The sequence below is a fragment of the Lolium perenne genome, chromosome 6, assembly GCF_019359855.2.
Source record: "Lolium perenne isolate Kyuss_39 chromosome 6, Kyuss_2.0, whole genome shotgun sequence".
Lineage (NCBI taxonomy): Eukaryota > Viridiplantae > Streptophyta > Magnoliopsida > Poales > Poaceae > Lolium > Lolium perenne.
This window is the reverse complement of record NC_067249.2, coordinates 51,939,607-52,011,695: the sequence shown is the minus strand read 5'-3', so window position 1 is coordinate 52,011,695 and position 72,089 is coordinate 51,939,607. Positions and strand designations below refer to the sequence as shown.

The 72,089-nt window shown below is 41.8% G+C and overlaps 1 protein-coding gene across 1 annotated transcript; it reads right to left on the bottom strand.

Moving 5' to 3' along the window:
- Positions 1–18,242: 18,242 nt before the first annotated feature.
- On the bottom strand, positions 18,243–58,912 carry LOC139832391 (uncharacterized). The gene is made up of 8 exons (XM_071822140.1): positions 58,637–58,912; positions 28,952–29,014; positions 26,546–27,461; positions 24,590–26,086; positions 23,210–24,364; positions 22,779–22,864; positions 22,034–22,680; positions 18,243–18,258 (listed from the first exon to the last, which is right to left on the bottom strand). The coding sequence occupies exons 1-8, from the start codon at positions 58,910–58,912 to the stop codon at positions 18,243–18,245; spliced, it is 4,656 nt and encodes a 1,551-aa protein (XP_071678241.1).
- Between the last annotated feature and the right edge of the window lie 13,177 nt (positions 58,913–72,089).

Below are 72,089 nucleotides of genomic sequence, written 5' to 3'. Positions count from 1 at the left end.
AGAGTAATAACGTCGGCTAGAGGATTAGTGCACAATACCACTTTTACATTTGATGGCACTAGTTATGATGCTTGGAAATTCTACATGCTTGATTATTTTAGGGGCATGCACCCACATGTGGAGAAAATTCTTAATATGGGTTTTTCTCCTCCTAAGGATCCACAAAATCCATCTTTTGAGGAGAAGAAAAACTCTTATCTAGATGCTCAAGCTACTAAAGTGATTTTCCATGTTGTGAGCCATGTAGTGATCTCCTCCATCGCGCCTTTCCGGAGTGCTCATGAGTTTTGGACAAAGCTTCGAGATACATATGGTGGATCCAAGACCATTGAGGATGATCGCACTCCTTCCACTTCATCAATGTGTGGTAAGACACAAGGTAATGGTATGGTGAGTGGTGATGAACATTGCATTGTTGATAGTGAGCCTTCTCTTGATTATTCTTCATCCATATCTCATTGCAATGTTTCATCTTTGGACTTGAACACTTATAGCACTACAAATGCTTTACATGCTAGTGTTGGTAGTCATTGCATATCTTCATTCCATGATGATATGCTTGCCTTGTCTTGTTGCCATAATGAGAATACTTTGCTTTCCTCTAGTATTTGTGTGACTAACAATGTAGAGAAAACCAAGGATACTATGGGCCAAGACAAGATCTTGGATGGAGCTTCAAGTAGTTCATCCTCTTCATCATCTCACGGTTCCTACACATGCCTTATGGCTATGGCTTCAAAGGTATCTCCTTCTTTGGAACCCTCTCTTTCTAGTGATGATGAGGATGATGATATGGAAGAACTTAATGATGCTTCCTTAAACATGATGGGTGAATTGGTATTCCATTCTCTCCATGATAAGAAATTTTCTTGCTCTAACTTTATGAAAATCTTGGCTTTTGCCATTGAGAGCACAAAAATTATTGAGAAAATGGAAAAGCATGAGCGCGAGTATGCAAACGAGATTGCAACTCTTAGTGAAGCTCTTGAAGAACAACAATCCACCAATGGATCTCTTGAGGAGACCTTTACTCTAGAGCTATCTAAAGTAAAGGAATCTCGTGATAGAACTTTAGAGGTGGCACATGATTTTCGAATTAAAAATGTTGAGCTAGTAATTTCTCATGCTAAACTCCTTGAGGATTTTGAGCCTCTCAAAAATGGATCTAGGGCTATTGAGAGTGAGCTAATCAAACTCATCGAGTCACATGAGAAATTTAAGGCTCTCAACCTAATAGAGCTTGCTAAGTTGTCTTCTCCTTGTGCTATAATTGATAATGCTTGTGCTACTAACTCTACCTCTTGTGAAACATCCATCTTGAAGGAGAATGTTGAGCTAAGGGCTCAACTTGCTTTGCTAACAAGCAATTATGAGAAATTGGAAGAAAGTCATGGAAAGCTTTCTAGCTCCCATGACGATCTTCTAGTCTCTCATGATTTGCTAAAGTTAGCTCATGAGGCTATCATGTCTAAGGTAACATCTTGTGAGCCTCATGTGAGTACTAGCACTACCTCTCAAAATGCTTTTTTGCCATGTGCTAGTGATTATAGTTCACCCACTCATGATATTGATATATCTTGTGGTGAACTACCTTATACGCCTTGTTGCTCTACAAATCCATGTGCTAGTGCTAGTAATTCACCCACCCATGCTATTGCTATATCTTGTGGTGAATTACCTACCTTGCCTTGTTGCTCTAACAATGAAGCTTCCACTTCCTCTAGTACTTGTGTTGTTACTAACCATGTAGACGAAATCGAAGAGCTCGAGGCCCAAGTCACTTCTTTGAAGAAGGACTTGGTAAAGGGTCATGAAGGGAAGCAATCCCCCAATGACAAGAGTGGACTTGGATTCAACTCCAACGACAAGAAGAAGTCCACCATGCACAAGCGGAAAAAGGACCAAGGGCATGTGAAGGATCCCGCCAAGATTGTGTGCTTCAAGTGCAAGATTGAAGGGCATCATGTTAGATCTTGCCCCTTGAAGAAGAAGCCACTTGGCGAGAAGAAACGAGGGAAGCGGCCTCAAGATGGAGCTCATGGTCTACCTCAAGGTCAAGCTCATGGTCTACCTCAAGATGGAGCTCATGGTCTATCTCAAGGTCAAGCTCATGGTCTAACTCAAGATGGAGCTCATGGTCTACCTTGACTTGAAGAAAGGCCGCTACCCGAGAAGGATCAAGCCAAGACTCCCGTTGTGGACAAGTGAGAAGAAGGAGAAGAGAAGAACATGCTACATATGCCGTGAGAAGGGCCGCATCTCCTCCTTGTGCAATATTGGTAACTCATCCAACCCTATCTTGATCGATGGTGCTTATTCTCTTTGTAAGGATAAGATTGGCAATGTGTTTGCCAAATATGTTGGCACACAAAGTGGTTTCATAAAAAGAACCATTTGGGGGTTTCCAAGCCTATTGTGACTAACTTCTTAGGACCCAACTTGGTTGGGGACCAACAAGCCAAAATTTGATCAATAGGCATGATTGGAGGGCATGGAGACTTGACTAGTTCATGAAGACTTAGGGGATCTTCATCATTCTTATTTCCTCAAGTCAAGTATTATTCCGCTCATCCTTTACCCATGCTCCTCCTTGCGGTAACGAGTCCTCAAATCCTTTACTTTGAAAGTTACTCGCCCCATTTTACATGTGTTGGTTTTATACCTTGCATGTGGTTGTGTATGTTGTGCCTCCTACTTGCTTATCTTGCTTGCATGCTTATATATGTTGGGTGGCACATCATGTACAATTGTTATTATGTTGAGCCTATTGCATCTTGTTGATATCTTAGTTGTTGGCTCGTGTGATAAATTGATGGACTATCCCATTTTGGGGGAGTGATATGCTTTGTGCATTTCACAATCTTAAAATGTGCGACATGATGAATTAAAATTCTATAATATCCATTAATTATCTCACGTGGTTCTTATTTGCCTCTTGCATGAAAAATGTCTTTACCACATTATGGGGGAGTATTATGCTTCGTGCATCCTACAAACCTAGAAAATGTGAACACTTGAGGTTGTGTCACATAGAATTGATATTTTAGATTATCTTGCTTCTATGTGACATGTTGCTCAAAGAAATCCCTTTTTTGCCTAAAATGTTCTTATTGCTATTTTCTTGGATTTTGTTTGTGTGAGCTATTCTCACTACAAGAAAAGTTCTGGTAGACAACGTCTCAAAATCGTCCGCTAAGGGGTATTTTTCGTCGCCTATGGGCCTAACCCGACGATATGGGTTCTGTTGTGGAAACTGCGTCAGGCAAAGTCCTACGACGATTTTTTCGGTCCGTCGCGCTTGGGCGCCCTTCCGCCACGGAAAATCGGACCGTTGCCCAAGTGTTTCCGGGAGCCCGTTGACTGCTGACGTCATGCAACCGACACGTGGCGTACGCCGTTAAGCGCGATTAACGGTGTTAACCGGCTGAAACCCCGTGGTAGATGGTAGGCCCACACGAGGCCTGCCACGTCTTAAGCGGGCCGGCCCATTAAGTTTGCGGGCCGGGCCAGCTGACTTAGTTTGACCGGTCAACTATATAGCTGGGCTGGTCCATTAGTTACGTGGGCCGGGCCTAACCTCTAAGGTTGACTGGTCAAAACTTTAATGGGCCGGCCCACTAAGCATGTGGGCCGGGCCGAATGCACTCGATTGACCGGTCAACAGGCAAAAGGGCCGGCCCATAAAACATGTGGGACCCACTTTCCTGGTATCGGGCCGGCCCATTTACAAAGTGGGGTCCACATTAAAGCAACTGGGCCGGCCCAAGAAGTTATTGGACCGGCCCAATTAGCATGTGGGTCCCACTTTCCTGCTATTGGGCCGGCCCATTTAGTACGTGGGGTCCACATTTGATCAAATGGGCTGGCCCAACAAGCCAGTGGGCCGGGCCAAAAGCACAGGTGGGTCCCACTTTCCTGTTAAAGGGCCAGCCCATTTAGTATGTGGGGTCCAAAGTGGGCCGGCCCAACAAGATAGTGGTCCGGGCCAAAACACATGTGGGTCTCAGGATGTAAGCGGCTCATCCGCTGGACGTAAAGGGATGTACCGCTTCGGCCACATATGCGATTAGCAAATTTTGTGGCAGCCACTTCCGATTTTTGGCGGTTTTGGGCGTATCAGCGGCGCCGCAACAGCCGCTCCACGATTCTGAGTCTCCTAGTGCAACGATCGATCTTACTGGTAAAACATCACGCGCTTCGCTCGATCTGGCTCCAGCGTATAGCCGGAGCATGCCCATGCTTGTACGTACACCAGCTGGTCATTAATCAAATCAAACGCAATTTTTCTTTCTCTCTTGGAACAAAATAAACGTGTTTGGTTTCTTGCACGAATGGCATCTATACTCCCTAATTTCCTAGCAAACGTGATCTTCAGATAGTGAAGCTTCAGAATTCATTTCTTCAGATCATCATCTTTTCAGAAATGAGGAATCACTGTAAGATACATTCAGCGGGCCAATATTAATCTGAATCTCGTCAACGACACACCAACATACAGGTTTCAGTAAAACACATCATGCAATCCACCAAAAGATAACAAGATCAATGGTTATGACTTACAAGATCATTGGCAGATCCATATATAACTTACAACTGTCCAACCTATGTAGTTTGTCGATGCTGACTAGCGACTATTGTTGTGCTGAGTAGGTCTTTGTTTGACATATGAAAACAAGTGTTGCTAAACACTCCAAACAACTCAAAGGTAAACAGCTCCAAAATTACAGGGACCAAAACTAGGCTCAGTGACATGTACCCTGCAGCAATAATCAAGAAACCTGAATAGAAATAAATAGTATCATCCTATGTTCCAAACTGGCAACCATCAAGATATCAGGTACTTGCAGCTTTCAAAAATGAGGAACTACTAGAAGATACTTCAGCAGGAAACATTAATCTGAATCTCGTTAACGACACACCAACATACAGGTTTCAGTAAAGAGGCAGGCATATCGATACATGGCATTGCTGCAGCCAAAAACAAACGAGAGCATCCAGTAGAGGTAACCTCTAGAAACAGCATAAACTGTGAGCATTTCAGAGTTCTTCTTCAAGCTGAAAAAGGAAACACAGATAAATTGTGAGATCAAACAATCAGCTAACATAACACGGGCGAAATATATTGCCTGGACTGAACCAATCGATCAAATGTTCAACATCAGGATGTAAAATTAATTTGGATATTACACACCAGTACACCACAATAAGAAAATGATATACTTGAAGCATCACAAATAACCAGTGTTCCGAACCGAAAGTAAGTTTTTGCAGAACCTACTTTACTTGAGCTACAAAGCTCTACAAGGCCTGACCATAAGTAAAAATGACACACAAGACCCAAGGTCTGAAGCTAAACAATTTTTTTGTATCCGACTAAGCAAGTGTATTCATGAACAACCTAATTCCCACTTTCAAAGGTTGGCACCAACTATCAGCTAAATTCAGATAGTGTCAGGACGTGGCTGTGCTGATGCGAGTGATCGAAGCGAAGGTTCTGAAGACTAATTAGGGAAATCAAGAAAGTTACCTACGTATTTAGTACTATTATGTCCCTTTAAATCTGCAGGTCCTGCTAAGCTAGCATTATTTGGGTAATCTTAATGACAGAAGAACACTAGCTGTTCCGCACAGAAGATTAACAATATGGTGTACAGAAAGACATCACTGAACAACATTTTCCAAGAAGTATGAACCGGATTCCATCCACGCAGAGAGCACTGGTTCGAGTTACTGTCACGGTGTCACTCAAGACTTCAATGCAGAGTTGCTTAGATGTAAAAACAAGGCATAATGCCTTTTCTCTAAAACACTTAAATGCAGAACACCAAAAGTTCCTTTCTACCAGATGATTCTGAAATGGTTACACAACTAGAGTAGTCTAAAACACCATGCTCCAGAAGCTTATCAGTCCATATAAAGAAACGTCATGTTGGACATTCATCATACCCATTTTGCAAAGTATCGTTGTTAACATGGTGTATATTAAAAGAGATGGGACGAGTTGGGTACTGAGCTAGCACTCTTCCAACAATCAGTGACCAATTATGGAGAAAATCTATCAATATCTACAGCACTGATTCTGGTTCATTAGATGCATCATAGAATATATTTGGTCAGTGTAAAATCGTTGTATACGCATACACTGACTACTACAACATAGAAATTCGAGCAGCTCGTGAATCTGCATCCAATCAGCGACATGGAACATGGAAAAAACGCAATTCCCAATCAAACCTCGAAGATCCTTCTTACTAGGCTAGAGCTTTCCAAGAGGAGGGGAGGGGAACCAGAGAGTGAAGAGGAGAGATTCCTCACCGTCGAGTACGGACTTGCTCCCGCCATTGTGCGGCCCTGCTGGTGCCGGAGCGGCCACGGTCGCAGTGGAGGACACGGGGAAGGTAGTCTCCGCCAGATCCATCTGCTGTAGAGGAGGAGGACCTAGGACATGTCGACGCGGAGGAGGTGTTCGGGGGCGGCCCGGAGGAGACGCGGAGGAGGTGGTCGGGGGGCGGCGCGGAGGATACGCGGAGGAGGAGGCGGCGAGTGGCGGCGCAGAGGAGGAGGGCGACGGGATAGCGAAGGGGATGGGGATTTTTCTCTTTTCCTTCGAGGAAACAAAAACGCGGTCAGCCGCTGGGAATCGTGGACTTCACGGATCTGTCCACGTATGCCACTTAAAATTCGTGAAAATCCACTTATGCCATTTAGACTAAAATTCGCGGGCGGCGTATGTGGGCACGCGGAGTGCCGCTGCCATTTACATCCTGATGTGGGTCCCACTTTCCAGTTAAAGGGCTGGCCCATTTAGTATGTGGGGTCCACCATATAGCAATTGGGCCGGTCCAACAAGATAGTGGGCCGGGCCAAAACACAGGTGGGTCCCACTTTCCTGCTAAAGGGCCGGCCCATTTAGTATGTGGGGTCCACCATATAGCAAGTGGGCCGGCCCACCACGCTAGTGGGCCGGGCCAAAAACACAGGTGGGTCCCACTTTCCTCTTAAAGGGCCGGCCCGTTTAGTATGTGGGGTCCATCATATAGCAAGTGGGCCGGCCCAACAAGATAGTGGGCCGGGCCAAAAACACTGGTGGGTCCCACTTTCGTCTTAAAGGGCCGGCCCATTTAGTATGTGGGGTCCACCACAAAAGCAATTGGGCTGGCCCAACTAGTTAGTGGGCCGGCCCAGTAGTGGGTGGGGTCCACCTTCAAGCAAGTGGGCCGGCCCAATTAGAGTGTGGGGTCCACCGTAAATCAAGTGGGCTGGCCCAATAAGTAAGTGGGCCAGCGCGTTTAGTTGCTGTTTATATGCCGGCGTAATAGGCGCTTTAGGATTTTGCGGGCCGGCACATATGTGATTTCGCTTAATTGGGCCGTTTAAGGGATGGGAATTCGTGATTTAGATACTGAGAATATTTACGCAGCATTGATTTCTGTCGGATAGCCTCACTTACCACAAGCACCAAAGAAAAAATGCGCGAAAGAACTATAAAAACTAACTAAATATTACATCAGCTGCAAGGCTTTGAAAAAATATTACAGAACCCAGAGAAATTGAATGGTAATTAAACCTAGCAATACAATGAAGCGATCCGGCAATCTTTTAAGTTGTCCATGCAGCACCTATATCTGAAACAAAGACATTACAAGTTAAGACAGCAACTATGGAAACGCAAAGACACTGCAATATTGTTTGCCAAAGAATTTGGAACTCATCATTTCGTCGTTATAACAAGATCATTGTAATGCGCACAATAAGCAAACAAAGAGTGCATGCCGCATACCAACAGCCAATATAACACAGCATGTTAGAATGAAACAGCAGACTTACTACTGTCGAGTCCCATGCAAACCAACATGTTCAGGGAGTACAAAATTGGCATGAACAACATAGTAGCAAGGCTATAAATTTTGTAACAACGACCGAGCAAGATGAAGTTATGATGGCTACATCTACAGCGAGGAATGTAAACCAAAAATAGAAGTTACGATGGCAAAAGCTAAAGAGGAGGGAATGTGAACCAACATGTGCCAAGTGCAATTACTTCATTTTGGCCGTGAACTAAATAATACTCCTGAACTTATAGTGAAGGGGATGCAAATCAAGATGTTTCGGGATATAAACTTGTAATGAGCAACACATAGAGGATAGTTAATGCTGGAGCTTATGTAATGTCCCAGGTTTAGAGACAATCGAGGGGTAGATTTTAGAAAGGGATGTGCATTGCATAGTAAATTCTGGGGAAATTTCGCGCTTTTAATCAAAAACTGCATCGAAGGGGGACAAGTTTCTCTCTCGATACCTTACAGGGTTAGGGTTTCGAGAGTGCGACAAACTTGCATCTCACTCAACTAGTTTAGGGTTTGGAGAAGAGAGGGGAGAGTTTGCATGATTGAATTATTTATAAAGTGACATGGTTTAATTCAAACCAATGTTGAATTTGAATTTCAAATTCAAACATTAAATACTTAACCTAAATAATTCAATTGTGAGGAAATTCATTAAGTATATAATCAATAATAAACAATATGAACAATTATAATAAAGTAAAGCTCATTAGGGAAAACTTTGAGCTTTATTGATTAACACACAAGATACATTGTCTTTACAATATTCATAATGGAAATAAATGAATATTACAACACATTACAAGAATTGGTGAAATTGAAAAAAAAAGAAAAAAAAAGAAAAGTACAAGGATGTATCCTAGTCTAAATACTACAAGATCATCTTCACTTGATCTTGGATTTGATGACCTCCATGTCCATTTTGATCAATTGTTGATCCCTGCACAAAATCACACACAAAGAAGAAGAACAAATTATGCCAAGTGGCAAAGCCACTTGGCAGATTAGAAAAGAAGTGAATATGGTGGATAATATCACAGCTCTGCCGAGCTGATCCTCTCCAAGCCAAGTTCAAAGGATCTGGTACACACATACACACAAGCAGCACACACAGCATGTGTGCATGCTCAACACCAAGCCACTGAGTGTGCATGTAGCACAACACACACACACATCATCAGTGAGTCACCAAGTGTGCAGACCCAAGCTGTCGACCAGGGAGAGCAAGGGAGCACCACATATAAGCTTTTCAGAAGCAAACCCTAAGCCATATCCATCGACAGGCTTCACTGGTAAGAACACAAGAACACAAGAACAGCCACTGCTGTTCAATCTGCTAACTCACCACGACCTTTGAATCAAGCCCCACAAGATCACCGGGAGGAGCAGGGCAAGTAAACCAACCACAAGATCATCACTGAAGCAAACCCTCTATACCAACAAATCATCTAGGAGCTGGAGTGAGGTATAAACAAGATCAACCTGAGCAAAACTCTGTTTTGCTCATAAATAAGCATGTGCATAACATATACACAAGCCAGAGGGTGTGGTTACCCTGTGTGCATCATCATTTGGTGATCAAACCATTTGATACTGGCAAAAAGGGAATTAAACCAGAAGAAATCATCCCAGGGAAGAAATGGTCAAAACCACTGTATTAACACTGAGGTAAACCAAAGCATCCAGCAAGAAAAAGATTCACAGCTAGCCTACCCAACTCACCTAGCACTACATGGTTTGCTAACCATCAGACAGATAGGCCACTTGTGCCTATTTTAGTTTGTCAACAGCAAAGAGCACTGGAAATTCAACAAGGACTGCCCAGAGATGTATCCACCAAGCCACAACAAGCCACAGAGAGGGGGAGCTACCCATGACAGCATCAAAGAGCTGCCAGGGCCACCTCAACCCATAACCAAAACCTTAAGCCACCACATCATCACCCAGTAGGGTTCAGTAGAGGGCTAGGGTACCAACCAGTGGTTGTCATCCAACTAGCCCTAGCTAATTCAATTAATATGATCATCACTGCAAGGCAGTTCACATCATTTATCCATCTGGTAAAGCAAGCTAATACAGATAAATGAACTACACAAGTAATCAAAGCACCAGGACCTTGCAGATGATCCAATGGATCATTGCAAGCATCAACTGATGCTTGAGCTAGCACCATCACACACCAGGCCAAGCCTGTGTGATGCACACACATCACACAGAGAGCAACAGTGAAGCACAGACATGAAACAACATCTTTCATAAGCAACTCATGATCATATGATCATCTGAGCTTGCTAGCACTGGTTACAGATGGCTATAGCCAAGCATATTATCAGAAATTAGCCAGCTACTGAAGAAATCCAACCAAGTCATAACTGAATAAATAGATAACTGAATTAATGACTTTATGATTGTATCCAGAAGCACATCAAAGGCTTGATGAACCACTGGATCATGATACACAAGCAAGGCACATATCAAATCATCACTGAATCACACTGATAAGCCAACAGTAATGCTCAAGTGAGCATAATCATGAATTTGAACACAATGAACTAGCCCCAGGGGCACTGGCACTTGCAAATATGCAAGGATAACTACAACAATCAAGCCATGGACAGGATTAAGCACACACAATATGACCCAGTGACAGTAAAAATAATAGGAGCAAGCCATTAGGCCATGAGCATCACTGGATGCTCATGAGCAATCACAGGAGGGCCATAGCCATAGATTATCATGAACAGAAATAGCTAGGAAGCACAGTAAGCAGCATACGCATAGCTGTAGAGCAAGCACATTAGCTAGGAGCCATGGCGCATGCAGGCAGCAGCCGTGAGCACATCCACAGAGCAGCACAGGCACAAGGAACAGCAAGCAGTGGCCAGAGCTAGCTTAGAAGGAAAGGGAGAGAGGAAGAACAAGCTGTAGAGTAGTAGGGAGGCGGTGCGAGCTTACCAGTAACGGAGGAAAGCACGGCCATGGCGGCACGGCGGCACACGTCGGGCGAACGACGGCGCCAGACCATGGCCAATCCAGGCAGTCGTCGGGGCGCAGGGACTCCAGCGCAATCACGGCGGGGCACACGGCCACGCCACGGCGCCAGGCTCGTCGGCAACGACGAGATCGCGGCGATTCGCCCGCGGCCATGTCACAGGGGTGTTGGGGAAGAACGGCGGCGGCGAGGAAAAGCAGATCGACGCGGATCAATCGAAGCGCCGTCGAACGGCGGTTCGATTGATACCCATCTCACCGCCGGCGATGGCCGGAGTTGGTCGGAGAAAATCAGCGAAGGCGGCGGCGACGCGGGAGTCGCCAGAGCTCAGAGGGGTTAGGGTTAGCGCGTGCGCGAGAGGAAGGGGACGGGTGCGTCCGACCGAGCCGGACGAGCGGCTCGGGTTAGGGTTAACCGCTGGGCCGCAGCGACAGTGGGCCCAGGGGGCAAATCGATCTTTTCCAAATTTCATTAAAAACCAGAAACTTGGAAATTCAATAGAAAATTGATAAAAGCTCTAAAAAAATAATTAAAAATATGAAAATAGATCAGCATAAAATTCTCTATCTAAATAAAATATCACAGGGAATTTTTGAAGACAATTAAAGATAAGTCCTAATTTGAGGATTTAAATAATGATTTAAATCACACATATTATTTTTAATAATAAAAATAAGTCCATTAATGCAATTGGACTTTAAAAACACCTTGACAATATTTCAAGGTTGTATTTATCCTAAATAGAGTATCTCCAAATCTATCTTAGTATTAACCTCTCATAAAATAACAACGACATCGGAAGGGGGGAACAAACCCTAAAACTGGAATCATGCATAATTGCTTCTTTAACCATTGCCCTTATCGGACAATGATGCTATTTTTCAGAGACAGAGGACAAGGGTCAGTCCACACCTTCCAACTGCAAAACTTTGCAGTGTTCAGGCAAGTTCATCACTTGCTCATGTCATTTGAGTATTTTTATCAAATTACTTGCAAAGTATTATGGTTATCACTAATTGCACAAAAATCAAAACCACTACTTTCATAACTATGAATATGACTAAGTGGTGGGCAATGGAACCATGGATTGTGTTGATATGGTGGAGGTTCCATTGCACGGGTTTATATCCATCTAGGATTAAACAACAAATGTCGCCAGTGATTCTTGTGCCGTAATACCCGTGTTAACCATAAGATCCGGAGTGGGACGGAATAGTCAAAAGTGTTTCCACCTCTCGTTCATCAACGGATGCTCATTACCGGGTGCTCATGATCTTGCGAGACTTGATGCAGGGGTGGGAACCCGTAGAAGTCCCAACGGTAATGAGGTCTATGATGGGTTGCATCTGCCGGCGTAGGAATGTATGGTAGAGCCCTGCATTGACGTCGTGGTCGGAGTCCACCCTGAAATATATGGGAATAATGGGGCCGGCGTGGACCCAGGGTCGGAGTATGCAACAAAGGGTGGGTGTTCGAGGTAGCGGAGGAACATGATTGGCTAAACCTTATACCGGGCCTCACACCTAAGGAAGTGTGGACGGGAAAGCTGCCCGGTTGGCACCAAGGTTAAGATCTCTTATGGGTAAAGCAACACACCTCTGCAGAGTGTAAAGAACTGTGACCTGTCACTCCCTGTTCCGGGATATAGAGGCTATGACAACGCGGCCGGAAAGGAGCTCCATGAAGTTCTAGTAAACCGGTGAAGGCTGACGGACATAGTTCTTCTGAATAAAAGCAACCTCTTGAAGAAATGTTTATCAAAACCTGCATTGGTATTAGACTTTCTGGTCTAATATCGTAGCTAGTGCATTAAACACCTCTTTTCTATAATGAACTTGTTGAGTACGCTCGTACTCATACCACTCTTAAATCCCCTGCTTAGATTGTCTGAACCATCTGGAGGAGGACAACGACAACCCTGAAGGAGCCGACATCATCGGCTATGAACAACCTGACCTCTCTGGAGGTGTCGAAGGTGTAGACTACCTTATAGTCTATGGAACCGGGGAGGGTTCCGGAGGAGAGCAAGCTTAGACCGATAAGTAGTAGTAGTATCCGAGCAGTACGAACTCTTAGTACTTAACTGCTCGAGGAAATAAATGTATAACTTAGTAAGACTCCTGTATTATAAGTTAAGTTGGGTTCGCCTCGAACCCATGAGTATCCCTCTTAGGACCCAAGAGGAGCTCCGAGATGATATGTATATTATGCTTGTAATAATAAATGAATGAGTTATGGACCTGCTATGTTCTGTTGTTCTACTCTGAGGGATGTAATATTTGCGGATTGGTACTTCGTGAATGTTATATCAACGACTAGCATACTACAACATGCAGTGGTATGCAAGGTCACCACAGTTGGTATCAGAGCAAAAGCTTTGACCTTAGGTTGGAACCTAGTAAATGGGACAAAACGTTAGGAGTCAAATAGGATTAGTAAAGAATTCTCTAAAAAATATGGTGTATATTCACTTGAGAATAAAACAATCATATCGTTTAGTGCGATAATTCTTTATTATCTCTATTATGATGCATTATTACTAATCTTACATTCTTTCTATTCTACAACCAACTATGGCAGGTTCACGTCCGGGACAAAACGTGAAAGTGATGGATTCAACACTGAGTGAATATGAAGGAGGACTTGCAGATATTCTTCGTGCCATGTTACTTGAATTTGGGTGCGATCCCCAGATCCAAGTAAAGAAATACATGTACTACAACGCTACAGTATTGGCGAAGTGTAGGGTAGGATTAAGACTTCTAGAATCCCTAGGAATGAGCATAGTGATGCCAGCAGGTGAGGCTAGAACTACCCAAACAGCCTACCATATAGCCATTATGAGAGCCATCACTAATATACGGGAACATAAGACGAAAGAGCTTATGGGTTCCGAATTCTCACACATTCCTCATATGGAGGATTAAGATGATCCTATGCTTAACCACTTCAAATTTGGAAAACGCAAACCAGCAGAAGCCGCTAAGTACATGGACAATAGCCGCAACTTACTGTCATTGTTCTTTCAGTTGAACCGACATCTGTCGGGGGCAATTGATACAATGCTAGAGGAGTTCACTGAGCCCAAGGAGGAGGCTAAGGGGAAGGAACCAATGGAGAATGAGGTTCACACACCAGTTTATTCAGCTGGTGATTACATTAGCATCGACCATCCCGAACTACAAACCACACCCATTACACCTAGGTAATATCCTAGTAGTTCCCGTGGAGGATATGAGGGTGGAGAGGAATCCGGGAACCATCAGCGTTCCGAGACTCCTATAGAGAACTCAACAGGTTGGCATTGGGGGTCAGACACAGGAAACTCTGGCGATTCAGTCGGAGATAATGCGGAGATGAATGAGGACGCCACAAACCAGTTCCAGAACTATCAGTATAATAGGGGAGACTATGAGGAGTACCCTATACTGATTGAGTCGAGATCTTGATGGTGGAAATACCTATGGCGGAGTCACGGGGAGTATACCCGATGGGTGGATTATGATGTTTTGAATAATCAGTTCATGAACACAGATTTCTCCACAGGATCATCCTCTGATTCCGACTACCAGCCGACGGGAAGACCCTACGTTCCAGATTCTGTCAGGAGGACGACACGTTCGACCGGATGGAAGCCTAGGATGTACCGGGAGTGAAGCACGAATAGAGACCACCAAGGGAGGCGAGACTACAATACAATAGTACCACATGTATTGTAGTGTGTAATATTTGTAGAAATTTGTACATATACTTCAATAAGTGAGTTTGCATACTCACATCGTCACTGAGTATTGTAATAAGACCACTTAAGTATGTACATACATGGTATATGTTTTGTATGATTTGGATTTGCTTCTTGATTTCCATTGCGTGACTAGTTCTGTGCACAAAGTTGAGCTCAGAAAACTTGCGCATGGAGTAACTATGAGTACCACTTTGTGTTGCAGAACTAGGGGGATATGTCGGGAGCGACGGGTGAGGAAAGTGACGCACAGCGCATCGAGCGCGAGGCCAAACAAAAGGAAGAGGCTGATGAAGCAGCCGAAACCGATTTCCACCACCACCACCCATGACGCAGCAGAATTTCCTCCAATACATGCAAATGTTGGAGGAAAGGCAACGTATGACGTTGGAGCAGCAAAATAAGTTCTTCCAAGAGCTGCTTCAACAGAACAGGGTGGAGAGGCCCGATAACCAGGGAGTCACTCTATCAAACTTCCAGAACACAAAACCAATATCCTTCGCATACGCGCCTGAACCTATGGACGCGGAGGATTGGCTGATGGACACGGAGCGAAAGCTCAATACCGTTGGATGCAATGACCTGGAGAAGGTCAGATATGCAACTCACTTGCTGTGTGGACCCGCCGCATCATGGTGGCGATTCGCCCGCGGCCATGTCACAGGGGTGTTGGGGAAGAACGGCGGCGGCGAGGAAAAGCAGATCGACGCGGATCAATCGAAGCGCCGTCGAACGGCGGTTCGATTGATACCCATCTCACCGCCGGCGATGGCCGGAGTTGGTCGGAGAAAATCAGCGAAGGCGGCGGCGACGCGGGAGTCGCCAGAGCTCAGAGGGGTTAGGGTTAGCGCGTGCGCGAGAGGAAGGGGACGGGTGCGTCCGACCGAGCCGGACGAGCGGCTCGGGTTAGGGTTAACCAGCCGCAGCGACAGTGGGCCCAGGGGCAAATCAGTCTTTTCCAAATTTCATTAAAAACCAGAAACTTGGAAATTCAATAGAAAATTGATAAAAGCTCTAAAAAATAATTAAAAATATGAAAATAGATCAGCATAAAATTCTCTATCTAAATAAAATATCACAGGGAATTTTTGAAGACAATTAAAGATAAGTCCTAATTTGAGGATTTAAATAATGATTTAAATCACACATATTATTTTTAATAATAAAAATAAGTCCATTAATGCAATTGGACTTTAAAAACACCTTGACAATATTTCAAGGTTGTATTTATCCTAAATAGAGTATCTCCAAATCTATCTTAGTATTAACCTCTCATAAAATAACGACGACATCGGAAGGGGGGAACAAACCCTAAAACTGGAATCATGCATAATTGCTTCTTTAACCATTGCCCTTATCGGACAATGATGCTATTTTTCAGAGACAGAGGACAAGGGTCAGTCCACACCTTCCAACTGCAAAACTTTGCAGTGTTCAGGCAAGTTCAGCACTTGCTCATGTCATTTGAGTATTTTTATCAAATTACTTGCAAAGTATTATGGTTATCACTAATTGCACAAAAATCAAAACCACTACTTTCATAACTATGAATATGACTAAGTGGTGGGCAATGGAACCATGGATTGTGTTGATATGGTGGAGGTTCCATTGCACGGGTTTATATCCATCTAGGATTAAACAACAAATGTCGCCAGTGATTCTTGTGCCGTAATACCCGTGTTAACCATAAGATCCGGAGTGGGACGGAATAGTCAAAAGTGTTTCCACCTCTCGTTCATCAACGGATGCTCATTACCGGGTGCTCATGATCTTGCGAGACTTGATGCAGGGGTGGGAACCCGTAGAAGTCCCAACGGTAATGAGGTCTATGATGGGTTGCATCTGCCGGCGTAGGAATGTATGGTAGAGCCCTGCATTGACGTTTTGGTCGGAGTCCACCCTAAAATATATGGGAATAATGGGGCCGGCGTGGACCCAGGGTCGGAGTATGCAACAAAGGGTGGGTGTTCGAGGTAGCGGAGGAACATGATTGGCTAAACCTTATACCGGGCCTCACACCTAAGGAAGTGTGGACGGGAAAGCTGCCCGGTTGGCACCAAGGTTAAGATCTCTTATGGGTAAAGCAACACACCTCTGCAGAGTGTAAAGAACTGTGACCTGTCACTCCCTGTTCCGGGATGAGGAACTGCGAACGCGGCCGGAAAGGAGCTCCATGAAGTTCTAGTAAACCGGTGAAGGCTGACGGACATAGCTCTTTAAAATAAAAGCAATCTCTTGAAGAAATGTTTATCAAAACTTGCATTGGTATTAGACTTTCTGGTCTAATATCGTAGCTAGTGCATTAAACACCTCTTATCTATAATGAACTTGTTGAGTACGCTCGTACTCATACCACTCTTAAATCCCATGCTTAGATTGTCTGAATCATCTGGAGGAGGACTACAACCACAATGAAGGAGCCGAGATCATCGGCTACGAGGAACCAGACCTCTCAGGAGGAGTAGAAGGCGTAGACTATCTCATAGTCTACGGATCCAGAGAGGCTTCCGGAGGAGAACAAGCCTAGAGATATCTGATAAGTAGTAGTAACCGAGCAGCCCGAACTCTTAGTATTTAGCTGCTCGATGAAATAAATGTTTAGTTTAATGAGACTCTTGTATTGTAAGTTAAGTTGGGTTCGCCTCGAACCCAGGAGTAATCCTCTTAGGACCCAAGAGGAACTCCGAGACGATATGTGTATGTTAATTGTAATAATATGTGAATGAGTTATGGACCTGCTATGTTCTGTTGTACTACTCTGAGGGATGTAATATTTGTGGAATGGTACTTCGTGAATGTTATATCAACGACTGGCATACTACAACATGCAGTGGTATGCAGGGTCACCACAGTTGGTATCAGAGCAAAAGCTTTGACCTTAGGTTGGAACCTAGTAAATGGGACCAAACGTTAGGAGTCAAATAGGACTAGTAAAGAATTCTCTAAAAATATGGTGTATATTCAATTGAGAATACAACAATCATATATTTTAGTGTGATAATTCTTTATTATCTCTATTATGATGCATTATTACTAATCTTATAATCTTTCTATTTCTACAGCCAACATGGCAAGTTCACGATCGGGAAGAAACGTGAAAGTTATGGATTCCACACTGAACGAATACCAAGGAGGACTTGCAGATATCCTACGAGCCATGTTACTGGAATTTGGGTGCGATCCCCAGATTCCAGTAAAGAAATACATGTTCTATGATGGTCCGGTATTGGCCAAGTGCAGGGTAGGACTGCGACTTCCCGAATCTTTGGGAATGAGCGTAGTCATGCCAGCAGGGGAAGCTAGGACAACCAACACAGCCTACCATATAGCTGTTATGAGAGCCATAACCGACATACGGGAACATAAGACGAAAGAGCTTATGGATTCCGAGTTCTCCCATATTCCTCACAATCAGGAGGAAGAAGATCCCATGCTCAACCACTACAAATATGCTAAACGCAAACCCATAGCAGCGGCAAAATATATGGATAATAGCCGCAACTTCATATCATTACTCTTTCAGTTGAACCATCATCTGATAGGAGCAATTGATACGATGCTTGAGGAATTCACTGATCCCAAGGAGGAGAGTAGGGGGAAAGAACCTATGGAGAATGTGGTGCACACACCAGTTTATTCAGCTGGTGACTACATCAGTATTGATTCACTTGAGCGTGAACCTACACACAGTACACACAGGAACTATACGGGTAGTTCCTATGGGGGATACGAGGGCGGAGAGGAATCCGGAAACAACCAGCGTTCCGAGACTCCTATCGAGAATTCCACGGGTTGGCGTTGGGGATCGGATACTGGAACTCATAGTACTTCTGTGTATTATGATGGGGAGATGAATGATGACGCAACAACCCAGAACCAGAGCTATCCTAGTAATGAAGGAGTGGATGGAGGATATCCGACACAGGTTGAGTCGGGTATGAGTTTTGGTAATACCTATGGTGGAGCTACAGGGGAATACACCCGATGGGTGGACTATGATGCACTTAACGATCAGTTTGTAAACACTGATTTCTCCCTAGGATCATCATCGGATTCGGATTACCAGCCAACGGGGAAACCTTATGTTCCAGGTTCTATCAGGAGGACGACACTGTAGCACCCTACCTTTTAAATAAAGGCAAGATACCTGTGTATAGTGCTATTCCCAGGATCACTGATAGCACACACATTACAAAATATAGTAATCATTGCAATAGTATCAATTTACTACATCGTTGATCCAGAGGGTAAAGTAAAACCTTACAAATTGCATAGTCACATGGACTAGCTCAGAATAAACACAGCGGAAAGTAAATCAGCAATGAGCCTTCATCATCTTCATGTGCCACAGGCAGACATGTTGGAATGCAGACTCGAGATCCTACCTAGTAATCCTCTTCAGACGAACCTGCACGTTTGAATATGCAGCCCCACGAATGGAGGTCAGTACAATGATGTACTGGCAAATGACACTTATATGGTGGATGTTTTGGGCATAGCTATCTACATGATATTTGGCAAGTGGAGTTTAGGCAAATTTGCACAAAGCCAATTTTATCCTACATTTTATTTCAAATCAAAACATTTTGCAAAACTCATAATGATGTCATAAACAGTATCATGGTTACATCTCCCATGTACTATCCGACAGTTGCTACTCAAATTTTAACTTATTCAGAAAAGGTGATGAGATTCTTCCGTACATTCCCTGCCTAGAAAGCTCAAATTGTCCGTAACCGGGAACACGGCTAAGATCTTAGGTTTACTCTCGAGAGGTTGTGCACTTTCACCTTACGACCCACCCTTCCCAAGAGAAGAAATGAGACAAGATCTTTCAGAGGGAGGCTTCCACCATAACTAGCAAGACCCGTTCCCGTTTGGTAGCTAGCCACATCATCATGTCAAGCAACAAGTTTGGCCTCACAACTTACTTAATCCCGGCAGAGCCCATAATACCATAAGGCTGCACTGGAAGCTAACTAAAACATGGACGACATAGTAATCTCTTTAATCCTGAGTGGCCAACCACAAGTGCACATCTCAGGCGACGACAACCACATGACAAGTACTAGACAGAGTCATGTGGCCCTGAGTAGCCACTCAACTAATGCGCACCCTCAGGCGAAGACAACCACAAGACAAGTACTAGACAGGAGTCATGTGGCCCTGAGTAGCCGCCCACCATTCAACCAATCCACCCAGGTGTTTCATTAGGGTTGTTAATTTTAATTCCCAACACTCACAATCCAGAATGATCAAACAGCAGTGGCATTTTGTTATTGCTAGGCAACTAAGAATGCTAGCAAGGGTTCATGGTGGCTACACACTACTGGGATTGATAAGCATAGCATAACTTTCGAAAACAAATTCCTACCATGCAAACTAGTTTATAAAACTCTAATGCTTAACAAAAATAAGTAGGTATTTGAGTGTCACTTGCCTTGATCAAAGCAACCAGCACAATCACAGCAATCACAAGCACCTCCTTGATCTCCTCCAAACTCTATTCAAACAATCGCAACAAATAAACAAACATTCGATATGAACAATCATAGACATGTATGCATGCATGCTATGCAACAATTTAATCTCACAGAAGAGGTGGTGTGTAAGTGTTGCATTATGCGCTCTCTGATATGTGTCATGTTAATAAAATATTCTGGACATTTAATTTGATTTAGAAAAATCATTAACCGAGTATCTATTTAACATATAAAATCTTAATAATTAGCTACTGCAAGCATTATGTGTTGTAAAAATGTGAGTTTGACCTCCCTGGATAGGTTACAGTAATACAAAAGTAGTGCAATTGAAATTATTCGAAAACGACTTATAGAATTTGAATTATCTTCGAATTACTGATTCGGATAGATTTTACTAAAGCAAGTTTGTGCACGTATCAAAGTTGTACAAATCCTATACCAAATTGAAGTACATGTTCTGAGGATTCCAGAAAGTACAAAATCATCAAATTTGGACCAGTAGATTATTTTATAAAATTTTTATAGTGTAATCTGGTCTATTTCTCTAATTGAATTTTGATGCGAAATCTAACATAGTACCTATACTATATTACTGCATAAACGTGTAGTACATACTGTAAGCTTTCCAAAACTATAAATTTTACAAAATTTGGCCCTACGGTTGATTTTCTACGGATTTTACAAGATGGGTAACAAATCTGAGATTTAAATTTCAAATATAAAATGCGTTTGACCGAGTTGGTGAGGCGCGCTGACAGAGGCTGCCACGCGGCGCTCTCTGGTTGGCCCGTACCGATTCGGTACGGCCTTCTAATCTGAACCGCCAGATCTAGATCTAACGGCTGGGCGAAAACAAAAAGAAAAATTAAAAAAAAACAAGGCCGGGACTTACCTGGCCGGCGTCGATGGGGTGGCGGGGCGGCTCGGTATGCGATGGGTGCGGCGGGTGCGGCGATCTCTGGCGGCGGCGTAGGTGGCTACGGGGTGCGGCGGCGCACGGCGGTGAGCTTGGTAGCTACGGCGCGGCAAATGGCGGTCTAGGGCGGCGGCGTGGGGCGGCTGGAGGCGGCGCAGCCGGCGGCTACTCCGGCGAGCAATCTGCGGCTCTAGGCGGCGCGGCGGCGGGTGCGGTGTGAGGGAAAAAGTGCGGGGCGGGGCGCTTTATATAGGGCGGAGGCACGGACGTCGAGGGCGGCACGGACGTCGCGGATTGAATCCGCGTCGACCTAGTCGAAGCGACGGCGGAGGTGGAGTCCGGCCTGGACACGGGAAGAGGACGACGCCGACAGGCGGGCCCCGCTGGCGGGTGGGCTCCACCTGTGCAGTGAGGGAGAGGGCTGAGGCGGTTCGGCGGCCACGGGCCGCTTCTCCCGCCGAGTGGGCCGGTGCGGTGCGGGCCGTTTTGGGCCAAAATGGTCGGGCTGGCCCAGCTCGGCCGGTCCGATCCGTTGCTTCTTTTTTTTTTGTTCTTTTATTTTTCTTTTTTTTTCTTTTTACTGTTTTTGACAAAACTTTAGTTTTATGTATCCAAATTGACCCAAACCAATTTCTAAAATTTTGTAAAATTCAAGGCTTTGTTTTAAACAATAGAGAGCAATGTCTTGCCCCAAAATAGCATGGTAGGATAATAAAGTTATTTGCAAATAGGACATGTAGCTATGGTTGTGTCATATTAGTGCTTAACATTTTATGTGTATATGAACAAATGCAAAGATGCCATGAATGAATGCAGGTTTTTGAATTTTGAAAATCTAGGGATGTTACAGACTAACCCCCTTAAGATGAAGCACGTCCTCGGGCTTCGGAAAGGCTAGCAAATAGGTGTGGGTAATCTTCTCGAAGACTGTCTTCGCGTTCCCAAGTTGCCTCTTCCTCGGTATGGTGACTCCATTGGACCTTGCAGAACTTGATAGTTTTGGTGCAGGTATTTCTTTCAGCTCTCTCCAAGATCTTAATGGGTTTCTCCTCATACGTCAAGTCACTTTCCAGTTGAACTTCCTCGAGCGGTACTGTATCCTTCAATGGCGTTTCTGACATCTCAGGGTGACATTTCTTCAACTGACTGACATGGAACACGTTATGAACTACTGAAAGAATCTCTGGCAATTCAATCTCATAAGCTACTTCTCCTTTGCGAGATAAGATCTTGAACGGTCCGATGAATCTTGGGGCTAACTTTCCCTTGATTCCAAATCTCTTGACTCCTCGAAGGGGTGACACTCTGAGATAAACTCTATCGCCTATTTCATATGAGACATCTCTACGCTTGTTGTCGGCATAGCTCTTCATGCAGGACTGTGCCACCTTTAATCTATCCTTGATCAGTCTAACCTTTTCTTCGGCTTCCTGGATAATATCTGGTCCAAAGAAAGTCCTTTCTCCTACTCCACTCCATAGCAGGGGCGTGGTACACTTTCTCCCATATAGGGCTTCAAATGGGGACATCTCTATGCTGGCTTGGTAGCTATTGTTGTAGGAGAACTCCGCATACGGTAAACTGTCATCCCAACTAGTTCCATAGTCTATAACACAAGCTCTCAGCATATCCTCCAGGATCTGATTCACTCTCTCAGTCTGTCCATCTGTCTGAGGGTGAAATCTTGTATCTTGAACTCCAATCTAGTTCCTAAGGACTCATGCAACTGTTTCCAGAAATGCGAGGTAAATTGGGTACCTCTATCTGACACAATACTCTTAGGAACACCGTGAAGACATACTATCCTCTTCATATAGATATCTGCTAACTTAGCGCTGGTGTAAGTGGTCTTCACAGGCACGAAGTGAGCTACCTTGGTCAAACGATCTACAATAACCCAAATCGAATCATAACCGGATTTTGTTCGGGGTAATCCAGTGATAAAGTCCATACCGATTTGGTCCCACTTCCATTCTGGAACCTTCAGTGGTTGCAATAATCCTGCTGGCTTCTGATGTTCAGCCTTCACTCTGCTACACACGTCACACTTGGCTATATATTCGGCGATGTCTCGCTTCATATTATTCCACCAAAATCTCTCCTTTAGATCCATGTACATCTTGGTATTGCCAGGGTGAATGGAATAGGGTGTCTCATGAGCTTCCTGAAATATCAGCTTCCTAAGTTCTGGATCATTTGCTACGCAAATACGCTTTCCAAACCAAACAATACCCTGCTCATCTTCACTAAAACCTTTTGCTTTATCCTCCTTCAAGTTTCCTTTTATCTTCTCTATATCTTCGTCTCCCTTCTGGGTTTCTTTTATCTTATCCATCAACGTAGGTTGTACTATTAAGGATGCTACAAATCCTTCTGGTACTACTTCCAAACTAAGGTCCTTCAATGCCTGGCACAGATCTTCAGGTAGATCCTCTGTCGATAGCCAATTCAGATAAGACTTACGACTTAGGGCATCTGCCACTACGTTTGCTTTACCGGGGTGGTATTGCAAACTCAGATCGTAATCCTTGATGAGTTCCAACCATCTTCTTTGTCTCATGTTCAATTCCTTCTGGGTGAAGATGTACTTCAAACTCTTATGGTCGGTGTACACTTCACATCGTTTCCCCATCAAATAGTGTCTCCAGGTCTTCAGTGCATGCACAACTAAAGCTAACTCTATGTCGTGTGTGGGATAATTGACTTCATGTTTCTTGAGTTGCCTTGAAGCATAAGCTGCTACCTTGCCTTCCTGCATCAACACACTTCCAAGCCCTTGATGAGATGCGTCACAGTATACTTGGAACTCCTTCTCCAGATCTGGTAAACACAGAATTGGTGCAGACACTAATCTCTTCTTCAATTCCCGAAAACTGGCTTCACATGCATCAGTCCAAGCAAACTTCTTCTCTTTCTTCAGCAACTCAGTCATTGGTTTCGCAATCTTGGAGAAATTCTCAATGAACCTCCTATAGTATCCTGCCAATCCCAAAAAGCTACGAATTTCACCAACGTTCTTGGGTGGTTCCCATTCTGTCACAGCTGCTACCTTGGATGGATCAACAGCAATCCCTTCCTTGGATATGATGTGTCCGAGAAATCCTACTTCACTGAGCCAAAATTCGCATTTACTAAACTTGGCATATAGCTGATGTTCTCGGAGTTTCTCCAATATTAGGCGGAGGTGTTTCTCATGTTCCTCTTCGCTCTTGGAATAGATAAGTATGTCGTCAATGAAGACTACGACAAACTTGTCAAGGAATTCCATGAACACTTTGTTCATCATATTCATGAAGTATGAGGGAGCATTGGTTAAGCCGAAAGGCATCACCGTATACTCATATGAACCATATCTAGTGACAAAGGCTGTCTTGGGAATGTCATGTTCTCTAATCTTGAGCTGAAAATATCCAGACCGAAGGTCGATCTTGGAAAACACACTAGCTCCAACCAACTGATCAAAAAGATCATTGATTCTAGGTAGGGGGTATTTGTTCTTGATGGTAACCTCATTTAGCGAACGGTAATCCATAACCAAACGCTGGCTTTTGTCCTTCTTCTCAACAAACAGAACAGGCGCTCCCCACGGCGACGAACTCTCCCTAATGAAACCTTTTCCTAACTGCTCCTTCAGCTGTTTCTTGAGCTCCTTCAACTCATCAGTAGACATAGGGTAAGGTCTCTTTGCTATAGGGCCTGTGCCCGGAAGCAATTCTATAAGAAACTCCACATCTCTATCTGGAGGCATTCCGGGTAACTCCTCCGGAAAGACATCAGGGTATTCCTTGACTATGTGTACCTGGTCTAGGCTAACCCCCTTAAGATTTTCCAGCCTTATTTCTCCAAAGTCCAATCGGGATTTGAACCTAATTCGTTTTCCCTCGGGGGTTGTGAGAGTGATTGATTTACTCACACAATCTATGACTCCTCTATAGGTTGTCATCCAGTCCATTCCCAAAATAACATCCAATCCTTGTGATTCTAGGATTACTAAGTGGGCGACGAACTTATAGGGGCCAATTTCTAACACCAAACTTCGGCATCCCGAATTGACTATCATCTCTCCACCAGGGGAACTTACTTTAATAGTTTTTCCTATTGTTTCGGTGGGTAATCCATTTTTATTCACAAAAGCTCTTGATATGAATGAATGCGATGCACCAGTATCAAATAAAACCAATGCTGTAAATGAGTTGAGTGGAAACATACCCATCACAGCGTCAGGTTCATTCATCACTTCCTCCACGTTGAGGTGGTTCGCCTGTCCCTTCTGGAAGGTATTGGGTTTGGTAGCTTCAGCTGACTTATTCTCCGGACAGTCAGAAGAATAGTGTCCAGGCTTCTTACACTTGTAGCATGTGACAGTGGACAAGTCTCTTGGATTGTGTCGGTGTTGGCCATTATTCCCATTGTGACGGCCATTGTTTCCTCTGTGGTTCCCATTGGAATGATTTCCCCTGGATCCTCCATTGAACTTGTGACCATTGAAATTATTGCCATTCCCCTTGTTGAAATGACTATTATGCCTGTGTGAGCTATGACTTCCATTCCCATCAGAAGAATGGTGCTTCTTGTGGAATGGCTCAGTGTGACCCTTATTGCCAAACTTCCTCTTGCGGTTCTCCTCCTTCTTGATATTGTTGTCCAGGGTGATGGCTTGATCAAGTAGGGACTGGTAACTGGGTGCGTAAGCTACCGACAATGGAATCTTCAGTTCACCCTTAAGTCCATTGAGGAACTTCTCCTTCCTCTTAGCATCAGTGTCGACGTCCTCAGGGGCATACCTCGCCAAGGTACAGAAATCATCCATGTATTCCTTCAGGGTTCTCCCTCCCTGTCTCAGACTGCGGAATTCATCTCTCTTGAGATTCATAATGCCCGAGGAGATGTGGGCAGTACGGAATCCCTCCTTGAATGTTTCCCAGTCTAAGCCATCTATTGGATGGGTAAGTTGATAAGTCTCCCACCACATCGCAGCAGGTCCTTCCAGTAAGTGAGCGGTGAACCTAATCTTCTCAGCCTCCGTGCACTCACAGGTGACTAAGTCCTTGTTGACAGAGCGCAGCCAGTCATCAGCTACAATAGGTTCAGTGGCACTGGAGAACTTAGCTGGTCGGAGTCTCGTAAATCAGCGAGTCTATCCACTGGGGGTGGTGGTGGTGGTGGAGGTGGCGGCGGTGGTGGAGGTGGTGGCGGTGGTGGATTGTTGTTGTTGTTCTGGGCGGTTTGGATGAACTGGGTCATCATCTGCATGAGCTGTGCCTGAGCTGTCATCATTTGATTCAGTGCATCCTGAGTTGGGTCACGTCTTGGCGGCATCTGGTATAGTTTTAGCACAGATAAGAATAAGATAGACAGATCTAGGAAGTAAAATTTCCTACCCATGCACAAACAAGTCACACAACCAAACAGAAACATTGAAATCAGAAATTTCAAACTTTTACTTAAAACTTATCGAGTTTCGAAAATACGACTAAGATAGTAGGTACTGCCTTACATCAGATAGTAGGACAATACGAAGAAACGTAATTAACTAGAAAACCTAATAGTCTAAAGGGATCTTCTAACGTCTCTTGATCGCTCCATAGCATGCTAAGGGGTAGGACTCCTGGCTGGTCTTCCTCTTCTTCTTCTTCTTCTTCTCTTCCGCAACTGGTTCTACTTCACCATCAGAGTTAAACATTAGCCTCTCTTGAGGATCTTCTTCCTCTTTCCCAGCCGAGAGTTCTTCAATTGTTTCCTTCAGAAGCTTGTTCTCCATCTTCAAAGTATCATTCTCCTTCTTCAGCTCATCATGCTCCTTAGTTTCAATGGCCCTGTTCTCCAGCATCAGCGTTATTGTCTTCTGGACTGCCTTCGCCCAGTTGTCGCTAATGGTTATCTTCTCTTCCAGCTTCACTGGATCCTCCAGAAGGGCGATGCGCTCTTCTAGCGCCAGTCTCTTGTCATCTATGGCCAATAGCGCTGCTTCCATCTGCATATTTCTGGCGTTGGCATATTGGAGCGTCTCCCTGGCTTCAGTCACCAAGGTGGTTTGCCTTCTCAGCAGCATCTCGGTGTTAGCGGACACAAACTCCCTCTCGATCATATAGTTGCGACAAACCGATTCATTCCGAGCACCCATGCGGCGGAGTGGGGTACCATCTCCTGCACGCTCACCGAACTGATAGTAAGGCGACGTCGGGGGAATCTTACGATGGAACTTGTGGCGGATGCGGGCGATGGCGCCCTGGATGGCGATCTCCACAGAATTCTCCCAACCAGGGTAGATGTCAGAATATGTCATGCCCGGGTCATCAAGGTCATCATCACTTCCTGGAATAAAGGTCTTGATCAACCAAGCCTCTGTGTCATGTTCCTTGTACAGCTGTCTGCCCTGGATGACCGGAGGTGGTATCCCAACTAGTGATGACATATCAAACAGTATGCTGCTGAGGTAGAAAGGTGCGTCTCCGGCACAAAACGTCTCGTCGTAGTCGGCCATCTAAAATTTATAAGAGAAGGCAAGATTAGAAAGGAATTCAAAAGAATAGATAAGTGCAGAAATAATTTTCATAACTATCATTTTAAACAAGTTTGTATCCTATGGTTTTCCAATTCCTAGGGTCTCGATCCTACAGGCAACACTATGCTCTGATACCATTCTGTAGCACCCTACCTTTTAAATAAAGGCAAGATACCTGTGTATAGTGCTATTCCCGGGATCACTGATAGCACACACATTACAAAATATAGTAATCATTGCAATAGTATCAATTTACTACATCGTTGATCCAGAGGGTAAAGTAAAACCTTACAAATTGCATAGTCACATGGACTAGCTCAGAATAAACACAGCGGAAAGTAAATCAGCAATGAGCCTTCATCATCTTCATGTGCCACAGGCAGACATGTTGGAATGCAGACTCGAGATCCTACCTAGTAATCCTCTTCAGACGAACCTGCACGTTTGAATATGCAGCCCCACGAATGGAGGTCAGTACAATGATGTACTGGCAAATGACACTTATATGGTGGATGTTTTGGGCATAGCTATCTACATGATATTTGGCAAGTGGAGTTTAGGCAAATTTGCACAAAGCCAATTTTATCCTACATTTTATTTCAAATCAAAACATTTTGCAAAACTCATAATGATGTCATAAACAGTATCATGGTTACATCTCCCATGTACTATCCGACAGTTGCTACTCAAATTTTAACTTATTCAGAAAAGGTGATGAGATTCTTCCGTACATTCCCTGCCTAGAAAGCTCAAATTGTCCGTAACCGGGAACACGGCTAAGATCTTAGGTTTACTCTCGAGAGGTTGTGCACTTTCACCTTACGACCCACCCTTCCCAAGAGAAGAAATGAGACAAGATCTTTCAGAGGGAGGCTTCCACCATAACTAGCAAGACCCGTTCCCGTTTGGTAGCTAGCCACATCATCATGTCAAGCAACAAGTTTGGCCTCACAACTTACTTAATCCCGGCAGAGCCCATAATACCATAAGGCTGCACTGGAAGCTAACTAAAACATGGACGACATAGTAATCTCTTTAATCCTGAGTGGCCAACCACAAGTGCACATCTCAGGCGACGACAACCACATGACAAGTACTAGACAGGAGTCATGTGGCCCTGAGTAGCCACTCAACTAATGCGCACCCTCAGGCGAAGACAACCACAAGACAAGTACTAGACAGGAGTCATGTGGCCCTGAGTAGCCGCCCACCATTCAACCAATCCACCCAGGTGTTTCATTAGGGTTGTTAATTTTAATTCCCAACACTCACAATCCAGAATGATCAAACAGCAGTGGCATTTTGTTATTGCTAGGCAACTAAGAATGCTAGCAAGGGTTCATGGTGGCTACACACTACTGGGATTGATAAGCATAGCATAACTTTCGAAAACAAATTCCTACCATGCAAACTAGTTTATAAAACTCTAATGCTTAACAAAAATAAGTAGGTATTTGAGTGTCACTTGCCTTGATCAAAGCAACCAGCACAATCACATCAATCACAAGCACCTCCTTGATCTCCTCCAAACTCTATTCAAACAATCGCAACAAATAAACAAACATTCGATATGAACAATCATAGACATGTATGCATGCATGCTATGCAACAATTTAATCTCACAGAAGAGGTGGTGTGTAAGTGTTGCATTATGCGCTCTCTGATATGTGTCATGTTAATAAAATATTCTGGACATTTAATTTGATTTAGAAAAATCATTAACCGAGTATCTATTTAACATATAAAATCTTAATAATTAGCTACTGCAAGCATTATGTGTTGTAAAAATGTGAGTTTGACCTCCCTGGATAGGTTACAGTAATACAAAAGTAGTGCAATTGAAATTATTCGAAAACGACTTATAGAATTTGAATTATCTTCGAATTACTGATTCAGATAGATTTTACTAAAGCAAGTTTGTGCACGTATCAAAGTTGTACAAATCCTATACCAAATTGAAGTACATGTTCTGAGGATTCCAGAAAGTACAAAATCATCAAATTTGGACCAGTAGATTATTTTATAAAATTTTTATAGTGTAATCTGGTCTATTTTTCTAATTGAATTTTGATGCGAAATCTAACATAGTACCTATACTATATTACTGCATAAACGTGTAGTACATACTGTAAGCTTTCCAAAACTATAAATTTTACAAAATTTGGCCCTACGGTTGATTTTCTACGGATTTTACAAGATGGGTAACAAATCTGAGATTTAAATTTCAAATATAAAACGCGTTTGACTGAGTTGACTGGGGGCGCTGACAGAGGCTGCCACGCGGCGCTCTCTGGTTGGCCCGTACCGATTCGGTACGGCCTTCTAATCTGAACCGCCAGATCTAGATCTAACGGCTGGGCGAAAACAAAAAGAAAAATTAAAAAAAACAAGGCCGGGACTTACCTGGCCGGCGTCGATGGGGTGGCGGGGCGGCTCGGTATGCGATGGGTGCGGCGGGTGCGGCGATCTCTGGCGGCGGCGTAGGTGGCTACGGGGTGCGGCGGCGCACGGCGGTGAGCTTGGTAGCTACGGCGCGGCAAATGGCGGTCTAGGGCGGCGGCGTGGGGCGGCTGGAGGCGGCGCAGCCGGCGGCTACTCCGGCGAGCAATCTGCGGCTCTAGGCGGCGCGGCGGCGGGTGCGGTGTGAGGGAAAAAGTGCGGGGCGGGGCGCTTTATATAGGGCGGAGGCACGGACGTCGAGGGCGGCACGGACGTCGCGGATTGAATCCGCGTCGACCTAGTCGAAGCGACGGCGGAGGTGGAGTCCGGCCTGGACACGGGAAGAGGACGACGCCGACAGGCGGGCCCCGCTGGCGGGTGGGCTCCACCTGTCTGTGAGGGGAGAGGGGCTGAGGCGGTTCGGCGGCCACGGGCCGCTTCTCCCGCCGAGTGGGCCGGTGCGGTGCGGGCCGTTTTGGGCCAAAATGGTCGGGCTGGCCCAGCTCGGCCGGTCCGATCCGTTGCTTCTTTTTTTTTTGTTCTTTTATTTTTCTTTTTTTTTCTTTTTACTGTTTTTGACAAAACTTTAGTTTTATGTATCCAAATTGACCCAAACCAATTTCTAAAATTTTGTAAAATTCAAGGCTTTGTTTTAAACAATAGAGAGCAATGTCTTGCCCCAAAATAGCATGGTAGGATAATAAAGTTATTTGCAAATAGGACATGTAGCTATGGTTGTGTCATATTAGTGCTTAACATTTTATGTGTATATGAACAAATGCAAAGATGCCATGAATGAATGCAGGTTTTTGAATTTTGAAAATCTAGGGATGTTACAGACACGTTCGACCGGATGGAAGCCTGGGATGTACCGGGAGTGAAGATCGACTAGAGTCCACCAAGGGAGGCGAGGCTATAATACACAAGTACCACGTGTATTATAGTATGTAATATTTGTATAAATTTGTACATATACTTTAATAAGTGAGTTTGCATACTCACATCGACTTGAGTATTGTAATAAGACCACTTAAGTATGTATATACAGGGTATATGTTTTGTATGATTTGGATTTGCTTCTTGATTTCCATTGCGTGACTAGTTCTGTGCACAAAGTTGAGCTCAGAAAACTTGCGCATGGAGTAATTATGAGTATCATCTTGTGTTGCAGAACTAGGGGGTTATGTCGGGAACGCTAGGAGACGAGACTGAAGCGTAGCGCATGGAGCGCGAAGCAAAACAAAAGGAAGAGGCTGAGGGTGCAGCCAGAGATCAGTTTCCACCACCACCACCCATGACGCAGCAAAATTTCATCCAGTACATGCAGCTGGTGGAGGAGCGACAGCGTGTAACACTGGAGCAGCAGAACAAATTCTTTCAGGATTTGTTGCAGCAAAACAGGGTGGAGAGACCTGAGAACCCGGGAGTCACATTAGCGGACTTCCAAAACACCAAGCCTATATCTTTCGCATACGCGCCCGAGCCAATGGACGCGGAAGATTGGCTGATGGATACTGAGTGAAAGCTCAATACCGTTGGATGTAACGACCAAGAGAAGGTTCGTTATGCTACCCATCTGCTATGTGGACCTGCCGCATCATGGTGGGACAATATTGTAGCCGTTTATCCGGCTGGAAAGGTATTTACCTGGGAGGAATTCACGAGGAAGTTCAGGGAATCCAATGTCCCTGAAAGTATTGTGGAACTGAAGCGTCGAGAATTTGAAAGTCTCGAACAGAAGGACAAGGCAATCCTGACTTATGTCAGGGAATTTTCTAAACTGTCCCGGTACGCTGTTGAAGAAGTCAACACCGAGGACAAGAAGAAAAAGAGATTTCTGAGGGGGTTAAGTCCCCAGTTCAAGGTTCAGCTCCGTATGATGAGAGCGACGGAGTTTCAAGAGTTGGTGGATGCAGCCATCACTCTGGAAGATGATTTCAAGCAATTGCAGGAGGAGAAGCGGAAAAAGGCCAAGTTTGAGCCTAAGAGGTTTGTTAGTAACAAGCCTAATACCAGCTTGAGTTTCAAGCCCAGATACAACAACAACAACAACAACAACATCAACTACTACGGTAGTAGGAAGAACCAAGCATTCCAAACTGCAAATCAAATAGTTTGCAGAAGCTGTGGAGGTACGGGGCATTTCTCCAAGGACTGTAAGAAACCCAGAATTATATGCTTCGGGTGCCGTGAGGAAGGACACATGCTTAGGGATTGCCCTAAGAATAGGAATAAAGGAGGACAGTCTGGAGGAGGTGGAGGCCGAGGAGGAAACACCGGAGGCAACTGGAAGAATAAGAAGCCCTTCGGCAAGCTAAACTGTACCAGTCTGGAGGAGGTGGTCAACTCTGACCAGGCGGTGATAGGTACGCTCCAGATACTCACTCATCCTGGCAAAGTACTTTTTGATACTGGTGCAACTACATCATTCATTTCTCAACAATTCATCACCAAACATGGGATTAGTTGCACTAAGTTAGATACACCCATAACCATACTTTCTGCGGGGGGAACGATAGTAGTAACCCATGCCAAACAAAAACAAGTCATTATGATCAATAAGTGCGCGTTTGACGCGAACCTGTTCATTTTACCGATGAAGGACATTGATGTCATTCTTGGTATGAACTGGTTAGAAGCTAATGGAGCATTGATCGACTGTGTAAACAAGACGGTATCATTTAAAAGTCCCGATGGAAGTAGAATGATCTACCAAGGCGACAAACATACACAGATTGAAGTTGAGCTACAGCTTAACAGCATGAAGGAGGTGAAGTTAGAAGATATACCTGTAGTAAATGAATTCCAGGATGTGTTTCTGCGGAATTACAGTATGCCACCAGATAGGGAGATAGAATTCACTATCGACCTAATCCCAGGAACAGCTCCGATTGCCAAAGCACCATATAAGATGGGGCCCAAGGAGTTGAAAGAACTTAAGGAGCAACTGGATGACTTGGAACAAAAGGGATTCATTCAAGAGAGTGTTTCACCATGGGGATCACCTGTGATCTTCGTGGATAAAAGAGATGGAGGAAGAAGGATGTGCGGAGATTACAGGAATCTGAACAACGTCACAATCAAGAACAAGTACCCACTCCCAAGAATACAAGATCTATTTGATCAAGTGAGAGGCGCGGGAGTCTTTTCCAAGATTGATCTAAGATCCGGTTATCACCAGATAAAGATCAAGAAGGAAGACGTTCCGAAAACTGCCTTTGTCTCAAGGTATGGACACCATGAATACCTTGTAGTACCTTTTGGATTGACCAATGCCCCAGCAATATTCATGAATCTCATGAATAAGATCTTCATGCCATATCTAGACAAGTTTGTCATCGTATTCATCGATGATATCTTGATATATTCCAAGAACAAGGCCGAACATGCTGAACATTTGAGGTTAGTGTTGCAAACACTAAGGGAACATCAACTCTATGCCAAACTTAGTAAGTGTGAATTTTGGCTAGATCAAGTGGAATTTTTTGGTCATGTTATTAGTAAAGATGGAATAGCTGTTAACCCGAGTAAGGTAGCAGCAGTTCTAGAATGGGAAGCACCCAAGACTGTCAAGGAAATCCGAGGATTCCTAGGAATGGCAGGTTATTATCAGAGATTCATTGAAGGATTCTCTAAGATAGCAGGACCAATGACAAAGTTGCTAAGGAAGAACACACCATTCGTGTGGTCAGAGGAGTGTGAGAAGAGCTTTCAAACTCTAAAAGAGAAACTCACCACGGCACCGGTGTTAGCAGTTCCAGAGGTTGGCAAGGACTACACCGTGTACTGTGACGCATCCAAGCATGGATTGGGCTGCGTACTCATGCAAGATCGGAAAGTGATATCTTATGGATCGAGGCAACTCAGACCTCATGAAGTGAATTATCCAACACATGACTTGGAATTAGCAGTAGTCGTATTTGCCCTCAAAACCTGGAGACATTTTCTCTATGGAGCTAAATGTGAGCTCTATACAGATCATAAAAGCCTCAAATATTTCTTCACTCAGAAGGAACTCAACATGAGGTAGAAAAGATGGCTAGAATTGATCAAGGATTATGAACTAACAATCAATTACACTCCAGGGAAGGCAAATGTTGTAGCAGATGCCCTGAGTAGAAAGAGCACCGGAGGAGTGGAACAAGAAATATCACCGGAGTTGAGGAAGGAAATAAGTCAAGCCCAAATACAACTTTGGGAGAAGGAAGCCCATGAAGGATTATCGGCGTTGCAAGTAGCCGATGAGCTGAATGTCAACCTGAAGAATGAGATAATGATGGGTCAGCTGGATGATCCATTCATCGTTGAGGAGATGAGAAGAATAGATGAAGGAAGACCATCAGAATTTCATCGCGGGGAATCTGGATCCTTATGGTTCCAGAAAAGAATTTGCGTTCCGGATATTGCTGAAATTAAGGAAGTAATACTCCGGGAAGCTCATCAAACACCATATTCCATACATCCGGGAAGTACAAAGATGTACATGGATCTAAAGGAACTATTCTGGTGGAATAATATGAAGAGAGAGATAGCACAATATGTGGCGGAATGCCATACCTGCCAGCGAGTGAAGGCTGAACACCAGAGTCCGGCAGGGAAGTTACAACCTTTACCTATTCCAGAGTGGAAATGGGAGGAAATAGGGATGGATTTCATCACCGGACTACCCATGACCAATAAAAAGAAGGACATGATATGGGTAATCGTGGACCGGTTGACGAAGAGCGCCCACTTCTTAGCGGTAAACCAGCAGGATAAAGGAGAGAAACTCATCGATCTTTACATCAAAGAGATCGTGAGTAAGCATGGAGTGCCTAAGAAGATCGTGTCGGATCGAGGATCTGTGTTCACATCTGCATTCTGGAAGCAACTACACGAAGCTTTAGGATCCAAGTTGGACTATAGTACCGCTTATCATCCCCAGACCGGTGGACAAACCGAGAGAACCAACCAGATCTTAGAGGATATGCTTAGGGCTTGTGCCCTAGACTTCGGAGGATCATGGGAAGAACACTTACCACTAGCAGAGTTTTCATATAACAATAGTTATCAAAGCAGCATCAAGATGGCACCATTTGAAGCTCTGTATGGAAGGAAGTGTAGATCACCGATATGTTGGTATGAAGCCGGGGCAAGCAAAGAGTTCAACCCTGATTATGTCAAAGAAAAACAACAAATCATTGACATTATCAGAGACAGGCTCAAGATAGCCCAAAGTCGGCAAAAGAGTTATGCCGATCAGAAGAGAAGGACATGGGAACCACAAGTTGGAGACATGGTTTATCTTAAGGTAAGCCCGATGAAAGGACTCCAGAGGTTTGGAGTAAAAGGAAAGCTCAGTCCTAGATATATAGGACCTTTCAAGATACTGAGTCAGAACCGGGGTTTAGCCTTTGAATTGGATCTACCGGGAAGGCTAGCTCAAGTTCACAATGTATTCCATGTGTCACAACTCCGGAAATGCTTAAAGACCCCAGATGAACCAATATCACATGATGAGCTTGAGTTACAACCAGACTTGACGTACATCGAGAAGCCAGCCAAGATTCTCGAGGAGAGCTGGAAACAACTCAGAAATAAAGCTATCAAGTATTGCAAGATACAATGGAAGCATCACCCCGAGAGGGAAGCCACCTGGGAAAAAGAGGAAGACCTGAGAAAAACATACCCCGAGCTGTTCAGGTATTACAACCACAACTTCGGGACAAAGTTTTCTTTAAGGGGGAAAGGCTGTAATGTCCCAGGTTTAGAGACAATCGAGGGGTAGATTTTAGAAAGGGATGTGCATTGCCTAGTAAATTCTGGGGAAATTTCGCGCTTTTAAACAAAAACTGCATCGAAGGGGGTAAAGTTTCTCTCTCGACACCTTACAGGGTTAGGGTTTCGAGAGTGCGACAAACTTGCATCTCACTCAACTAGTTTAGGGTTTGGAGAAGAGAGGGGAGAGTTTGCATGATTGAATTATTTATAAAGTGACATGGTTTAATTCAAACCAATGTTGAATTTGAATTTCAAATTCAAACATTAAATACTTAACCTAAATAATTCAATTGTGAGGAAATTCATTAAGTATATAATCAATAATAAACAATATGAACAATTATAATAAAGTAAAGCTCATTAGGGAAAACTTTGAGCTTTATTGATTAACACACAAGATACATTGTCTTTACAATATTCATAATGGAAATAAATGAATATTACAACACATTACAAGAATTGGTGAAATTGAAAAAAAAAGAAAAAAAAAGAAAAGTACAAGGATGTATCCTAGTCTAAATACTACAAGATCATCTTCACTTGATCTTGGATTTGATGACCTCCATGTCCATTTTGATCAATTGTTGATCCCTGCACAAAATCACACACAAAGAAGAAGAACAAATTATGCCAATTGGCAAAGCCACTTGGCAGATTAGAAAAGAAGTGAATATGGTGGATAATATCACAGCTCTGCCGAGCTGATCCTCTCCAAGCCAAGTTCAAAGGATCTGGTACACACATACACACAAGCAGCACACACAGCATGTGTGCATGCTCAACACCAAGCCACTGAGTGTGCATGTAGCACAACACACACACACACACATCATCAGTGAGTCACCAAGTGTGCAAACCCAAGCTGTCGACCAGGGAGAGCAAGGGAGCACCACATATAAGCTTTTCAGAAGCAAACCCTAAGCCATATCCATCGACAGGCTTCACTGGTAAGAACACAAGAACACAAGAACACAAGAACAGCCACTGCTGTTCAATCTGCTAACTCACCACAGCACTGAATCAAGCCCCACAAGATCACCAAGAGGAGCAGGGCAAGTAAACCAACCACAAGATCATCACTGAAGCAAACCCTCTATACCAACAAATCATCTAGGAGCTGGAGTGAGGTATAAACAAGATCAACCTGAGCAAAACTCTGTTTTGCTCATAAATAAGCATGTGCATAACATATACACAAGCCAGAGGGTGTGGTTACCCTGTGTGCATCATCATTTGGTGATCAAACCATTTGATACTGGCAAAAAGGGAATTAAGCCAGAAGAAATCATCCCAGGGAAGAAATGGTCAAAACCACTGTATTAACACTGAGGTAAACCAAAGCATCCAGCAAGGAAAAGATTCACAGCTAGCCTACCCAACTGACCTAGCACTACATGGTTTGCTAACCATCAGACAGATAGGCCACTTGTGCCTATTTTAGTTTGTCAACAGCAAAGAGCACTGGAAATTCAACAAGGACTGCCCAGAGATGTATCCACCAAGCCACAACAAGCCACAGAGAGGGGGAGCTACCCATGACAGCATCAAAGAGCTGCCAGGGCCACCTCAACCCATAACCAAAACCTTAAGCCACCACATCATCACCCAGTAGGGTTCAGTAGAGGGCTAGGGTACCAACCAGTGGTTGTCATCCAACTAGCCCTAGCTAATTCAATTAATATGATCATCACTGCAAGGCAGTTCACATCATTTATCCATCTGGTAAAGCAAGCTAATACAGATAAATGAACTACACAAGTAATCAAAGCACCAGGACCTTGCAGATGATCCAATGGATCATTGCAAGCATCAACTGATGCTTGAGCTAGCACCATCACACCACCATCACACACCAGGCCAAGCCTGTGTGATGCACACACATCACACAGAGAGCAACAGTGAAGCACAGACATGAAACAACATCTTTCATAAGCAACTCATGATCATATGATCATCTGAGCTTGCTAGCACTGATTCTGAGATGGCTATAGCCAAGCATATTATCAGAAATTAGCCAGCTACTGAAGAAATCCAACCAAGTCATAACTGAATAAATAGATAACTGAATTAATGACTTTATGATTGTATCCAGAAGCACATCAAAGGCTTGATGAACCACTGGATCATGATACACAAGCAAGGCACATATCAAATCATCACTGAATCACACTGATAAGCCAACAGTAATGCTCAAGTGAGCATAATCATGAATCTGAACACAATGAACTAGCCCCAGGGGCACTGGCACTTGCAAATATGCAAGGATTAACTACAACAATCAAGCCAGGGACAGGATTAAGCACACACAATATGACCCAGTGACAGTAAAAATAATAGGAGCAAGCCAGTAGGCCATGAGCATCACTGGATGCTCATGAGCAATCACAGGAGGGCCATAGCCATAGATTATCATGAACAGAAATAGCTAGGAAGCACAGTAAGTAGCATACGCATAGCTGTAGAGCAAGCACATTAGCTAGGAGCCATGGCGCATGCAGGCAGCAGTCGTGAGCACATCCACAGAGCAGCACAGGCACAAGGAATAGCAAGCAGTGGCCAGAGCTAGCTTAGAAGGAAAGGGAGAGAGGAAGAACAAGCTGTAGAGTAGTAGGGAGGCGGTGCGAGCTTATCAGTAACGGAGGAAAGCACGGCCATGGCGGCACGGCGGCACACGTCGGGCGAACGACGGCGCCAGACCATGGCCAATCCAGGCAGTCGTCGGGGCGCAGGGACTCCAGCGCAATCACGGCGGGGCACACGGCCACGCCACGGCGCCAGGCTCGTCGGCAACGACGAGATCGCGGCGATTCGCCCGCGGCCATGTCACAGGGGTGTTGGGGAAGAACGGCGGCGGCGAGGAAAAGCAGATCGACGCGGATCAATCGAAGCGCCGTCGAATGGCGGTTCGATTGATACCCATCTCACCGCCGGCGATGGCCGGAGAAAATCAGCGAAGGCGGCGGCGACGCGGGAGTCGCCAGAGCTCAGAGGGGTTAGGGTTAGCGCGTGCGCGAGAGGAAGGGGACGGGTGCGTCCGACCGAGCCGAACGAGCGGCTCGGGTTAGGGTTAACCGCTGGGCCGCACTGACAGGTGGGCCCAGGGGCAAATCAGTCTTTTCCAAATTTCATTAAAAACCAGAAACTTGGAAATTCAATAGAAAATTGATAAAAGCTCTAAAAAAATAATTAAAAATATGAAAATAGATCAGCATAAAATTCTCTATCTAAATAAAATATCACAGGGAATTTTTGAAGACAATTAAAGATAAGTCCTAATTTGAGGATTTAAATAATGATTTAAATCACACATATTATTTTTAATAATAAAAATAAGTCCATTAATGCAATTGGACTTTAAAAACACCTTGACAATATTTCAAGGTTGTATTTATCCTAAATAGAGTATCTCCAAATCTATCTTAGTATTAACCTCTCATAAAATAACAACGACATCGGAAGGGGGGAACAAACCCTAAAACTGGAATCATGCATAATTGCTTCTTTAACCATTGCCCTTATCGGACAATGATGCTATTTTTCAGAGACAGAGGACAAGGGTCAGTCCACACCTTCCAACTGCAAAACTTTGCAGTGTTCAGGCAAGTTCATCACTTGCTCATGTCATTTGAGTATTTTTATCAAATTACTTGCAAAGTATTATGGTTATCACTAATTGCACAAAAATCAAAACCACTACTTTCATAACTATGAATATGACTAAGTGGTGGGCAATGGAACCACGGATTGTGTTGATATGGTGGAGGTTCCATTGCATGGGTTTATATCCATCTAGGATTAAACAACAAATGTCGCCAGTGATTCTTGTGCCGTAATACCCGTGTTAACCATAAGATCCGGAGTGGGACGGAATAGTCAAAAGTGTTTCCACCTCTCGTTCATCAACGGATGCTCATTACCGGGTGCTCATGATCTTGCGAGACTTGATGCAGGGGTGGGAACCCGTAGAAGTCCCAACGGTAATGAGGTCTATGATGGGTTGCATCTGCCGGCGTAGGAATGTATGGTAGAGCCCTGCATTGACGTCGTGGTCGGAGTCCACCCTGAAATATATGGGAATAATGGGGCCGGCGTGGACCCAGGGTCGGAGTATGCAACAAAGGGTGGGTGTTCGAGGTAGCGGAGGAACATGATTGGCTAGACCTTATACCGGGCCTCACACCTAAGGAAGTGTGGACGGGAAAGCTACCCGGTTGGCACCAAGGTTAAGATCTCTTATGGGTAAAGCAACACACCTCTGCAGAGTGTAAAGAACTGTGACCTGTCACTCCCTGTTCCAGGATGAGGAACTGCGAACGCGGCCGGAAAGGAGCTCCATGAAGTTCTAGTAAACCGGTGAAGGCTGACGGACATAGCTCTTTAAAATAAAAGCAATCTCTTGAAGAAATGTTTATCAAAACTTGCATTGGTCTTAGACTTTCTGGTCTAATATCGTAGCTAGTGCATTAAACACCTCTTATCTATAATGAACTTGTTGAGTACGCTCGTACTCATACCACTCTTAAATCCCATGCTTAGATTGTCTGAATCATCTGGAGGAGGACTACAACCACAATGAAGGAGCCGAGATCATCGGCTACGAGGAACCAGACCTCTCAGGAGGAGTAGAAGGCGTAGACTATCTCATAGTCTACGGATCCGAAGAGGCTTCCGGAGGAGAACAAGCCTAGAGATATCTGATAAGTAGTAGTAACCGAGCAGCCCGAACTCTTAGTATTTAGCTGCTCGATGAAATAAATGTTTAGTTTAATGAGACTCTTGTATTGTAAGTTAAGTTGGGTTCGCCTCGAACCCAGGAGTAATCCTCTTAGGACCCAAGAGGAACTCCGAGACGATATGTGTATGTTAATTGTAATAATATGTGAATGAGTTATGGACCTGCTATGTTCTATTGTACTACTCTGAGGGATGTAATATTTGCGGAATGGTACTTCGTGAATGTTATATCAATGACTGGCATACTACAACATGCAGTGGTATGCAGGGTCACCACAGCTTAGGATGGACCAGATACAGAATATAGTGGGATCACCTGTGAACTTGTATAAGAGGGAATGCAAACCAATATGTTCAGCTTTCCATATGTGAGCGTCATGCCAAGTCAGAGAAACAAGTCAATAATGCAGCTTTTGAAGAACAAGATGGCACGCAAAATTATTATCTAGTAGTATGACAAGTTTATTTCTACTACAGGCTAGATAGCAGAGTGATAGCATGCCAAACTAAGTCCTTACTTTGTTAGCTTACAATGAACTAGATACAAAACAATGGTTCCACCTGTAGTACAGGGAATGCAAGCCAACATGTTCATGGAGTAAAAAATTGGCACAAACAACATAGTAGCAGGCCATAATTTTTGTAACAACGACTGAGCAAGATAAAGTTATGATGGCTAGATCTACAGAGCAGGGAATGTAAACCAAATATAGAAGTTACGATGCCAAAAGCTATAGAGCAGGGCATGCGAACCAACATGTGCAATTACTTAAAATTGTCCATGAACTAAATAATAGCAGGATGTTACTATAATACCTATAATTTTGTAACAACGACTGAGCAAGATAGAAGTTATGATGGCTACATCTACAGAGCAGGAAATGCAAACCAAAATGTTCAATCGCTTAAAGTTAGCAATGAAGTAGAAAATAGCAACGTGTTACGGTCATAGCTAGGAATGAACTAAAAGAGCTTCAGACAAACAAGCATCTGAACCCAGAACATGGCGCTAAAACAAGGGACTTACATTAGGAGAAGCACTGTGGGAGTCACGAGATCTTCACAGGGTTGATAGATCCGGTGATGAAGTACGCTACATGTGCTACTTGGGGTTGGAGAGACGGCCATTACACTTCATGATTACTCATCTCATCTGCAAAAACGTAACGGCGCGTCGTTAGCACAAACAGGTTCCCCCAAGATTAAACAAGAACTTGCAGGCAAGCAATAGAAAAGCGACAGTAGAAGAGTTTAGATCATGCAAGGCGCCGGTGAAGCAGATCCGGTTCATGCACAGCGGTGTCGGTGAGCTAGATCCGATGCGGTGGACGATGGATCCGGCGAAGCGGCTCCGGTGGGGTGGACGATACCGCAGCTGAAGCGACTGCGGTAGACTGCTGGATGAGTATATGGTTTCGAGGTTCGGCGGGGATGATCCAGTCCGGTTGATGACGGCGTTGATGAAGCGGCTCCGGCAGACAGCCGGATGACGAGGATCGCGAGGCCTCGGGTAGGCCAGGGAAGTCCGGCGGGGATGTTCCGGTGCGGTGGTCGTGGAGGTGGGAGAGAGAGGGACTTGGGAAGTTCCGGTGGGTGGTCTCAGAGGAGAGAGTGAGGGAAATGAATTTTTTTTTCGGGGAGTTTCGGAGCTAGGGAGGTGGTGATCGAAAAAAATGACGGGTAGACCCCCCACCAACCGACTTATGCATGGACATTGTTGTCATCTTTACGAGGGTAGAATGGGAAGTTAGAGGCGTGTGAAATATTTGTATTTTTCGGGCTGGAGTTTTGCCGCTGGAATGAGATTTCGAATTTGGCTACAGTCCAAGTAATACAAAAATATGAGACCGTACTAGTACGGCCAAGTGTCACATCAAGTCATCATCACGTTGAAAATCGGTTACCACGATCATAATCATGATATATCTTGAAAATCAATTTTGAAAAGCCCTTCTGAAATATTTTGGGATTGGTACTAGGAGATTTTGCAGCTTGACTAAGAATTGATTTTGAATAAGGCTATGGTCTAAGTAATTTTTTTTCTTCGAAAAGGGGATATGACCCCAGCCTCTGCATCGTGGTGATGCACACGACCTTTATTAATAATCCAGTCGCAACAAAAGTATTTTTTTTTGCAAGGAGCAACAAAAGTATGTTGTACAGATGGTCCAAGTAATATACTCGTGATTGTAATATAAGGCCAGGGGTAGACCGGAACCATATCCTCTAACGTAGAGATGACAAGTCAGGTAAGCACAGTGCTTAAGTAGTGCAAAACGTAGAAGAAAAATCAGGAAAATGTAACAAATACTGTACGTATTTACTGTAGCAATCACTGTATATTTTTACTGTATAAAAAATCATATAAATATTAAAAAAAGATAGTCATAATTTTGATTGTTACTAATTATCGTAAATGCATATGGCTTACATATATTATGGAAGTTAATTTAGATCAAATTAGACTTAATCATGTAGATGTGGAGAAGGAAAATTAGAGAGGTGTAGCTTACCCGACTTGTGCATTTGCACGTTAGAGGATCTACTTCCGGGGTAGACCATGCTACTTAGACTACTCATAGTGGGAGTAACTAAGGAGTATTAACATAGAGCTGGTTGTGGTAACTAGCTATGTTACCATAACACTTTTCAAGATAGAATGAGTCTACATACTAACTAAAACAATCATGCATGATAGTACTACATCTAAGTTACTATGCATTATGAAGGTAGTAACATAGAGTAGTGTCATATGCATGCGGAAATTCAATTTGGCTCCCGGGTGCATATGCTCCCTCTACCAAAAAAATCATATTTTAAAATGTCGAAAAAATTAGCAAAAATTTTTACATGTACATATTCATAATATATGTTCGTTCGTCAAGTTTCACGAAAAACCAATATTTTTTGTGGTCTATGTAAAAAAGAGAAAACGTATCTTGTGAAAAGCATTATTTTTAGTACTGTATTTTATCTTTTTACACACGTCACATGACAAGTCGCAACTTTGTAAGGGCGTAGCACGAGAAGATGTACATGCGAATTTTTTGTTTCATTTTTTTTGAAATTCAAAATATGTGTAAGATGCATTTCAAAATGGAGGGAGCATATGCTCCTATGTTTCAAAACACCACTCCCGCATGCGCATGACACTACTATACGGTCACATCAAGTCATAATCACAACCAAAATCAGTTCCCATGTACTATCTCCTAAAAAAACTTAAATTTAAAAACGCGTAGCGAATATTTTGGATTTTATTGGCGGGAGATTGTAGCGCTTGACAGATATTTTCAATACTGTACTAGAAAAATTGGTAGCTTACTGTAGTACTGCCTCCTTTCAGGGATACAAGGACAAGGACCCATCAACTAAAATAATGTATGAAAATGGTCACCAATGGGCCAACTAATAGTTATACTTTTCCCATGCAGCGCAATATAAAAAATACTACAAATCAGATTAAACCTTGATTAAATATTGGTGCATCCAATCCATTCAGTTTTCATTTAATCCACATCACCAAGGAAACAACCACCAGGTACATAACAAGTGCAGATAGAAGCACCAACAAAATAGTTCAGCATCACAAACCCTTTCACACAACCAAGGGACACCTTTGGATCGGTGTTCACCGTGGTATTCAGCATCTCCCACACTTTCTCAGGATGTTGCCCAGGTGGGCTTGACTTGCTTCTAATCCTGCAGTTATACGGTGGATGACTACTCTTTGTGCAGCCACTATTGCTCGTTCCTCTTTGAGTAGTTCCTCGAGAACATAAAAAGACAATGACTTGGACCTCAACCTGCGCTTGGGCTTTGACTTGGACTTGGACCTCGACAAATTAGTTGTGAACCCAGCATTACGCAGAAATGTGTTGTTGGCTATACCATGACATTGTAGTACCTTGGAAAATGAATTCAGACATTCTTCCTGGGTTTTTTCTATACCATCTTTCTTTGGTTTTGCCAGCTCCACTTTCATGTCGGGTGAGGAGTTTTCAGTTGTTACACATGTGTAAGAGAAGAGATTATAATGTGAAGACATGTGTATGAACTACCTCTAATAATCCTACAAACTGGCATGGCTGATTACCGCATATACATTTTAGTAAGAGCATGTTACATCATATTGACATGTCTTCTATTGCTAACACGTAATAGCAGGACTATAAAAATATGCATGGATCCATGTGTAGAATTCGTAATGTGCATGATATTGCTGAGAAGTATATAAGTGAATTGTACTAGCCCTTTCAACCAGTTCGGACATTTGGTTGTGTTGGCTAGTGCATGAAGCTTGACAAATATGACAAGATATTTCTGCATACAATTGAAAACCATAACTGACATTAGTAGAGAATACTTACAATAACACTCTGTGCAAAATGTCCAGTCAAACCATTTCTGCTCGTCTGGCACACCTTGAATTGCTCAAGTAGACTCATCTCTCTGTCTATACTCTCACAGTATGCTTGCCTTGCCTTCTGATATTTTCGCAAGAGAAAATATAAATTAGTTTCACAACCACGTCACATGCCGACATGCGACAATTGAAAGTTTTCAAAAAAAATAAATAAAACAGAGACATCAATTTACGATGTATATTGTGCATCTATAAATTCTAAATGATTTACTAATTTAAATATAGTTGTACAGATAACATTCCTTACCATACGATGAGAGGTGTCCAATCAAGCTACGAGATCCTCGTACGCTGTTGTAAACGTAAATTATTACGAGCACGCATGTTACTTCGAGCGATGAACTACAAATGAAGACTTGTGAGACACATGCTTAAAAGGAATCGATAATGTGATCTTGTCTCACTTTGTCTTCACGTAACATACCAAATTCTTTTGAGCAGACCAATACTCAACAAGATCACACCATTGATCATCGAGTCATACGTAGTATAGGAGAGGTTGTTGGAATATCGCTAGGAGTCCTCCCAGCAAAGTATCTCATCTTTAGCCTATGGCGCTACTGGCGCAACGCTGAAGAGAATATGCTCCTGATAACAGTGATTACATTCTTCATGTCATCATCAAACTCAAGACATGTCTGTTTACAACAATGGGAACCGTTCATGTGTTAGATAGCTAGCCAACAGAAAGCTAGAGGGAATATGAACAAGCAACATGGTATTGTTTACGAAAATGACTTACATGTAACATGTGCGATGAAACCTTCAAAATGGGAAGGGGTGTTTACGTGTTGTTTCCATGATGGAAAGATAGGAATTTGAGTCCCGACAAAAACGCACTTTGTGATCGATGCTATATTAGATGATTCTTGTGGATCCAAAGTGGCCTTCGATACCTGCTATAAGCGATGTGATGGGAAATCTTGTTCCCATTCGGGCAATCTTATTTTTAAGTGATTTCAAAGTCGTTGGCCCCCTTCGTTTTCTTGGTCGTGGTGGAACTGCAAATTTAAGCATTACATCAAGCTATCAAGGTATTTATGTAACGGAGCATGTAAGGGAACACGTACCTAATTTGGCCCCACCATCATCTTTAAGGAAGAAGTTGTCTCTGGCAGGACTAAATGCCAGCGGGCGATCGTGATTAGTTAGGTGTTGAGAACCTCTTTGTTGAAACTGGTCTGCTGTGAATTGTTCTTGGGTAACTGGATTGGCAATTGGTGGGGAACATGTGGTTTGGTATTTGCTCCGTCTACAGCTTTTAGACCAACCGATGTGGGGTTAGATCGAAGCTTTTTATGTTGGTGTTTCGCATTACAATATTTTTGCCTGGTCATCATTTTCAACTAGATTAGAGTGACTCGAGTCTGAGACCTTGTTTTTACTCTGTTCACTGCATTTGTTTGTGATCTGACATGACCAGCTTGAACCCTTTTTATTTTTAGGTGAGCTGTCAGATATTGATCTTCCTGTTGAACTATGTTCTTCACCTTGTTGGTATTTGAAACGCCCTTACGTGAAGTCCCTGATGCCTGCCAGAGATAAACGGTACTTCAATCAACAAAATCATATACATGCTTGATACGATTATGGAACATAAGAACAGCAAGCCAAGACATGATGAAACATATGTTATTATTATGTGTTAACTGAGCAGATGATAATGCTATAACTTGGGCTGGGTTGGACAGATACATCACAGTTATTGAAGATGCAACAATAATGCCAATGAAAAGAGCGAGCAATCACCTTGGGGGTGGAGTAGGGTGCTTGACAAGGGCATCCTCTTTACTCAGGTCTCCCTCAGACTCTTGTTCAGTAGGATCAAGTTCTGAATAAGAAAATTGATTGTTATCGATGGAGACAGGAGAGGTGTTTGATTGTTCACTGGTGATGCCTATATTTTCTCTCCGGCCCTCTTTGTACTCTACTACAGTATCTTTAGCATGCATTAGAAAAAAATGCTAACGAGATTTATCATGGAACTTTGAGTAGAGCAGTAGAAGGGCAAATTAGTAGTAGCAAGTAGATGATAGCTCAAAAAGGAATAAAGCGTAGATCAAAAATAAATGATTTCCCTGTGCATGCCAATTGATGATTACAAGATTTATAAACATGCAGTTTAATAATGTCGACTAATCACTCTGCCAGCTTGACTTCTACTACGGTCATACCATAGGCATGTCACCGATGAACAGTGCCGTAACATGCACTTTCGGCCGTTGGATCGAAAATGAGTAGACAAGATCAAGCACCGTAGTGATGTACTTGTAGATGACCACCGTAGCAGATGTACTGTATCGATGCACTGTAGATTTGTCCCTGTAGCGATGCACTGTGGATTGTCCCTGTAGCGTCTACTGTTCATGTTGATCTGGCCCTCCATTTTCAGTCCAACGATCAGAACATGGTCGCATGTCACAACACTGTTCTCAGGTGACATGCCTATTGCATGTCACCTGATCTCTGTCCAGTGTTTTAGTGGGGATTAGTGGGGATAATACTCTAGAGTATTGGGTGACAGCAGAATTCACCCAATACCCACAAAACCCCATCCCCAATCCACTAGGTAGGGGTAGAGTATTGGGGATTGAAAAAATACACTAAATTTTGCGGAAAAGTAGGGACAAGTGGGGATTAAACTTGCTCATACTCTAGCACCAAACATGCATTGAGGATAAGTGGGGATTTAAAGTTTGGAGCGGATTATCCCTGCTAATCCCAGTAAAACTCTAGTACCAAACAAGCCCTAAAACAGATCGCACGAAACTGATGTTCGGAAATGAAATGCATAACGGAAGCGGCTAAACACCAACCTTCGCATGGGGAGTGGACGGCTTTACGCTTTGGTTTCGCGCGGTGGACCGGTTGGGCGCGGGGTCTACCCATTTCACCGTGCGGTAGACCAGGGAGTCGGGAAGCAGATCCGACGCAGCGGCGGAGGTGGACGGCGTCCAGAGCAGGATCCGGCGCGGTGGGCGTCGGCTACGGTGGAGCACAAATGGTGCGGTGTGCGCCTTCGTCGGGGAAGCGGCTCCGGCTTGCTTGACAACGTCTTCTCGGACACTACAGCGGCTGGTCAGGAGGCTGTGGTGGCGAGGTGGGACGGTGGTGCACTGCCGTCGTCGGGCGAGATGCTCCGATTCGGTGGGTGACGCGTGAGAGATGTGGGATTCGGCGCCTGTGCCGGTGGTATGTTTTAATGGCTGGGGTGAGATTGGCCTTGGCCCGAATAAGAGAAGAACCGCTGGGGACGTTTTTGATGAAAGGATAAGATGGGAAATTCGAACATTTGAAAATTGGAGGCGGCAACCCGAGCTATTTTCGCCGGTGTTTTGGCGCTTCGTTGAAATGGTTTGGTGGATGCGCGAAAAAAAAAATGGACGCTGTCCGACCCCATCAAGGTCTCATTTGTAAGCATGGGCGGTACGGCAGCCATCCTACCTTGATTTTTAGTGAATATCCATTCATATATATGTGTTTTTTCTGAACATTTGAGTACTTAAAACGGACTTCATATGACAAAGTTGCGCCTATTTTAGTGAACACTGCGTGGAGCCGATTTCGAAAACAAAACATGGACTAGGTACCAAAAAACATATATAGACTCGTTCTCCGCATTAAAAAGATTGATGTATCATGGATCTTAGTATATGTAAAATAACCTTGAGCTATTCATTATCATACGCGTAGAATTGAAGACTTCAGATATTTCTTTATATTTGAAAGAAACGCCATGTTTCATCCGACAACATTTATCATCTCATTGAGTTGGCGCTGATTTTATATGTGGTGACGAAAACAACTGAGGCTCCTTTGGTTTATAGGATTTAGATCCTACGGGAATTATTCTACACTATTGGTTATATTCATAGGGAACATATCCCATATGAATCTTGTACTACAAATCCTATATGAACAAAACATTAGGTCATCCCTCAGGGAAAAATCCCTTTGGTATAATCAAAGAAACTCATATTCCCATAGGATTCAAATAGACAAGATGTACATACGTTTTTCCTATCCTATGACTTAAAGGACTCCTGAAATGGCTCGACAACAAAGATCATAAATTCCGAGTTGTGCATCGAGCAAAAGATATTGAAAAAATTCTTGATCGATCGAATTACAAAATGATTTTCAAAAGAACTAAAGTTTTGCCATTGATCACATAATTGGTATGTATATAGGTTCTACTTATAATAAAATATGTTTTGGTTTATTGGGATTGCGTTAGAATTACATGCATCACAATGTCTCGGGACTATTTCGGTATTTACCTCTTCTTTTAGAGTTTGCCCTATCTAAGATTATTTCCGACATTCGCCAATGTTTGCAAGGAATGGCATGCAGTCGATTCCCACCCTGTTTTGGAAAAAATGAAGAAAAAAAAGTGAACTTGTGGCTATAAAATGATAAGCTTGAATTTTGATATGTTTAAAAAAAAACTAGCTTCAAAATATGGCCTACCATTTTATATAAAAAACCATGGGTCTTAACGAAAATGCCCAAGGTAAAATGTGCATTACCATTTTGGGGAAAGGTGCAATAAGATTTCATTTTATTGTGGGAAACAAATTGTTGTTGTTTTTTTGCCTTTTCTGAATAGCTAAAAAGGTGTCATCTTTTTTCCATACATTCCATAATGTCATAGAACATAAGCATCCGGTGTCCAGATATAGCAACAATTCAGTATGAGACAATACTAACATAGTTTCCATAAAGTACTGCTAATACATAAGAAAACAAAAGATCTAGATGATGACCCAAGAAACAACATCCTTGTATATAATAACAATCTATTGACTATATGGCGGCTTTTGCATCACCCTATCAAAATCATCTGCCTTCAAGCACGAGAGCAGAATGTTGACACGTGCTTCAACATGTTCCAAGATCCTCTTGATGATCTCATGGATATCTATATCAGCCGAATAGGAATCAAAGTTGTCAGCCACTAGCTTCTGATGAAAAAGAAACATCAGTGTTGAAGGCGTCGATCTTAGGAGTCCCCACATTTCATTACTTGCAAGACCAAGATGATCAAATTCCCTTTACTTCATAAGAATGTCTGGATCGCTGACACGATCGAAATCTTTGCTAGTACCCTCCTTTGGCCGAATTCAAATTTGCATCAGATCTTGGTGCCCATGCCTTTGGTACATGCGGGTAATTTTTTGCCAATATGTCGTGCATTGCACATAGCGTCCTACTGTACAGGGGTACTTCTACATATCTTCTTCCAAATATAATTTAATTTATTTTGGGTTGGATTCAATTTGTTTCAAAATTGTCTGATATACCATTTGTATTGGTAGGAGATGCAGCTTTGAATTTTAATCATTGTTTCTAGGTGCCACACTTGCAGGGTACAGTCAAGGATTTTATCCAATGTTTCATGTCTTGACAAATCCTTTTCGTAATGGAAGTTGAGACCCCCAGCCTCTGCATCAAAATGATGCATGATACGTCTCCGACGTATCGATAATTTCTTATGTTCCATGCCACATTATTGATGTTATCTACATGTTTTATGCACACTTTATGTCATATTCGTGCATTTTCTGGAACTAACCTATTAACAAGATGCCGAAGTGCCGATTCTTTGTTCATTGCTGTTTTTGGTTTCAGAAATCCTAGTAAGGAAATATTCTCGGAATTGGACGAAATCAAAGCCCAGGGGCCTATTTTTCCACGGAGCTTCCAGAAGACCGAAGAACACACGAAGTGGGGCCACGAGGTGGCGACACCACGTGGCGGCGTGGCCCAGGGGGGGCCCGCGCCGCCCTATGGTGTGGCCCCCTCGTCTGCCCCCCGACTCTGCCCTTCCGCCTACAAATAGCCTCCGTGACGAAAACCCCAGTACCGAGAACCACGATACGGAAAACCTTCCAGAGACGCCGCCGCCGCCGATCCCATCTCGGGGGATCCAGGAGATCGCCTCCGGCACCCTGCCGGAGAGGGGAATCATCTCCCGGAGGACTCTACGCCGCCATGGTCGCCTCCGGTGTGATGTGTGAGTAGTCTACCCCTGGACTATGGGTCCATAGCAGTAGCTAGATGGTTGTCTTCTCCCCATTGTGCTATCATTGTCGGATCTTGTGAGCTGCCTAACATGATCAAGATCATCTATCTGTAATCCTATATGTTGCGTTTGTTGGGATCCAATGAATAGAGAATACTTGTTATGTTGATTATCAAAGTTATGCTTATGTGTTGTTTATGATCTTGCATGCTCTCCGTTACTAGTAGATGCTCTGGCCAAGTAGATGCTTGTAACTCCAAGAGGGAGTACTTATGCTCGATAGTGGGTTCATGCCTCGCATTGACACAGGACAAGTGACAGAAAGTTCTAAGGTTGTGTTGTGCTGTTGCCACTAGGGATAAAACATTGATGCTATGTCTAAGGATGTAGTTGTTGATTACATTACGCACCATACTTAATGCAATTGTCTGTTGCTTGCAACTTAATACTGGAGGGGGTTCGGATGATAACCTGAAGGTGGACTTTTTAGGCATAGATGCAGTTGGATGGCGGTCTATGTACTTTGTCGTAATGCCCAATTAAATCTCACTATACTCATCATGATATGTATGTGCATTGTCATGCTCTCTTTATTTGTCAATTGCCCAACTGTAATTTGTTCACCCAACATGCTGTTCGTCTTATGGGAGAGACACCTCTAGTGAACTGTGGACCCCGGTCCAATTCTCTTTACTGAAATACAATCTACTGCAATACTTGTTCTACTGTTTTCTGCAAACAATCATTTTCCACACAATACGGTTAACTCTTTGTTACAGCAAGCCGGTGAGATTGACAACCTCACTGTTTCGTTGGGGCAAAGTGTCTTGGTTGTGTTGTGCAGGTTCCACGTTGGCGCCGGAATCCCTGGTGTTGCGCCGCACTACATCTCGCCGCCATCAACCTTCAACGTGCTTCTTGGCTCCTCCTGGTTCGATAAACCTTGGTTTCTTTCTGAGGGAAAACTTGCTGCTGTGCGCATCATACCTTCCTCTTGGGGTTGCCCAACGAACGTGTGAAATACACGCCATCAAGCTCTTTTTCTGGCGCCGTTGCCGGGGAGATCAAGACACGCTGCAAGGGGAGTCTCCACTTCTCAATCTCTTTACTTTGTTTTTGTCTTGCTTAGTTTTATTTACTACCTTGTTTGCTGCACTAAATCAAAATACAAAAAAATTAGTTGCTAGTTTTACTTTATTTGCTATCTTGTTTGCTATATCGAAAACACAAAAAAAATTTAGTTTACTTGCATTTACTGTATTCATCATGTTTCCTTTTAATTTTACCACGAAAAACATACCGGTAGGACATGGGTCTATAGTTGGGAGAAATAATATAGAAGAATTTTTCAATCATGTTAGTACTATTGAAAATTTTGAAGATAGACACTTGGTAGACCTTGCGCCTACTTATGAAATTGCTGCTGCGCATTTAGTCCGCTTGTTGGAAACTAAATTTGTTAATCTTAATCCTATAATCCAACACATGTTCTTCGCACTTGGTGATATGGAAGAAGGGGAAAAGAAAGATTTTGTGTTAGAAACCCTTCTTAGAGAATTTGGAGGTCTAGCAAGAGAAGCTAGAAAGGTGTTTGCTAAATTTAATATGCTTGGTTCTCCAACTAATTTTGTTAGTCTCCTTGAAAAGATGGATATGGATAGAATAAGATTCACTAACAATGTTGATAATGGAGGGGAGATCAAAGCACCAATACCATGTAAGCTCCTAGCTATGAATGATGCGCTAGAAAATAACTATGCTTGGCTTGTTCCTGAAAATTTGTTTGATGAGAGTAGCACGCCTAAGACTAATGAAAAGGGAGATGCTGAAACTTATGTATCCAATATAATATGCCTGGTTGAGAAAAGCCCACACCCCGCTAACGATGCACCACCCTTTGATAATACTTGATGCACACTTTCTGCGCCTAGCTGAAAGGCGTTAAAGAAAAGCGCTTATGGGAGACAACCCATGTTTTTACCTACAGTACTTTTTTTTTATTTTGTGTCTTGGAAGTTGTTTACTACTGTAGCAACCTCTCCTTATCTTAGTTTTGTGTTTTGTTGTGCCAAGTTAAGCCGTTGATAGAAAAGTAAGTACTAGATTTGGATTACTGCACAGTTCCAGATTTCTTTGCTGTCACGAATCTGGGTCCACCTCCCTGTAGGTAACTCAGAAAATTAAGCCAATTTACGTGCATGATCCTCAGATATGTATGCAACTTTCATTCAATTTGAGCATTTTCATCTGAGCAAGTCTGGTGCCATTTTAAAATTCGTCAATACGAACTGTTCTGTTTTGACAGATTCTGCCTTTTATTTCGCATTGCCTCTTTCGCTATGTTGGATGAATTTCTTTGATCCACTAATGTCCAGTAGCATTATGCAATGTCCAGAAGTGTTAAGAATGATTGTGTCACCTCTGAATATGTCAATTTATATTGTGCACTAACCCTCTAATGAGTTGTTTCGAGTTTGGTGTGGAGGAAGTTTTCAAGGATCAAGAGAGGAGTATGATGCAACATGATCAAGGAGAGTGAAAGCTCTAAGCTTGGGGATGCACCCGGTGGTTCACCCCTGCATATATCAAGAAGACTCAAGCGTCTAAGCTTGGGGATGCCCAAGGCATCCCCTTCTTCATCGACAAATTATCAGGTTCCTCCCCTGAAACTATATTTTTATTCCATCACATCTTATGTGCTTTTTCTTGGAGCGTCGGTTTGGTTTTGTTTTTGTTTTGTTTGAATAAAATGGATCCTAGCATTCACTTTATGGGAGAGAGACACGCTCCGCTGTAGCATATGGACAAGTATGTCCTTGGTTTCTACTCATAGTATTCATGGCGAAGTTTCTCCTTCGTTAAATTGTTATATGGTTGGAATTGGAAAATGATACATGTAGTAATTGCTATAAATGTTTTGGGTAATGTGATACTTGGCAATTGTTGTGCTCATGTTTAAGCTCTTGCATCATATGCTTTGCACCCATTAATGAAGAAATACATAGAGCATGCTAAAATTGGTTTGCATATTTGGTTTCTCTAAGGTCTAGATAATTTCTAGTATTGAGTTTGAACAACAAGGAAGATGGTGTGGAGTCTTATAATGTTTTCAATATGTCTTTTATGTGAGTTTTGCTGCACCGGTTCATCCTTGTGTTTGTTTCAAATAAGCCTTGCTAGCCTAAACCTTGTATCGAGAGGGAATACTTCTCATGCATCCAAAATACTTGAGCCAACCACTATGCCATTTGTGTCCACCATACCTACCTACTACATGGTATTTTCCAGCCATTCCAAAGTAAATTGCTTGAGTGCTACCTTTAAAATTCCATCATTCACCTTTGCAATATATAGCTCATGGGACAAATAGCTTAAAAACTATTGTGGTATTGAATATGTAATTATGCACTTTATCTCTTATTAAGTTGCTTGTTGTGCGATAACCATGTTTACTGGGGACCGCCATCAACTCATTGTTGAATTTCATGTGAGTTGCTATGCATGTTCGTCTTGTCTGAAGTAAGGGCGATCTACTCTGAGTTGAATGGTTTGAGCATGCATATTGTGAGAGAAGAACATTGGGCCGCTAACTAAACCCATGTTCCATGGTGGAAGTTTCAGTTTTGGACAAACATCCTCAAATCTCTAATGAGAAAAGAATTAATTGTTGTTGAATGCTTAAAGCATTAAAAGAGGAGTCCATTATCTGTTGTCTATGTTGTCCCGGTATGGATGTCTAAGTTGAGAATAATCAAAAGCGAGAAATCCAATGCGAGCTTTCTCCTTAGACCTTTGTACAAAGCGGCATAGAGGTACCCCTTTGTGATACTTGGTTAAAGCATATGTATTGCGGTGATAATCCAGGTAGTCCAAGCTAATTAGGACAAGGTGCGGGCACTATTAGTACACTATGCATGAGGCTTGCAACTTATAAGATATAATTTACATGATGCATATGCTTTATTACTACCGTTGACAAAATTGTTTCATGTTTTCAAAATCAAAGCTCTAGCACAAATATAGCAATCGATGCTTTTCCTCTATGAGGACCATTCTTTTACTTTCAATGTTGAGTCAGTTCACCTATTTCTCTCCACCTCAAGAAGCAAACACTTGTGTGAACTGTGCATTGATTCCTACATACTTGCTTATTGCACTTATTATATTACTCTATGTTGACAATATCCATGAGATATACATGTTACAAGTTGAAAGCAACCGCTGAAACTTAATCTTCTTTTGTGTTGCTTCAATGCCTTTACTTTGAATTATTGCTTTATGAGTTAACTCTTATGCAAGACTTATTGATGCTTGTCTTGAAGTGCTATTCATGAAAAGTCTTTGCTATATGATTCACTTGTTTACTCATGTCATACACATTGTTTTGATCGCTGCATTCACTACATATGCTTTACAAATAGTATGATCAAGATTATGATGGCATGTCACTCCAGAAATTATCCGTGTTATCGTTATACCGGCTCGGGACGAGCAGAACTAAGCTTGGGGATGCTGATACGTCTCCGATGTATCGATAATTTCTTATGTTCCATGCCACATTATTGATGTTATCTACATGTTTTATGCACACTTTATGTCATATTCGTGCATTTTCTGGAACTAACCTATTAACAAGATGCCGAAGTGCCAGTTGCTGTTTTCTGCTGTTTTTGGTTTCAGAAATCCTAGTAAGGAAATATTCTCGGAATTGGACGAAATCAAAGCCCAGGGGCCTATTTTTCTACGGAGCTTCCAGAAGACCGAAGAACACACGAAGTGGGGCCACGAGGTGGCGACACCACGTGGCGGCGTGGCCCAGGGGGGGCCCGCGCCGCCTATGGTGTGGCCCCCTCGTCGGCCCCCGACTCTGCCCTTCCGCCTACAAATAGCCTCCGTGACGAAACCCCGGTACCGAGAACCACGATACGGAAAACCTTCCGGAGACGCCGCCGCCGCCGATCCCATCTCGGGGATCCAGAGATCGCCTCCGGCACCCTGCCGGAGAGGGGAATCATCTCCCGGAGGACTCTACGCCGCCATGGTCGCCTCCGGTGTGATGTGTGAGTAGTCTACCCCTGGACTATGGGTCCATAGCAGTAGCTAGATGGTTGTCTTCTCCCCATTGTGCTATCATTGTCGGATCTTGTGAGCTGCCTAACATGATCAAGATCATCTATCCGTAATCCTATATGTTGCGTTTGTTGGGATCCGATGAATAGAGAATACTTGTTATGTTGATTATCAAAGTTATGCTTATGTGTTGTTTATGATCTTGCATGCTCTCCGTTACTAGTAGATGCTCTGGCCAAGTAGATGCTTGTAACTCCAAGAGGGAGTACTTATGCTCGATAGTGGGTTCATGCTGCATTGACACAGGACAAAGGACAGAAAGTTCTAAGGTTGTGTTGTGCTGTTGCCACTAGGGATAAAACATTGATGCTATGTCTAAGGATGTAGTTGTTGATTACATTACGCACCATACTTAATGCAATTGTCTCTGTTGCTTGCAACTTAATACCGGAGGGGTTCGGATGATAACCTGAAGGTGGACTTTTTAGGCATAGATGCAGTTGGATGGCGGTCTATGTACTTTGTCGTAATGCCCAATTAAATCTCACTATACTCATCATGATATGTATGTGCATTGTCATGCTCTCTTTATTTGTCAATTGCCCAACTGTAATTTGTTCACCCAACATGCTGTTCGTCTTATGGGAGAGACACCTCTAGTGAACTGTGGACCCCGGTCCAATTCTCTTTACTGAAATACAATCTACTGCAATACTTGTTCTACTGTTTTCTGCAAACAATCATTTTCCACACAATACGGTTAACTCTTTGTTACAGCAAGCCGGTGAGATTGACAACCTCACTGTTTCGTTGGGGCAAAGTATCTTGGTTGTGTTGTGCAGGTTCCACGTTGGCGCCGGAATCCCTGGTGTTGCGCCGCACTACATCTCGCCGCCATCAACCTTCAACGTGCTTCTTGGCTCCTCCTGGTTCGATAAACCTTGGTTTCTTTCTGAGGGAAAACTTGCTGCTGTGCGCATCATACCTTCCTCTTGGGGTTGCCCAACGAACGTGTGAAATACACGCCATCAATGCACATGGAATTTTTTAGTATGGTATTCAACAAAATATGATAAGATGCAAAAATCAAACCTTGGACAAATATGACACATGCTCACTTGGGTAGAAAGCCAATCAAACTGATACAAATTACATTGCAGAGTCCTTGCATGTTAAACTATATATTGTCAAACACCACATATATATTAAGGGATACATATTAATTTCGATACTACTACTTTTATGATAGAAGATTTGTAACTACAAACGTTGTGGGTTGTGGCTGCCCTCCTCAATCTACTCACTTGTCTCATCGGCAACCGTCTCCACCTCTCTACATGCACATATGGGTACAACTTCTTCACACCCGAAGAAGATTACTTGTTTCCTGTCATGCTCCGCCACTTGTAGTAGGTGTGCTCCTTTTTTAGAGATGAATTCTCTTTTAGGATGGAGATGTTCTCCTTTTTCAGAGATGAGTTCTCTTTTAGGATGGAGATGTTCTCCTTCGTTAGAGACCCGTTCTGATTTACCATGGAGAGGTTCTCCTTCGATAGAGATGAGTTCTCCTTTGATAGAGATGAGTGCTCATTCAAGAGTACGGCATACTCATTCCATAGCTTCATAGCACGGTTTACCAGATGTGAGTTCACATCTCGGAGCTTGGACGCATGGTCAATCAACTCGCGCGACTCATCCAGGAGCGACCGCCGGATTACTTGCAGAGACGCTTCATGTTGTCGTCCTTCATTAGATGGTAGATTCACAGAGCGACCCTGTGTGACACATGATATTATACTAATAAAGTGCAAGAGTGTAACTTCAATAGTAAAAATATAGTACTCCGAAAGTTTGCAGGACTTAAACTTCAATACTCATAGTAATCTGTACAAGACTAACTTCAATAGTAATTGTAATATGTATAAATTTCAATTGCAATACTGTAGTAATATGAGTACTCCGGAGCTTGGAGTAATAAAGTTTCAAACTAAGAACGAAACATGAACTAATAAAGTTTGCCCTATGCATCAATCGATGGAGAGGCTGGATCTCAAGTTCGAAAGGGGGAAAAAGACTACAGTGAAGTTTCAAGTTTGCATTGAAGTTCGAAAGTGGTAATGCAGCTAGTATTAGTGCAGTAGAAATCCCTTGTGCCTTGTTTGGTTGACGTGTTTTCACATGGTTCAGTGATTAATATCTGGGTCTTTCTTAATAAGAACACATTTTATCTGTTTGGCGTAAGAGTATTGGACAGGATCGAGTCGCGGGGATCCTCAAGAAACACTTCCGCGCACGTCGGGTGGACGTGGAACCGCAACACCTCTATGCTCTCGCGTTTCTGGTCGTTCCACATACGTGCTCCGATTGCTGCTTCTCCTTCCAGGCATCCACCCCGTTCTAGCATGGATCAGGCTGAGGGATTGATTCCAATGCAAAATCACAAGTCCTGAGGCCTGCTGGCATGGATTACGTGAATAGAAATTGGACGCTTCACTAATAAGGCCCGAGGAACCCCTCAAAAAAAACTACGAGTAATAATGCCCCAGGACAGGCTATCTCTCAAAGTTGTCCTGATCTCGCCGCAAATACTCACGCCAAAACATGGTGAATGAAGTATTTTGCATCAAATCCCCACCGAATAATACTCAGTAGGGGGCTAACTAGTTTTAAACCAATGATTAAACTACATTAACCACTGACCTCGAAGCTCTCCTCCTTGGAGAGGACCGACTCCCCGGCGACGGCGAGGTTGTCTTGCAGCTGCAGCAGGACTGTCACGTCTGAGCCCACGGAGAGGTCGTTGATCCGCTGCCGCTTGGTGGGCACATCAGACTCAACGGCGAGGCCGCCATGCGCCTGCTGCAGCAGTTGTAGGGGGGCGTGCGAGTTGGCGGCGAGGTCCTGTAGTTGCTGCTGGGGGATTACGACGGTGGGCCGCACACCTAACAGGCCCCCTTGTCCACTCGTGGGATTCATCGCCGGAAGATGGGGGTGCAGGGAGGCGCTAATACAGAGGTTGTGGATGGTACAGCCGCCGACGAGCACTGTACAGGTTGGGGCTATAGGATTTTGAAGATGAATGGGGAGAGGCGGCAGGGGCCTATAAATCGAGAGGAGTGAGGTAGCGAGAAGTGAAGTGAATGGGGAGAGGCGGCAGGGGCCTATAAATCGAGAGGGCTATAGGTTGGGACATGATTTTTTCGCAATATTTAAATTTAGATTTAAGCCGCATGTCACTAGGTGACATGCGAAAGGTGCATGTCACCTGATCTCTATCCGTGAAGGACACAGGTCACTCGCAACACTGTCCATGGTGTATCAGTAGGGACGCGAAACAAGATTGTTCAATCGTTCGTAGTGTTTTTCATTGTTCTGATTATTTTGAATTTTATGCCCATTTGAATCTTTTGGTCAAATCCTAGGTTTGACAAAGATTTAAACAAGTTTAAAATATATGAAAAGGTAAGCATGGATCCTTCTTAGTCACTCTAAAATGAAGCTTTTGGGATGTTCTTGAAATTTCCATGCTTGACTTCATAAGACAGAGTTTAGGGTTAGGGGTAGATATATACATGATTTGTTTGGTTTGAATATGTCTATACCTTGTTTATCAACTTTAATTCTTACTATATGACATAAGAAAACTATTTGCTTTGGTTTTTCATTTTTCTGATTTTTTTTTGAATTTTGATGCCCATTTGAATCTTGTCAAATCCTAGGTTTGACCAAGATAATTTAAACAAGTTTAAAACATGGAAATGAAAAGGGAAGCATGTATCCTTCTTAGTCACTCTAAAATGAAGTTTTTGGGAGGTTTTTGAAATTTCCATGTCTGAAACCCAAAACCACTTCTCTTCATGCTTTACTTCATAAGACAGAGTTTAGGGGTTAGGGGTAGATACATGGTTTGTCTAGTTTGAAACTTTGAATATGTCTAGACCTTGTTTATCAACTTGAATATGCTTACTATATGACATAAGAAGACTATGTACTTTGGTTTTTCATTTTTCTGACTTTTTTTAATTTTCTGCGCATTTGAATCTTGGTAAAATCCTAAATTTGACCAAGATTTAGACAAGTTTAACACGTGAAAACGAATAAGTAAGCCTGGATCCTTCTTGGTCACTCTAAAATGAAGCTTTTGGGAGGTTCTTGAAATTTCCATGTTTGAAACCCAAAACCACTTCTCTTCATGATTGACTTCATAAGATCGACAGATTAGTTTAGGGTTAGGGGTAGATATATACATGATTTTTCTGGTTTGAATATGTCTAGACCTTGTTTATCAACTTGAATGCTTACTATATGACATAAGAAAACTATTTGCTTTTGTTTTTCATTTTTCTGATTTTTTTGAAGTTTGATGCCCATTTGAATCTTGTCAAATCCTAGGTCTGACCAAGATAATTTAAACAAGTTTAAAACATGAATATGAAAAGGGAAGCATGTATACTTCTTAGTCACTCTAAAATGAAGTTTTTGGGAGGTTTTTGAAAATTCCATGTTTGAAACCCAAAGCCACTTCTCTTCATGCCTGACTTCATAAGATAGAGTTTAGGGGTCAGGGGGTGTAGATACATGTGGTTTGTCTAGTTTGAATATGTCTAGACCTTGTTTAACAACTTTAATGCTAACTATATGACATAAGAAGACTATGTGCTTTGGTTTTTCATTTTTCTGATTTTTTTGAATTTTATGCCCATAAATCTTGGTCAAATCCTAGGTAGAAAAATCGATATACGTATCTATAATTAAATAGGTTAAACTAGGGTTTTGCCCGATTACTACGAGATCAAGGTTCAAAAAAATCCAACTACGGGGTTCGAACAACACGATTCTAATCCAAGAATTTTTTCGACCTCATCCAAATGGCCTCAAACTATAGGGTTAGGGGGTATAGATACATGATTTGTCTGGTTTGGATATATCTAGACCCTGTTTATCAACTTGAATGCTTACGATATGACATAAGAAGACTATGTGATTTGGTTTTTCATTTTTCTGATTTTTAGGAATATTGTGCCCACCCATTTGTATCTTCATGAAATCCTAGGTTTGACACAGTTAATTTAAACAAGTTTAAAACATGAAAATGAAAAGGGAAGCATGTAACCTTCTCAGTCACTCTAAATTGAAGTTTTTGGGAGGTTTTTGAAATTTCCAAGTTTGAAACCCAAAACCACTTCTCTTCATGCTTGACTTCATAAGACAAAGTTTAGGGTTAGGGGGTATAGATACATGATTTGTATGGTTTGAATATGTCCAAACCTTGTTTATCAACTGGAATATGCTTACTATGACATAAGAAGACTATGTACTTTGGTTTTTCATTTTTCTAATTTTTTTTAATTTTCTGCGCATTTGAATCATATCTTGGTCAAATCCTAGGTTTGACCAAGATTTAGACAACTTTAACACGTGAAAACGAATAAGTAAGCCTGGATCCTTCTTAGTCACTCTAAAATGAAGCTTTTGGGAGGTTCTTGAAATTTCCATGTTTGAAACCCAAAACCACTTCTCTTCATGATTGGCTGAGTTTAATTAGGGTTTTAGGGGTAGATATATACATGATTTTTCTGGTTTGAATATATATGTCTAGACCTTGTTTATCAACATGAATGCTTACGATATGACATAAGAAGACAATGTGATTTGGTTTTTCATTTTTCTGATTTTTTTCAATATTGTGCCCACCCATTTGTATCTTCATGAAATCCTAGGTTTGACCAAGATAATTTAAACAAGTTTAAAACATGAAAATGAAAAGGGAAGCAGCATGTAACCTTCTCAGTTACTTTAAAATGAAGTTTTTGGGAGGTTTTTGAAATTTCCATGTTTGAAACCCAAAACCACTTCTCTTCCTGCTTGACTTCATAAGACAAAGTTTAGGGTTAGGGGGTATAGATACATGATTTGTATGGTTTGAATATGTCCAGACCTTGTTTATCAACTTTAATGCGCTTACTATATATATGACATAAGAAGACTATGTACTTTGGTTTTTCATTTTTCTGTTTTTTTATTTTCTACGCATTTGAATCATATCTTGGTCAAATCCTAGGTTTGACCAAGATTTAGACAAGTTTAACACGTGAAAACGAATAAGTAAGCCTGGATCCTTCTTAGTCACTCTAAAATGAAGCTTTTGGGAGGTTCTTGAAATTTCCATGTTTGAAACCCAAAACCACTTCTCTTCATGATTGACTGAGTTTAATTTGGGTTTTAGGGGTAGATATATACATGATTTTTCTGGTTTGAATATATATGTCTAGACCTTGTTTATCAACATGAATGCTAGCTTACTATACATATGACATAAGAATGCTATGTGCTTTGGTTTTTCATTCTTTTGATTTTTTTTGAATTTTTAGGGCCATTTGAATCTTGGTCAAATCCTTGGTTTGACCAAGATTTAAACATGTTTAAAACATGAAAATTAAAAGGGAAGTATGTATCCTTCTTATTTACTCTAAAATGAAGCTTTTGGGATGTTCTTGAAATTTCCATGTTTGAAACCCAAAACGACTTCCCTTCATGCTAGACTTCATAAGATCGACAGGGGGTAGATACATGATTTGTCTGGTTTGGATATATCTAGACCTTGTTTATCAACTTGAATGCTTACGATATGACATAAGAAGACAATGTGATTTGGTTTTTCATTTTTCTGATTTTTTTGAATATTGTGCCCACCCATTTGTATCTTCATGAAATCCTAGGTTTGACCAAGATAATTTAAACAAGTTTAAAACATGAAAATGAAAAGGGAAGCATGTAACCTTCTCAGTCACTCTAAAATGAAGTTTTTGGGAGGTTTTTGAAATTCCCATGTTTGAAACCCAAAACCACTTCTCTTCATGCTTGACTTCATAAGACAAAGTTTAGGGTTAGGGGGTATAGATACATGATTTGTATGGTTTGAATATGTCCAAACCTTGTTTATCAACTTGAATATGCTTACTATATGACATAAGAAGAATAATGTCATGTAAATGAGTTAATTTGGATTTCCTACCCTTGAATCCATAGGAAACTTTGTTCTAATGCACTATAATAATCAACCGAGTTTTTACACCAACAGGTCTATCACTTACGTGTGGTGCCCACGCGTGAGGTCCCACACTTCAGTGAGCACAAGTCACGTGCAATAGGTACGCAAACTCCCAGCCATCTTCTTTGTCAAGAGAAGACGCATCAAGATGCGTATTGGAAGTCTGTGGGTCCTCCTGGATCCTTCGGTTGTCCCTCTCACAAAAAAACAAATCTCTCTCATTCTCGGCCTCGCTCGCTCGCTCGCACCTCCTGCTCACTGACAAACCCTGCACAAAAGTCAACATCATCACCCGAAAAATGGGAGACACCATAATGCTCTCCCTTCTTCTCTCCTTCCGAGTGATCCCTCTTCCTCCGAGTTTCACTCGACGGGCAAACACACATGTGCTGCATAGTAATAATAAAAAGGTAGAAAAATCAACCTACGAATCTATAATTAAATAGGTTAAACTAGGGTTTTGCCCAGTACTACAGATCAAGGTTCAAACCTTGTTTATCAACTTGAATATGCTTACTATATGACATAAGGAGACTATGTACTTTGGTTTTTCATTTTTCTGATTTTTTTTAATTTTCTGCGCATTTGAATCATATCTTGGTCAAATCCTAGGTTTTACCAAGATTTAGACAAGTTTAACATGTGAAAATGAATAAGTAAGCCTGGATCCTTCTTAGTCACTCTAAAATGAAGCTTTTGGGATGTTCTTGCAATTTCCATGTTTGAAACCCAAAACGACCTCTCTTCATGCTAGGCTTCATAAGATCGACCGAGTTTAGGGTTAGGGGTAGATACATGATTTGTATGGTTTGAATATGTCCAAACCTTGTTAATTTATCAACTTGAATGCTTACTAGATGACATAACAAGACTATATGCTTTTGATTTTCATTTTTCTGATTTGTTTTTTGAATTTTATGCCCATATATTTGAATCTTCGTCAAATCCTAGGTTTGACAAAGATTTAAAGAAGTTTAAATTATGAAAATGAAAAGGTAAGCATGGATCCTTATTATTCACTCTAAAATAAATCTTTTGGGAGGTTTTTGAAATTTCCATGTTTGAAACCCAAAACCACATCTCTTCACATGCTTGACTTCATAAGACAGAGTTTAGGGGTTAGGGGTATAGATACATGATTTGTCAGGTTTGAATATGTCTAGACATTGTTTATCAACTTTAATGCTTACTATATGACATAAGAAAAATAATGTCATGTAAATGAGTTAACTTGGATTTCCTACCCTTGAATCCATAGGAAACTTTGTTCTAATGCACTATAATAATCAACCGAGTTTTTACACCAACAGGTCTGTCACTTACGTGTGGTGCCCACGCGTGAGTTCCCACACTTCAGTGAGCACAAGTCACGTGCAATAGGTACGCAAACTCCCAGCCATCTTCTTTGTCAAGAGAAGACGCATCAGGATGCGTATTGGAAGCCTGTGGGTCCTTCTGGATCCTTCGGTTGTCCCTCTCACAAAAAAAAAATCTCTCTCATTCTCGGCCTCGCTCGACTCGCTCGCTCGCTCGACTCGCTCGCTCGCTCGCTCGCTCGCACCTCCTGCTCACTGACAAACCCTGCACAAAAGTCAACATCATCACCCGAAAAAGGGGAGACACCATAATGCTCTCCCTTCTTCTCTCCTTCCGAGTGATCCCTCTTCCTCCGAGTTTCACTCGACGGGCAAACACACATGTGCTGCATAGTAATAATAAAAAGGTAGAAAAATCAACCTACGAATCTATAATTAAATAGGTTAAACTAGGGTTTTGCCCAGTACTACAGATCAAGGCTCAAACCTTGTTTATCAACTTGAATATGCTTACTATATGACATAAGAAGACTATGTACTTTGGTTTTCATTTTTATGATTTTTTTAATTTTCTGCGCATTTGAATCTTGGTCAAATCCTAGGTTTGACCAAGATTTAGACAAGTTTAACACGTGAAAACGAATAAGTAAGCCTGGATCCTTCTTAGTCACTCTAAAATGAAGCTTTTGGGATGTTCTTGAAATTTCCATGTTTGAAACCCAAAACGACCTCTCTTCATGCTAGACTTCATAAGATCGACTGAGTTTAGGGTTAGGGGGTAGATACATGATTTGTATGGTTTGAATACGTCCAAACCTTGTTAATTTATCAACTTGAATGCTTACTATATGACATAAGAAGACTATATGCTTTTGTTTTTCATTTTTCTGATTTTTTTGAATTTTATGCCCATATATTTGAATCTTGGTCAAATCCTAGGTTTGACAAAGATTTAAACAAGTTTAAATTATGAAAATGAAAAGGTAAGCATGTATCCTTATTAGTCACTCTAAAATAAATCTTTTGGGAGGTTCTTGAAATTTCCATGTTTGAAACCCAAAACCACTTCTCTTCATGATTGACTTCATAAGACAGAGTTTAGGGTTTTAGGGGTAGATATATACATGATTTTTCTGGTTTGAATATGTCTAGACCTTGTTTATCAACTTGAATGCTTACTATACACATGACATAAGAATGCTATGTGCTTTGTTTTTTCATTCTCTTTTGATTTTTTTCTAAATTTTTAGGCCCATTTGAATCTTGGTCAAATCCTTGGTTTGACCAAGATTTAAACAAGTTTAAAACATGAAAATAAAAAAGGAAGTCTGTATCCTTCTTAGTCACTCTAAAATGGAAGCTTTTGGGATGTTCTTGAAATTTCCATGTTTGAAACCGAAAACGACTTCCCTTCATGCTAGACTTCATAAGATCGACATGGGGTAGATACATGATTTGTTTGGTTTTGGATATATCTAGACCTTGTTTATCAACTTGAATGCTTACGATATGACATAAGAAGACAATGTGATTTGGTTTTTCATTTTTCTGATTTTTTTGAATATTGTGCCCACCCATTTGTATCTTCATCAAATCCTAGGTTTGACCAGGATTTAAACAAGTTTAAAACATGAAATGAAAAGATAAGCCTGGATCCTTCTTAGTCACTCTAAAATGAAGCTTTCGGGAGGTTCTTGAAATTTCCATGTTTGAAACCCAAAACCACTTCTCTTCATGATTGACTTCATAAGACAGAGTTTAGGGTTTTAGGGGTAGATATATACATGATTTTTCTGGTTTGAATATATATGTCTAGACCTGGTTTATCAACTTGAATGCTTACTATATATATGACATAAGAATGCTATGTGCTTTGGTTTTTCATTCTCTTTTGATTTTTTTCTAAATTTTTAGGCCCCCATTTGAATCTTGGTCAAATCTTTGGTTTGACAAGGATTTAAACAAGTTTAAAACATGAAAATGAAAAGGGAAGTTTGTATCCTTCTTAGTCACTCTAAAATGGAAGCTTTTGGGATGTTCTTGAAATTTCCATGTTTGAAACCGAAAATGACTTCCCTTCATGCTAGACTTCATAAGATTGACAGGGGGTAGATACATGATTTGTCTGGTTTGGATATATCTAGACCTTGTTTATCAACTTGAATGCTTACGATATGACATAAGAAGACAATGTGATTTGGTTTTTCATTTTTCTGATTTTTTTGAATATTGTGCCCACCCATTTGTATCTTCATGAAATCCTAGGTTTGACCAAGATAATTTAAACAAGTTTAAAACATGAAAATGAAAAGGGAAGCATGTAACCTTCTCAGTCACTTTAAAATGAAGTTTTTGGGAGGTTTTTGAAATTTCCATGTTTGAAACCCAAAACCACTTCTCTTCATGCTTGACTTCATAAGACAAAGTTTAGGGTTAGGGGGTATAGATACATGATTTGTATGGTTTGAATATGATGTACTTTGGTTTTTCATTTTTTCTGATTTTTTTAATTTTCTGCGCATTTGAATCATATCTTGGTCAAATCCTAGGTTTGACCAAGATTTAGACAATTTTAACACGTGAAAACGAATAAGTAAGCTTGGATCCTTCTTAGTCACTCTAAAATGAAGCTTTTGGGATGTTCTTGAAATTTCCATGTTTGAAACCCAAAACGACCTCTCTTCATGCTAGACTTCATAAGATCGACTGAGTTTAGGGTTAGGGGGTAGATACATGATTTGTATGGTTTGAATATGTCCAAACCTTGTTAATTTATCAACTTGAATGCTTACTATATGACATAAGAAGACTATATGCTTTTGTTTTTCATTTTTCTGATTTTGTTTGAATTTTATGCCCATATATTTGAATCTTGGTCAAATCCTAGGTTTGACAAAGATTTAAACAAGTTTAAATTATGAAAATGAAAAGGTAAGCATGGATCCTTATTAGTCACTCTAAAATAAATCTTTTGGGAGGTTCTTGAAATTTCCATGTTTGAAACCCAAAACCACTTCTCTTCATGATTGACTTCATAAGACAGAGTTTAGGGTTTTAGGGGTAGATATATACATGATTTTTCTGGTTTGAATATATATGTCTAGACCTTGTTTATCAACTTGAATGCTTACTATATATATGACATAAGAATGCTATATATGTGCTTTGGTTTTTCATTCTTTTGATTTTTTCTGAATTTTTAGGCCCATTTGAATCTTGGTCAAATCCTTGGTTTGACCAAGATTTAAACAAGTTTAAAACATGAAAATAAAAAAGGAAGTCTGTATCCTTCTTAGTCACTCTAAAATGGAAGCTTTTGGGATGTTCTTGAAATTTCCATGTTTGAAACCGAAAACGACTTCCCTTCATGCTAGACTTCATAAGATCGATAGGGGGTAGATACATGATTTGTCTGGTTTGGATATATCTAGACCTTGTTTATCAACTTGAATGCTCACGATATGACATAAGAAGACAATGTGATTTGGTTTTTCATTTTTCTGATTTTTTTGAATATTGTGCCCACCCATTTGTATCTTCATCAAATCCTAGGTTTGACTAGGATTTAAACAAGTTTAAAACATGAAATGAAAAGATAAGCCTGGATCCTTCTTAGTCACTCTAAAATGAAGCTTTCGGGAGGTTCTTGAAATTTCCATGTTTGAAACCCAAAACCACTTCTCTTCATGATTGACTTCATAAGACAGAGTTTAGGGTTTTAGGGGTAGATATATACATGATTTTTCTGGTTTGAATATATATGTCTAGACCTTGTTTATCAACTTGAATGCTTACTATACATATGACATAAGAATGCTATGTGCTTTGGTTTTTTCATTCTCTTTTGATTTTTTTTCTAAATTTTTAGGCCCCCATTTGAATCTTGGTCAAATCTTTGGTTTGACAAGGATTTAAACAAGTTTAAAACATGAAAATGAAAAGGGAAGTCTGTATCCTTCTTAGTCACTCTAAAATGGAAGCTTTTGGGATGTTCTTGAAATTTCCATGTTTGAAACCGAAAATGACTTCCCTTCATGCTAGACTTCATAAGATCGACAGGGGGTAGATACATGATTTGTCTGGTTTGGATATATCTAGACCTTGTTTATCAACTTGAATGCTTACGATATGACATAAGAAGACAATGTGATTTGGTTTTTCATTTTTCTGATTTTTTTGAATATTGTGCCCACCCATTTGTATCTTCATGAAATCCTAGGTTTGACCAAGATAATTTAAACAAGTTTAAAACATGAAAATGAAAAGGGAAGCATGTAACCTTCTCAGTCACTTTAAAATGAAGTTTTTGGGAGGTTTTTGAAATTTCCATGTTTGAAACCCAAAACCACTTCTCTTCATGCTTGACTTCATAAGACAAAGTTTAGGGTTAGGAGGTATAGATACATGATTTGTATGGTTTGAATATGATGTACTTTGGTTTTTCATTTTTCTGATTTTTTTAATTTTCTGCGCATTTGAATCATATCTTGGTCAAGTTTAACACGTGAAAACGAATAAGTAAGCCTGGATCCTTCTTAGTCACTCTAAAATGAAGCTTTTGGGAGGTTCTTGAAATTTCCATGTTTGAAACCCAAAACCACTTCTCTTCATGATTGACTGAGTTTAATTTGGGTTTTAGGGGTAGATATATACATGATTTTTCTGGTTTGAATATATATGTCTAGACCTTGTTTATCAACATGAATGCTTACTATACATATGACATAAGAATGCTATGTGCATTGGTTTTTCATTCTTTTGATTTTTTTCTGAATTTTTTAGGGCCATTTGAATCTTGGTCAAATCCTTGGTTTGACCAAGATTTAAACAAGTTTAAAACATGAAAATGAAAAGGGAAGTCTGTATCCTTCTTATTTACTCTAAAATGAAGCTTTTGGGATGTTCTTGAAATTTCCATGTTTGAAACCCAAAACGACTTCCCTTCATGCTAGACTTCATAAGATCGACAGGGGGTAGATACATGATTTGTCTGGTTTGGATATATTTAGACCTTGTTTATCAACTTGAATGCTTACGATATGACATAAGAAGACTATGTGATTTGGTTTTCCATTTTTCTGTTTTTTTGAATTTTGTGCCCACCCATTTGTATCTTCGTCAAATCCTAGGTTTGACCAAGATAATTAAAACAAGTTTAAAACATGAAAATGAAAAGGGAAGCATGTATCCTTCTTAGGCACTATAAAATGAAGCTTTTGGGAGGTTTTTGAAATTTCCATGTTTGAAACCCAAAACCACATCTCTTCACATGCTTGACTTCATAAGACAGAGTTTAGGGGTTAGGGGTATAGATACATGATTTGTCTGGTTGAAATATGTCTAGACATTATTTATCAACTTTAATGCTTACTATATGACATAAGAAAAATAATGTCATGTAAATGAGTTAACTTGGATTTCCTACCCTTGAATCCATAGGAAACTTTGTTCTAATGCACTATAATAATCAACCGAGTTTTACACCAACAGGTCTGTCACTTACGTGTGGTGCCCACGCGTGAGGTCCCACACTTCAGTGAGCACAAGTCACATGCAATAGGTACGCAAACTCCCAGCCATCTTCTTTGTCAAGAGAAGACGCATCAGGATGCGTATTGGAAGTCTGTGGGTCCTTCTGGATCCTTCGGTTGTCCCTCTCACAAAAAAAACAAATCTCTCTCATTCTCGGCCTCGCTCGCTCGCTCGCTCGCTCGCTCGCACCTCCTGCTCACTGACAAACCCTGCACAAAAGTCAACATCATCACCCGAAAAAGGGGAGACACCATAATGCTCTCCCTTCTTCTCTCCTTCCGAGTGATCCCTCTTCCTCCGAGTTTCACTCGACGGGCAAACACACATGTGCTGCATAGTAATAATAAAAAGGTAGAAAAATCAACCTACGAATCTATAATTAAATAGGTTAAACTAGGGTTTTGCCCAGTACTACAGATCAAGGCTCAAACCTTGTTTATCAACTTGAATATGCTTACTATATGACATAAGAAGACTATGTACTTTGGTTTTCATTTTTCTGATTTTTTTAATTTTCTGCGCATTTGAATCTTGGTCAAATCGTAGGTTTGACCAAGATTTAGACAAGTTTAACACGTGAAAACGAATAACTAAGCCTGGATCCTTCTTAGTCACTCTAAAATGAAGCTTTTGGGATGTTCTTGAAATTTCCATGTTTGAAACCCAAAACGACCTCTCTTCATGCTAGACGTCATAAGATCGACTGAGTTTAGGGTTAGGGGGTAGATACATGATTTGTATGGTTTGAATATGTCCAAACCTTGTTAATTTATCAACTTGAATGCTTACTATATGACATAAGAAGACTATATGCTTTTGTTTTTCATTTTTCTGATTTTTTTGAATTTTATGCCCATATATTTGAATCTTGGTCAAATCCTAGGTTTGACAAAGATTTAAACAAGTTTAAATTATGAAAATGAAAAGGTAAGCATGGATCCTTATTAGTCACTCTAAAATAAATCTTTTGGGAGGTCCTAGAAATTTCCATGTTTGAAACCCAAAACCACTTCTCTTCATGATTGACTTCATAAGACAGAGTTTAGGGTTTTAGGGGTAGATATATACATGATTTTTCTGGTTTGATTATGTCTAGGCCTTGTTTATCAACTTGAATGCTTACTATACATATGACATAAGAATGCTATGTGCTTTGTTTTTTCATTCTCTTTTGATTTTTTTCTAAATTTTTAGGCCCATTTGAATCTTGGTCAAATCCTTGGTTTGACCAAGATTTAAACAAGTTTAAAACATGAAAATAAAAAAGGAAGTCTGTATCCTTCTTAGTCACTCTAAAATGGAAGCTTTTGGGATGTTCTTGAAATTTCCATGTTTGAAACCGAAAACGACTTCCCTTCATGCTAGACTTCATAAGATCGACAGGGGGTAGATACATGATTTGTCTGGTTTGGATATATCCAGACCTTGTTTATCAACTTGAATGCTTACGATATGACATAAGAAGACAATGTGATTTGGTTTTTCATTTTTCTGATTTTTTTGAATATTGTGCCCACCCATTTGTATCTTCATCAAATCCTAGGTTTGACCAGGATTTAAACAAGTTTAAAACATGAAATGAAAAGATAAGCCTGGATCCTTCTTAGTCACTCTAAAATGAAGCTTTCGGGAGGTTCTTGAAATTTCCATGTTTGAAACCCAAAACCACTTCTCTTCATGATTGACTTCATAATAAGACAGAGTTTAGGGTTTTAGGGGTAGATATATACATGATTTTTCTGGTTTGAATATATATGTCTAGACCTGGTTTATCAACTTGAATGCTTACTATACATATGACATAAGAATGCTATGTGCTTTGGTTTTTCATTCTCTTTTGATTTTTTTTCTAAATTTTTAGGCCCCCATTTGAATCTTGGTCAAATCTTTGGTTTGACAAGGATTTAAACAAGTTTAAAACATGAAAATGAAAAGGGAAGTCTGTATCCTTCTTAGTCACTCTAAAATGGAAGCTTTTGGGATGTTCTTGAAATTTGCATGTTTGAAACCGAAAATGACTTCCCTTCATGCTAGACTTCATAAGATCGACAGGGGGTAGATACATGATTTGTCTGGTTTGGATATATCTAGACCTTGTTTATCAACTTGAATGCTTACGATATGACATAAGAAGACAATGTGATTTGGTTTTTCATTTTTCTGATTTTTTTGAATATTGTGCCCACCCATTTGTATCTTCATGAAATCCTAGGTTTGACCAAGATAATTTAAACAAGTTTAAAACATGAAAATG

What these genes read in the sequence shown, in the direction of transcription:
- LOC139832391 (XM_071822140.1), bottom strand. Translation starts at nt 58,912, where the DNA reads ATGAATCCCACGAGTGGACAAGGGGGCCTGTTAGGTGTGCGGCCCACC. An exon ending in TGCTGGTTGCTTTGATCAAG is followed by an intron (nt 27,462 to 28,951) that starts GCAAGTGACACT and finishes TATAAATTTTAG; the next exon opens with ATGGCCGACTACGACGAGAC. An exon ending in CTATGGAGCGATCAAGAGAC is followed by an intron (nt 26,087 to 26,545) that starts GTTAGAAGATCC and finishes GACTCCGACCAG; the next exon opens with CTAAGTTCTCCAGTGCCACT.